This window comes from Populus nigra, chromosome 2, assembly GCF_951802175.1.
Source record: "Populus nigra chromosome 2, ddPopNigr1.1, whole genome shotgun sequence".
Classification (NCBI taxonomy): domain Eukaryota; kingdom Viridiplantae; phylum Streptophyta; class Magnoliopsida; order Malpighiales; family Salicaceae; genus Populus; species Populus nigra.
Window position 1 is genome coordinate 36,390,613 of NC_084853.1, and position 71,596 is coordinate 36,462,208.

The 71,596-nt window shown below is 31.7% G+C and overlaps 6 protein-coding genes across 9 annotated transcripts; 2 read left to right on the forward strand and 4 right to left on the reverse strand.

Moving 5' to 3' along the window:
• Positions 1-6,584: 6,584 nt before the first annotated feature.
• Positions 6,585-8,586, reverse strand: LOC133683179 (probable glycosyltransferase At5g03795). 2 transcript variants are annotated; one of them, XM_062106721.1, is made up of 4 exons: positions 8,067-8,586; positions 7,627-7,975; positions 7,128-7,413; positions 6,585-6,942 (listed from the first exon to the last, which is right to left on the reverse strand). In XM_062106721.1, exons 1-4 carry the CDS (start codon positions 8,570-8,572, stop codon positions 6,815-6,817), a joined length of 1,269 nt encoding a protein of 422 aa, XP_061962705.1. In that variant the 5' UTR covers positions 8,573-8,586; the 3' UTR covers positions 6,585-6,814. The 2 variants fall into 2 exon arrangements, with proteins under 2 accessions (XP_061962705.1, XP_061962704.1); XM_062106720.1 differs by having other exon boundaries at positions 6,585-7,413.
• Positions 8,587-19,019: 10,433 nt separating this feature from the next.
• LOC133681407 (probable glycosyltransferase At3g07620) lies at positions 19,020-21,316 on the reverse strand. The gene is made up of 4 exons (XM_062104450.1): positions 20,970-21,316; positions 20,647-20,885; positions 19,963-20,311; positions 19,020-19,865 (listed from the first exon to the last, which is right to left on the reverse strand). The coding sequence occupies exons 1-4, from the start codon at positions 21,159-21,161 to the stop codon at positions 19,203-19,205; spliced, it is 1,443 nt and encodes a 480-aa protein (XP_061960434.1). The 5' UTR covers positions 21,162-21,316; the 3' UTR covers positions 19,020-19,202.
• Positions 21,317-26,838: 5,522 nt separating this feature from the next.
• LOC133681668 (uncharacterized membrane protein At3g27390) lies at positions 26,839-31,394 on the forward strand. 3 transcript variants are annotated; one of them, XM_062104779.1, is made up of 10 exons: positions 26,839-27,235; positions 28,101-28,209; positions 28,291-28,483; positions 29,218-29,357; positions 29,469-29,757; positions 29,877-29,983; positions 30,086-30,230; positions 30,308-30,503; positions 30,591-30,831; positions 31,007-31,394. In XM_062104779.1, the coding sequence occupies exons 1-10, from the start codon at positions 27,199-27,201 to the stop codon at positions 31,242-31,244; spliced, it is 1,695 nt and encodes a 564-aa protein (XP_061960763.1). In that variant the 5' UTR covers positions 26,839-27,198; the 3' UTR covers positions 31,245-31,394. The 3 variants fall into 3 exon arrangements, with proteins under 3 accessions (XP_061960763.1, XP_061960761.1, XP_061960762.1); XM_062104777.1 differs by lacking the exon at positions 26,839-27,235 and adding an exon at positions 27,542-27,950; XM_062104778.1 differs by lacking the exon at positions 26,839-27,235 and adding an exon at positions 27,542-27,950 and having other exon boundaries at positions 29,221-29,357.
• Positions 31,395-31,556: 162 nt separating this feature from the next.
• Positions 31,557-35,433, reverse strand: LOC133681669 (protein transport protein SFT2-like). Its single transcript, XM_062104780.1, has 4 exons — positions 35,095-35,433; positions 34,235-34,502; positions 33,977-34,081; positions 31,557-31,879 (listed from the first exon to the last, which is right to left on the reverse strand). The coding sequence occupies exons 1-4, from the start codon at positions 35,292-35,294 to the stop codon at positions 31,769-31,771; spliced, it is 684 nt and encodes a 227-aa protein (XP_061960764.1). The 5' UTR covers positions 35,295-35,433; the 3' UTR covers positions 31,557-31,768.
• A 23,220-nt stretch (positions 35,434-58,653) lies between these two features.
• LOC133682548 (zinc finger protein CONSTANS-LIKE 9-like) lies at positions 58,654-64,243 on the forward strand. The gene is made up of 6 exons (XM_062105929.1): positions 58,654-58,832; positions 59,716-60,439; positions 60,985-61,212; positions 62,475-62,779; positions 63,390-63,521; positions 63,647-64,243. Exons 2-5 carry the CDS (start codon positions 59,852-59,854, stop codon positions 63,517-63,519), a joined length of 1,251 nt encoding a protein of 416 aa, XP_061961913.1. The 5' UTR covers positions 58,654-58,832; positions 59,716-59,851; the 3' UTR covers positions 63,520-63,521; positions 63,647-64,243.
• Positions 64,244-64,940: 697 nt separating this feature from the next.
• LOC133681765 (uncharacterized) lies at positions 64,941-67,674 on the reverse strand. Its single transcript, XM_062104894.1, has 9 exons — positions 67,486-67,674; positions 66,938-67,368; positions 66,753-66,854; positions 66,535-66,616; positions 66,401-66,420; positions 66,211-66,271; positions 65,807-65,880; positions 65,376-65,471; positions 64,941-65,241 (listed from the first exon to the last, which is right to left on the reverse strand). Exons 2-9 carry the CDS (start codon positions 67,361-67,363, stop codon positions 65,179-65,181), a joined length of 924 nt encoding a protein of 307 aa, XP_061960878.1. The 5' UTR covers positions 67,364-67,368; positions 67,486-67,674; the 3' UTR covers positions 64,941-65,178.
• Positions 67,675-71,596: the final 3,922 nt, after the last annotated feature.

Below are 71,596 nucleotides of genomic sequence, written 5' to 3' on the forward strand. Positions count from 1 at the left end.
GGCAACTTGACGTTGTCAGATATGCATTTAATGCACCGTTCTTTGGAATTCGCACAGGCCATCGATGATTTTGTCAGTAATATTGACTCGTCGACAACATACTGACAGATGGTAATCCGTCTGCAAAGTCGTCGGTAACTGTGGCATTTGCAGTAATTATTTTTCAACTCTCTGCGAAATGCCAACGGACCTTAGTCCGTCGGTATGGACGTCGGTTATAGTGCATTGTACAAGAAAGATTATATGTGTATTGCCTATTTACCTTTGTGCAAACATTTAAATGATAAACTGTCCATCGCACAAAACAATAACAACAATGCTTAAACAATACATAAATTTATAAAATAATGTATATTACATGAAAAAAAGTATTTTACATAGGGCTTCATTCTGATAGTTAGTCAGAATTTTCTTCTTCTTCGTCGTCAATTGAATAGTCATCACCTTCATCGCAATCTTCAATATAGATATCATCATCTTCATCAACATTTGCTTGTCCGCTAGAGCTCAATACAACATTCAACTCCTATGCGTCAACATCAACAAGACTATTATTGAAAACATGAAAAATTGAATTTTCTTCCAAGTCAATCGAAAGAGCAAATTGATATGGTTCAACCAACTCACTAACTTTAAATACTTCATCTCGTACACTTGTGTCTTCATTCTCATCCTGAACAAGCTCGACACAACCCCTGAGTTTCGTTTTTAAAACGAACAACCAATCCACTCTTGATCGATTCTTTCTAAAGGAAGGGGTGTATGTGTAATAAACTTGTTGACATTGCTTTGCAAAAACAAAGACATCGTTTACGTTGCGAAGTCTAGCTTTTGAGTTGATTTCGACCAAACCATAATGTGGATCAACTCTGATTCCTCTGTCAGTCGTGTCATACCAATAACATTTAAATAAAAACACTCTATTCTGCTCGCTATGATATTACAGTTCAACGACCTCTTCTAATCTACCATAGTAGTCAACTTCTAACTCACTACTAGTCGTTCCCTTAACACAAACACCAATGTTGTATGTCTTTCTTCCATGCCCGCATTCTTCAGTATGAAACATATATCCATTAACAAAATACCTGTTATAGCACTTAACTTTTCTTTCAGGGCCTAGGCTTAGTGAAGACAATGACTTAGCAGCACTCCTTCCCATTTGATAAACCTTGTATGTAATATACATCAATGAACATTAAACAAGAATCTCGTAATGACATGCATATAGTAATTTTACAAGTCAGAATGAGTTTGTGATAGTAGGTACATGTGTTCTGAACCACGTGGCAAATTGTTCATCTTGTAATTGAAAGATTTGGGATTCGGTCAGCTGTGAGTTATTGGACAACAAATATTGTCGATGTTGCCTGCAAGTGATAATGAGTATATGATATTACAATATATAATAAATAGTATATTATTGACAAAGTTTAATTAGTATTACACATATATATACTTACTGAATAAAACGTCTCAGTTCATCACAGTTAAATAGAACATAATTGTGTGCTTGTTTGAACTCTATTTCTGACAAATATCTTTCTCTTATGGCATTGTTAGGTGTGGGTCATCCAAGATTAGAGAATATTGACAAGTTCCCACTAGAAGGCACTTCACCGCTATTATCATGTCGTGGAAAGCGATTGATTCTCGTTCTCAGATGAGGTTCGAAATAGTACGAGATAAATTTTGAGATCTCCTCAACAATATATGGGGAGATGCTCCATTGAGTCAAAAAAATGATAGAGGGAATATCATCTCAAGTTTGCATAGTCTCTCGATGATATTCGTTTCAAGCCTCTCAATGTGATCAACATGCAACTTGTTGGAACATATGTCTTTAAAAAAATGACTGATCTTTGTGAGTGCATCCCATATCCATTTTGGCAACAAATCACGAAAAGCTAATGGGATGAGTGTTTGCATAAACACGTGGCAGTCATGACTCTTCATTCCATACAATCTGTATTCCTCCATATTAACCAGCTTTGATATGTTCAAGGCATGTCTATCCAAAAAACACAGACTCTTAAGCCATTTATAGACTAGTAGTTGAGCGTTTTTCTCTAACACGAAGCTTGCTCTTGGTTTGTGACCCGTGACTCATCACAAACCAACTCCATATTTTTATAGTTATAGAACAAAGCTACATCCAATCTAGCCTTGATGTTGTCATTTGTCTTCCCCTTCACATCCATAACGGTGTTGAAAATGTTCTTAAACATGTTCTTTTCAATGTGCATGACGTCAAGGTTATGGTGGAGAAGATTGGTTTTCCAATAAGAAAGCTCTCAAAAGATACTTTGCTTTACCCAATTATCGGTCAACCAGGAAACTTCTGCTTACCTGAATGGAGACCAAACACAATGTCACCGTACTCTGATACAACATTATGCAATTCTTCACCAGAAAGACGCAGGGGTGCAACATCCTTTTCAACTCTGCCAATAAAGAAATCTTTTATCTTCTTTCTATACCTGTGATTATGTGGCAAGAAATGACGGTGACAATAAAAAAAAGAAGCTTTACCTTCGTTTGTTAGCATGAATGCCTTGTAGTTTTCCATTCAGTATGGACATGCTAGTTTCTCATGTGTGCTCCAACCAGAAAGCATTCCATAAGCTAGAAAATCATTAATAGTCCACATCAAAGTCGCCCTCATAAGGAAATTTTGTTTCCTCGATATATTAAAAGTCAAAGCTCCGAATGACCACAACTGCGCCAACTCATCAATCAACGGTTGAAGACAAACATCTATATTCCGGTTTGGGCTGCTCGGACCTGGAATGACCATAGATAAAAACATGAACTTCGGCCTTATACACATCCCCAATGGCAAGTTATAAATCGTCAGTATGACTGACCAACAAGAATAAAAAACAGCAAATGACTCGAATGGGTTGAATCCGTCTGTACATAACCCAAGACGCACATTCCTTGATTCAGCTAAAAAGTGAGGATGCATACTATTAAAGTGTTTCCATGCTTCACCGTTAGAAGGATGCACCATCACCCCATCAACTGCATGATGTGATTGGTGTCATGTCATGTGCTCAGCAGTCCTTGGTGACATGAATAACCTTTGCAGTCTAAGTGTGATTGGGAAGTATCTAAGTTTTTTATATGCCACAAGAGTCTTTCCTCTACCAGTTCTAAGTTTGTAATGGGAATGCTGTCATGCACTCGGTCAGCTCAGCATTTTCAAGGTAGTATAACATGTAGAAGTTAGGGCACATGTTAATTTTCTGATATCTTAAACCGAGGGGTTTCATCATAGACTTGGCAGCATAGAAGTTCTCTTCCAGCTTGTTCCCTTCAGGTAAAATGTTTTTTGCCCATTCGATAATATTGTTATAATCGGTCTCACTCAACCCGTGATTTGACTTGATGGTGAACACATGTGCTACGACCGATAATTTATTGTGGTTCGTGCAGCCATCCCTTAATGGTTCATCAAAATCTTTCAACAAATCAAAAAACTGAGTTGCATCTGCATTAGGTTCTTCTTCTACAATTGAACATTGACTGACATTACCTTGATTCATTCTCATTGCATCCATAACAATATTTCTGTAAGGATTAATGTTGTCATTTGCCGCTTCATGCACGTTGCTAGCACTAGAAGTTGACCTAACCACCCTTTCTCCCATTCTCCTCTTACTAACAAATACTTCTCCGTGTGCATACCAACATTGGTAATTCTGCATAAACCCTTTGTGTAAAAGATGCATCATTACAACATCTGGATGCAGATACTTTTTATTTTGACACTTCCTATATATATGGACACCAAATACCGCCTCCAATAAAATTTCTGTGAATAGATGTTGTAAAATTAATAAAACCTTGAACCCCGTTACAATAATCCATCTTTCGCAATTCATGGGGTGAATCTCGATACATCCATGAACGATCATTCATGACTTCTATCGAACCTCTATAAAATTATAATGACAACATGTATTAATTAACTATGTTAGGTAAATAAATTTGCAAAAATATTGGTGTACCTCGAGATTATCCAACAAACCAATTACAACTTCTCATAAATATGAAATATTCATTATCAATTATCAACGTCCATACAAATTAATTCATATAAATTTACAGAAATTACAACTCCGCAATACCATTAATAAAAATTAAAAGGGACCCGTTAAACAAGCTATTAATTATTTCAAAACAACACATGTAATTCGGTAATTCAATAAAATTTCAATAATTTACAAACAATTATAATTTTACAAAATCTAAAACAAACCATAACATGTAAAAAATTATACATTCATATACTACAAGTTTGTTTAAGAAATAACAATAAAACATGTACATATACTAAAAAAAACAATAAAATTGACATTTAAATGTTAAAATTTAAAAAGATAGAATTACTTACAAAAACTAATAAAATTCATCGGTAAATCAAAACACGGATGTTGTGACCACAAAACTTCAAGAAATATGACTTGTTGTGCTGAGAAGAGAGAGATTTTTTTTGGGGGGGCTGGTTGTTTGCAGTAGGCAATAGTTGGGACGGGGAAGAAGAAGGAGAAATAGGGGAGGAGAGGGTCGACAGAGTGGGTATGTATTAACTTTTGCCGACGGATTCACCGACGATATTATTTTGTCTGTGATTTCGTCGGCTATTCTGACTATAAACAAGGCACATCACTGTACGGAGATTTTGGTTTGAATCCTTCGATGATTTCATCGGCATTTTAAATGGTGAATCGATCACGTCAACATACAGAGCTGTCGTTTTGAATCCCTCGGTGATTCTGTTGGTAAAATCACCTATAAAAATCTCCACGTCAGTGAACCGCCTTTTTTAATTCTGAATATTTCATCCATCATTCCGTCAGCAAATACCGACCGAATGTGTCTGTTGCTATATACCGGTGAAATTGCAGACGAAAAAAACTCAGTAATTGTGACCTCAAATTACTGACAAAAGTATTCCCTCAGTAATGCCATTGGTATTAAGCGAATTTCTGGTAGTGTACCAACTTACATAGAGTAGAGGACGAAAGTAGAAATAGATAGTGTGGCCTATTTAAAGGCAATTATGTAAGATAATAACCCCTGATGGTGGGTGATTATACTATTGATTATAGTGTATTTGATATTAAAGTGTTTGTGTTTACACGAGAGTGCATATGTGTTCAAAAAATATTAATTTGATTTTTTAAGCTTAAATATGTGTTAAAGATCTCTTTCAAATGTAAATTGGAGTACAAAATAAAATTGTAATTAAAAATGAAATTGAGACCATAAAATAGTAAATGGATCCAAGTAACTCAAAGCTAGAAGTAAAGGGACCAAAAGTAAAGGGACCAAGTACGATACTCACCCATATGGTTAACTTATGACTGGTTGACTTCTAAAACACTGGGGCCATTTATTATGCAAGCGTTTAATATTCATAATAAACTTAACTAAACTTAGGTATACCCAAATTAATAGGCTTATTAAAATTGATTCGTCTATAGTCTCGTGTGGTGAATTAAACTTACTTGATAATTTCTCAAAATGAATTGGCTATAATTTTGCATTCTTCTAATAGGAACCAAAGAATCGATGTTTAAAAATTAGAGAACTAGGTTCATCATTTTTAAGTTAATTTTTTTTTAACTTTAAGCAAAACTTTCTAGTTATAGTTAATTTGTAATTATTCATCCTTTTTAGACTCAAATGAGGGAGAATGTGCTAATAAAAATTAGTGAGGGATAGGTTTGATGGGTCTAGGCTTAACAACCTTGTCCAACTCATCATAAATAGGTTCCACCACCCCCTATGCATAAACCACGAGGCATGGCCTATGAACCCATTTTCCTATAGTTTTATAAAATAGATATCTTATTCAAGTCTATCACACTCAGACAAGATTTCTCATATTGGTTTTAGGCACAATATTTACCTAGTGTCTAGTAGGACCGGAGGCTAGTAAAATATTTTGTAAGAAAGGCTTGTTGACCCAACTAGCTTTATCTCCTAAGTGACCTTATTGGCCAATCACCTCAATAGTTGGGCTAAAGATGCCTGTACCCAAACTTAAGACCATCACCACCTTTAATAGATCGAAGAGTCATGCCTTGAATCAACTGCTTGAATCCACTTTTACCTCCCAACTCTTTGTATGATTTGTATTTAGCTTTTAATACTAACTTCACCTTCTCACCATAACTAGGCTTATATTCATGCCTAAAACCTGACCCACATAACTATATTATTTCATTTAATTTTTTATCTTAATATTATCCCCAACTACTTATTAAAGTTATTATGTATAAATATGATCCTTTCATCAAATATAGTTGGTGATATTCTTTGACTATTGTTGATGAATAGACCAAATGATAAAAAAAAAAAAAGGAGTTGGGCTGATATTAGGATAAAAAATAGTAAAAAATACCAAACTGAGATCAAATTAAAAATACAAGAATCAAATACACTATTTACCCTCTATCCTAATTCTATTTGCATTTGTCATTCTCTATTTGATGGGGATTTTAGTTTGACATGTCGAAGTTAATCCCTAAAATTCAATTCATCCAGAATTCAAGTTAATTGCTCATTCATCATAAATTATAAAAATTACTTTTCTTATTCAAAAATTTCGGAAGCTTATCAATTAGCTGCAAGTATACATTGCAAAAAAAAAATAATAATAACTTTTCCTAGAAAGAAAAGGATTAATTAATTGATTCTAAGTCTACTTAAAGAGATCCTCTTTCTTTTTTTAAATATTTAATCATGAATTCGAATGTTCAACCTCCGAAGCCAAATAGAGTGGATAGTCATGTGAAACACATCAAATCTCTTGGGAAGTCCATTCACAACAAAATGCCTTTGCACCTGCTTCACTCTCCTTTGCATTCTCAAATATTGTCTTTGAGATATCCCCATTAATATGTCTTTGATTTTTGGAATGTCTTTCACCTGCACTTGTATAGAAAATGCCTTCCAATTAAGCACATCACTGAATGGCGGTACATAACCATCGGAAATCAACACAGGAACACATTCTGCATAAATAGCTTCCACAATCCTTGGGCTAGCCACTTCATACCCGCTAGGGCATAAGCAAAACCTGCTGTTTTTTAACATGGAGTCATACGACATACCATTTCGAAGGTGGTCGTGGACTTGCACATCTTGGTCTTTATCTTTCCATTGCTCAAGAAGAAGACGCCTAATGTGCCCATGAAGACGGCCAGCGAAGAATGCAAGAATTGATCGCCGAGATGGGGAGGGACCACCGACAAGCCCTGTGATTTCTCCTGTTCTTAGATGGATTTCTGGAAATGAGGCATCCTTTTTAGGGTTGAATCCTTCAGAAGTATTTGCATTACATAAAACTCTGATGGAATTGCTAAACAGATGGGGGACGTAAGAAGAAGTACGTGGTCCCTGTAAACAAAAAGACAATTAATCGATGAAAAAGGCATGATATGCTTTACAGCTCAAAGAAAGTAGGAATATTCCAGTTTTGGCCTAAAAGAAAATGAAAAGAGTATTCAATGATCAATCATTCCCATAATATCTTATAAATCAAGCCATTAACTTGGATTTTTACTGTAGCTTGTGGGGTGAGAAGGGTACTTGAAAGAAGAGATCGCTTACCCAGTCATGGCAAGAGAGAATGAAATGATCTGCACCAAGGCTTCGATTCCAAAAGGGATATTTATCAGCAATGACGTTGATGTAGTCTACAACAGTATTCCCAATGGCATCAATCTCATGGGATCCTGGCACGTATAGGTACTGAACCAACATGACCACACTAAATGGCAGAAAATAAACAAGAGCCTCGTCAGGGTCTGTAGTTGTAAATGATTTTCCCTTCTCCAATTCATGAATGAACCTCCCTTCTGAGGAATATATACTCTTGCATGGACCGTCGTGAAACAAGGGAGGATCACCTTCTTTGTAAATGTATATTTTGAACAGCTTCTCCATCTCCAAGTAACTCCTAAAACCAATTCAAAATATTGTCAGGCTTAGATTAATTACCAAGAAATTAAGAGAAGGAAGTCGGAAATGAATTCATTCTATATTTATACCGATGAAAAGCATTCGCATTCCTATATATTGGACCTTTGGGCACATAGTCTGGATCCTCGTAGATTGATGTTAAGTTCCGAACTCGAGCAGCTTCTCTTATGGAAGACCTGATTTTAGCCAAATTTGCTTCCATTTTCTCTAACTTGCTGTGTTTCTTAACAACTCCTCTGGCAACAGCACCTTCATCATTAGATTCTCTAAGACTCGACGTGGCTTGATCATCTGGATAAAGGGAATTTAAAGTGGAAGTATTATAACTTACAACAGAGGCTTCAGGTTGTGCAAAAGAAGCAAAGGTATAGGAGTTATCAAAGAAACCAACTCTCCATGTCAATGGAGAAGGCATGGAATATGTAGACCAAGAAGAGGTCTTAAGACAGCTTGTAAAAATGAATACTGATATCACAATCAAAGGTAAAACAACCAACAGGACCAAAAAAGGAGAAGACCCCAGCGATAGTGATGATGATGAGAAAAGTGACTTGCTATTAGGATATCTCCTCATGATCTGATCTCTCATCAAAAACTTTTCAGTATGGCTTTCTTCTCAATTTCAACGCTACTTGTAGTAGTACATGGCTCGAATATTCATTACTTGACTTGTAGATGTAGTTATTCCTTGCTGCACATCAACACTATTCTATAACCATATATAACTACTGAATCAGTATTGCTATCAACAAAAAGGGGCAGTTTCGGTGCGGCTATAGTAGCTTTTCAAAAGCACTTTGGCCATGGATTCGACCTTCAAGTTCACGTCTTCTTCTTAATTCGACCTGGCTTGCTCTACCTCCAAGTTTGGCCCTTGAACAATATACACAAGAAAGGATATCTCTTAATTAATTACGAAATGTGATCAAACATCACAAGATTTTACGGATAGAGATTTATAGTTAGCAACCCGGAAATATATATTTTATAGATTATCATTTTATCTTTTCTGCTGCCTGATATATAATTGCATGCAGACCACATGGAAAGAACTTAACATGGTTTGAAACCAATTATAAAGTAAAACAATTTTGAGTTAAATATAATAGAGTTTCATTGATATATTGAATTTACTTTATTTTCAGGTGATAATGTCCTAAAAAATCTCAAGGAGCTTAGGAATAAAGCTTATGGAAATGGATAAATTAGTTAATTACTTGGTTCTTGTAGTTGCTTCATTCTTCTTAGCTAAATAACCTGAATGGGTAACTTGATGTGATTGATCATGTATTTGTAAAAGGTTTTCTATGGTGGGTTAGTGAAATCTCATATGTTTAATTAAATATCCTTGTAAAGAGATAATGTAATGATATTTTAGAGAGAGATACTCTAAAAATATATATACAGTAGAGAATGAATATTGTCCACCTTTTACGTGGGTGGTTCAAGGAGTAATTATAATCCTTGAACCTTGTCATTTTGCTAGAGTGGAGGGGTTAGAGAGTCTTTTCCCCTTGATAACATTAATAAGAAATAAATATCTCTTACACAATAATAAATAAATAAATAATATTTCTAACACAATATTAATAAGGGATAAATATTTCTTACATAATATCAATGGCGATGAAAATATGGTAAGCATTTGGAAGACTTTTATACACCTAGGGTTGTAGAGAGATGAATATCATTGACATTAATATTTTATGTTAAAAGTCACAAGAATAAATAAATGAAGCCTTATGGCCTAATATAAGACCTATAATAATCGCCAGACCCATACCTATTTGGGCTTGGCATGATGCCAAGTTCACGAGCAATGGGTCTAGCAGCTCACTAGACTCATATTTACTTGAGCTTAATGTGTAGCTAAATTCAAAGATATTGGAACTGACTGTTTGCCAGACCCATAACTATTTAGGCTCAGCATATAATTGAACTCAAGGATGTCAACTTGTCAAAAGGAATTTATGAGGATTTTAGTGTTGTTTTTCATCTTGTCCTCATGTCTGACTTCGTTGATGTCTTCCCTATTAAAGTTATAGCTGCCCAACATATAGAATACATTGTTGAGGAGCCTGACCTTAATTTTTAAGCCTTAGCTCCCCAATTTCTCTTGGATTTATTGCATTCTATAATGAATATTGAAATTTTATTCATTTCCATGGTATTTTCTTTGAGAAACAATTTTTGATAGACTTGTTTAGTTTGGATGGGTCCATCGCCCATAGTAAAATTCTCATACTCAGTCCAATACCCATACTTATAAATATTTTTAAGAGGGAATCCTAGATAGGTCCAATGCCTATACTTGGTAAAAATAAAGGAGTATGTATAGGTCCAATGCCCATAGAAACATTTTTATGAGTAACTCCTTTAAGTAGTCTATATGGGTCCAACACCTATGCTTAGCATAATTTATGTTTAAACTTATTAAAGTCTAAAGGTCTTTCATACAATCTGAATGGGTCCAATTTCCACATACTAATGATGATTATGATAGGGGATAATAAAAGCATTTTCTATAGGACATTTATTGATAGTCTAGATGGGTCCAACAACTATAGATTGATTATACTTCATAGTGATTTATAGGAACTCAAAATATTGGTTCCTAGTAGTGGCTCCCTAAGTCGAACCTAGAATGAGATCTAGGTTTTAGTTAGCCTTGATAGTATATACTTGTCCATAGGACGGGGGTCTTATTGCTTTGTTAAGGTTGGTCATCCCAGGCTATCATGGAGGGTAGTTTTATTGCACTAGGTAAACCTTATATCCATCCGTTAGAGACTGATGCTATTACAGTGGAAAAACCAAGTCAATCCCTTAAAGAATTGTCCTATTACAATAACAAGGCCTTAGATCCATTCATTAAAGATTGGTGTTATTTTATTAGAGAGACCAAGTCAATCCCTTATAGAATGGTGTTATTGTACTAGGAAAGCCTCAAATCCATCCCTTGGAGATTAGTGTTTTTGCACTAAGAAGACCAATTTAATCCCTTGGAGAATGGTGTTATAGCACTAGGGAGGCCTCAAATCCATCCATTAGAGAATGGTGTTATTGCACTATAAAGGCCTTAAATCCATCCCTTGAATATCGGTGTTATTGCACTAAGAAGACCAAGTCAATCTTTTGAAGAATGACGTTATTGCACTAGGAAAGCCTTAGATCCATCCCTTGAAAATTGGTGTTATTACACTAGAAAGATCAAGTCAATCCCTTTGAGAATGATGTTAATACAATACAGAGGCCTTATATCCATCCTTTAGATATTAATGTTATTGTTCTAGAGAGATCTCAAATCCATCTCTTGGAGATTGATGTCATTGCACTAGAAAGACTAAGTGTTATTACACTAGGAATGATGTTATTGCACTAGGAATGCCTCATATACATCTTGGTGAAATGCCATTAGATATCACCTAGAGAAAATGAAAATATATGGTCATTTTGAATAAGTCATTCATATATTAGAAACTTACATTCTTATTCTCATTGACTATGATATATTTTAAAATGATTAGAGTGTCAATCGTGAAAGAGACTCTTTTCTTCAATATCTTGTAGATGACAGGTGTTTGTCTTTACCACTCTTATGACTTTGAACAAACCATCATATTTTGGGGTCAACTTACCTATGAAGACTCACAGCCAACTCTTAACACCATTTCCTTTAGAATTGGAAGATTTATCGACATATAATTCTAATATAGGATCAATTGTACGGATTCTGGTGGGATCTCAGCTTTGCTTAAAGAGATTAACTGCTCAACCATTGGTACAAGCTTGTCTTGGACTTTATTCTTAAAAGAACATTTGTTTATGAAGTCTCTTAATGCTTCTCCATTAATAGCTGGTTTTGGCTGGTACAAAAGTCAATATTCTCCTTACTCCATTTCCTACCTCACTAGCCTTACTAACAGGTTTGGCTTGTGGAGAATATGTCACAAAGGTTAGTCTGTTATCATTGTCATTTTTTTCAAGTATCTTAATTATATATCTTAAAGGGTTCATCTAGAATAATAGATTGGGCATTGTACACTGGTTTCTTCTATGGCCAAAATTGCACTGATTATTTAATCAGAAACCCCTAGGTAGAGAAACAAGATCTCATTTTCCCTTGGATTGTTGCCAAAGATCATTCACATATTTTACGGTTCAAATCAACATTTCACTTGTACTTGTTGAAAGCTTTCTAAAATCTCGATGCTTCAACTGCATTCATGAAGTTGACAAATGAATGACCCAGATTTGCTCGTCTCACAAAGTCCGTGGGCAAGTAGTAAAAATCATACTCTGACTTAGAGCGATCAAATTGTTGTAAACCTTTTTTATTTCTCTCAAATTGTGCACATCTAGTATTCACAATAAATTATGCCTTACAAGATGATTTGGTACATTTTTTTATCATTAAAATAATTTTTCTAGATAAAGAAGCTTTATCAGTAGCATCAACAAGAGCACAAGAAAGTACACAATCCTCCTCTTGATTGAGTAATGTTAAAAAGTTATGTAAAGCCCCTACTAACTGATATACTGGTGTTAAAATGTGAAACAAGTTTAGCACAGAGGTCATTAAAACCCATAATAGAGCTTGACTTCAAGTTATTGTTAGGAGTTGTTGAAGCTTTATTGTTGGGCTTGAGTTGTTATCACTGCCTTAATGAGGAATTAGACCTGATTGAAGAGTTGTTGAAGCTATGATTGATCAAATGTGCCAACAACTGTAAGGAGGTCTGTGACATATTGCATCATAAAGGTATTGTGATTGTCTATCATGGACTAACTCGGAAAGGTCAAGAATTAAACGCAGAAAAGAATTGATGGCTTTTTAATGATGTTCCCCATAGACAACACCAATTGATAACATCTCAAAAAACCCCAAGAAGCTTAGGAACAAGGCTCTTGTAAATGAATAAATTGGTTAATCACTTGGTTCTTACAATTGTTCTACTCACATTGGCTAAAATAACCTAAATAGGTGTAGCTTGATATAGATGGTCAATTACCGGCAAAAGATCTCCTATAGTAGGTTAGAGGAATCTTAGATGCTTAAGTAAGTATCTTTGTAAAAAGATAAATCAATGATGTTATAGAGAGAGATGCTCTAAACATATGTATACAGTAGAGAATAGAGATTCTCCACCTTTTACCTAGGTGGTTCGAGGGATTTTTATATCCCATGTACCTTGTTGTTTTGGTAAAGTGGAAGGGTAGCAGAGTCATTTCATCTTAATAATATTAATGAGGGATAAATATCTCTTATACAACATTACATGAATGACAAATATCTCTTACACAATATTAATGAGAGATAAATATCTCTTACACAATATTAATAGCGATGAAAATATGGTAGGCTCTTATAAGAATTTTATACATCGAGGGGTGTAGGGAAATAAATATCATCAGAGCCATGTCCGCCTAAGCTTAGCGTATAGCTGAATTTAAGGATATTGAGTCTAGTAGCTTGTCATACTCATGTCATCGGAACCTGATATTCTATCAAACTCTAGAGATGTTGGGTATAGACACAAACCACACACGCATATTAATTTGTTATCATCCTGATTTCGACCTTTTAATCAATTACATGAGATAAAAATTAATTTTTAAGAATATGTTAATCCATCAACAGGAAATTAGCCTCATTCAGAAACAGAATTAAACGAGTGTAATTTGTTAAATTTCAATGTGTAAAAAATCCATTCCTATTAAATAATTTTTTAAAAAAAAAAGATACGGTATTTTTTTGTTATTTCATGTAATTCAACTGCCAAATTCAAGTAAAACAGAGCTGTATATTTTTTAGCTTCGAATTCGAACTTATATGATTTTTAATTCATTTCTAGACTAACGTGTTCTACTATCTTCGATCAATTTATATGTACTCAAATTTTCTGAAAAATAATATTAAAAAAATAAAAACAATCAAATTATAAAAGATGTTGAATTCAATTGAAGTTCCAAGACGTGGAGAACCGGTAGTCCTAACTTAGAATGTTGCACCGTATTTTTAAAAAATTTAAAATTTTATTGTTTTAGCTAAATTTAATATGATTTATATGTTTTTGGATCGTTTTGATATGCTATTAAAATCCGATGGCACTAATTAAGATGCAATCTTCATTAGTAACTGTGAACACTTTTTTCAAACTAGTTTCAGTAACGGCACAACTCTCCCTTTTTCTAGTTTATATTTGAAAACTATGGTTGATCCCACCTCCCAAGAGCCTAGAACTTTGGACAAACCATAAATAATATAATATTTGATACTAAGTTTAAGCTTTGGAATGGTCAAATGATCAATGTATCATCGTTGAATGCCAAAAAAAAATCATGAATCCTAGTTCTCTAACACAAATATATTCGCCCGTTGTTGCAAGTTATCAATTTTTCTTTAAAACAAATCTGGGTATATATGCTATTTTAAAAAAAAATATTCAAAATATAAATCAAAAACTTCATATAAACATCTAATTAAATAAATTGATAATCATTTATGTAAATAAATAAATCGTTAACAATAACCTAAAAAGAAACTAAAAAAATTTAAAGTTAGATGTAGATCAAGATACTTAATACGGGTTATTTAATCAATTATGTTTAATGAATTTCTTTATAAAATCAATATGTAACAAAAATCGACAAACATATAAAGTTTATTAAATAAACTAAAAGGAAAACAATTATATGCGAGGCTGCTCATATTAAAAATATTGTAAAAAAATAAATGATTTTATTTTTAAAAATAAGTTTATTCTATATAAAATATAAAAAAATTATAGATGAATCACACTAACCTAAAAAAAAAAACTAAAAACACTCAATATAATAAAAAAAAATAATTTTTATTTCAAAAAGGCTAAATAAGCCAAAACAAATCATAAAGAAGAGGTATTTTAATCAAAACATAAATGCCAAAATTAGTTTTAAAAATACATATAAAAAATAGTAATTTAAAAAATATTTTTTAAAAAAAAAGAAAAAAAGAATGAGGCCAATCGTTGTGGGCCAGGTAAGCCAAGCCTAGCGCCTGGCCCATAAAGAAAAGGTTCGCACATGGGCTTGCAAGTCCAAGTCCACGTGTGGGCTATTTTTTTTTTAAAGTTTGCGTCATTCGTCTCATTCTTTGCCAAAAAAGAGACAACACGTTGTCTATAATTACCTAAAATTTGGCCATTGTGGTGGCTGGAAAAACAAGGCATTAGTGTTTTCAACTCATTTTTAACTCAAAATACATAGGAAACACCCTTAGAACCTTGTCTAACCAATTTATGGCCTTCAAAAATACGAAAACACCATCATAAAACTCATAATCAATCTGAAACAAAAAAAATTCCAGAGCTTATATCTATTTTTTTTAGGTGTTCCCAAAGTTAGAAAACACTTAATCTTAACTCTTATCATCATATGAAACCATTTGACACAAAAATCGACTGTTTTAGTGGTCGAAATCGTCACCAATAACTATCTCTCTCTAAGCCAGAATCTGGTGACCACTTCACTCTCATCCACTGTAAAAGGACTATAAAGAGGAAAACAAAGTATGATACCAAAATATAATATTTATAAATTATAGGGGCTGGATACTTAATAGCTTAAAAGATTGGGGACTAAAATGAATTTTTCAAACAAATTGCAAAGTTGCCACATGTTGCTTATGTTTTTCACTTAAGCCCTTTATCTGTCATCTTTCAATTCAATCCTTACCCCCAAAAAACAAATATGCAATTGGGCTCTAATTTGAGCTCAAAAGAGCTCAATTGTGCAAAAGAAAAATTCGATGATTAAATTGAAATTTTTCAAAAATCTCATTATTGTAATTATAAAGAGAAGTCTTATATATATATATATATATATATATATATATATATTACCAAACAATGTTCGAGGGTTCAGTAGAATAATTAGGACAAGATTTTATAAATTTTTAATATTGTTTGAAACTATTGTTAAAGAATAATTTTAATGTGGAAACTAAAAGAATGAGTATGAACATAAAGAAAATGAACATATTTATATGCATACGTGGAATCTGTTTGAATGAGAATAGAATTTGAATATGGTTGGTAATTATATTTCTAATAGTAATTGTAATCATAATGATATAGGGAAGTTGTCAGGTCAGAGAGCTAATCAAAAGTGATAGCACAAGCACAAGTGTCATGTAATAGTTAATCTCACACTCATATTTTTTTTCATATTGCTGTTTTAAATGTTAGTCAATGTTAAATACTAAAAAGGTTGTATATGTATATGTTGAGAATGATGTTTTGAAATTGACTAGCACTTGGAGTGGTACTAGAGACGTCAGTGAATCTGACGACCAGGATTGAAATTGACTAGCACCTTGAGTAATACTAGAGGCGACAGTAAATATGATAACCGGGACTAAAATTGAATAGTATCTTGGATAGTTCTAGAAACGTTAAAGAATTTGACGACCGAGATTAAATAAAATCAACTAGTACCTGGATAGTGTTAGAGACATCAGGATGTCTAATTACTGGGATGATATGTTATTTAATGTTTAAATGAAAACAACAGTAAATAGAAATATTGTGTAAACACCTAAAGGTATCTAATTAAATAAAGAATTTATCTTCATGAAATGTTATTACACAAAAGGAAATGAAAAATAATAAGAATAATAATTAAAGAGATATAATTTCTTCTTATTATAATAGTCATTAAATAATTAAATTTTGATTTCAGGATCTTTTCACATTTGTGCCGAATAATAAATTATTTTTGTATTTAGTAGCTACTAAGGCTGTAATAAAGACTTTTATAAACTTCCTATGTATTATAATTTTGAAAATGCTCTTAAATGTGCATTTGAATTTTGATAAAGTTAAATATCATGTTAAGATATATATATATATATATATATATATATATATATATATATATATATATATATATATATATATATATATAATTGATTTTACATTCTAATCATAATAGATAAAATAAATCGATAAAGTGAAATTAAAGAAGCTGGAGATGTTACATACTATTTTGCCCTTCCAATAAAAAGAAAATAATAAGCTTAATATTGGGGGTAATTTGATCTTTTTCATAAGATTCATTAGTCATTATGGGATTGACAGGGAGTAATTTGGTCTTCTTATCTTTTAAATGCATAGTGTAAAGACTATATTACCTTAAAAACAAAATTTTTAAAAAAGTTGATCAAAGGCAATTATGTATTTTTCTCTTTACAATGTAAAGACTACATTACTCTTACAGGTAAAATTATTAAACGGTTGACAAGAGGTTGTTCAATCCCATTACATTTTTGAAGCATGTTATAAAGACTATATTACATTTAAAAGCAAAATATAGCACGCTTGTATCCAATGATTTTTTTTGTATTTTTAAATTGGTTTTTTTTTAGTGATTAACAAATTGATTTGTGGAAATTTAATCTTTTAACAATCATGAATATTATTTTCTTGAAGAACATTGTTAATGTGTGCATCGCACGTGCCACCGAGTGGACGCCACTTATGCCCATCAAGTAGTGAATATAACGCCATCTAGGGCAATGTTTAAAGCGTCTTGTCATGCGCTTTCTGTTGGGGCTACTTGTGCACATGGAGGAGCAATGACTGAGTTCTGGTGGACTTTTTTCTTCTGTTCCCTTTTTTTTCTCTATTTTACTGGCTAAAATATAAAGGTATCTTTTCATTTGTTTTTTGTATTCAATTTGGTCCTTATTCTTTTTATTTCTATTTGTTCTGTTTTTTTTTTTATTGATGTTGTTCTTCAATTTCTTTCTCATCATTTGATTTCATTTAATCTATATATCAAATTATCTCATTATTTTTATTGCTATTTAGTTATTTTTTTTCGTTCTCCTAATTGAGTTTGTTTTCAATGTTATCTATCAGCATTTAATTTCAAACTTTTTTTTTATCAAATTTAATCCCTATTATTTTATTATTATTTCTTTTGTATATATTGGATCTTTTAAATTGTATTTTATTTCAATTTTATTTCTTATTATTTCATTGATTTAGAATTTTTTTGCATTATTTTTAAGGATTTGCCCTTTATGGGGTTGGTTCTAGGCTCACTGCTAGAGTAATTAGTTTTGAATGTTAACATGGGTTAATTTTGGTCCTTTTTTGTTTTTTTTTATTGTTTTTTTTTTTTTACATTTGATTTATTGAGAATTGATCTTCGTGTTTTTTTCACTTTCCTTTCTAAGTGGTTACCTAATCTTATGCCTAAGATCGCAGGGTTAGCGAGTTAACTCAGATTGACTCGAGTTTTTTTTTTATCATCTTTTTAATTAAATTTTTTTTTCAAATTTACTGTGCAACATTAGGTAGTTTGATAATTAAGTTTCATAATATTATTCAATTTGCTTTAAACAAGTTTTATTTTTTTTATACGAATAATGGCACGAGTCTAGAATATTTTTTTTAAACACGTATATCATTTTAACATTTATTTTTAAGTTGAAAAAAATTAGGTAGGCCAGCAGCTTATTGCGGGCCCCTATCTCTGGTTGATAGCTAAAGATTTTGAACACCTTCTCCAATCTCCATTATATGCAAGCAGACTAGCAGAGTCTGCACTCTGCAAAGAAAGACCAAAGTTGCCACCGTAGAAGGAAGTGATTGAAGAAGAAAAAAAGATCATATATTAGCTGAAGGCTTGGAGCTCAGATCGGTAATCGTAGCCCATCTCCGTTGAATAAAAATTGAGCAAAACAATGCAGTGTTTAGCTTTGATGAATTGGTTATTATATTGCTCTTTTAATGCTCTTCTACGGTAAACTAAAAGGAAAGCATAGAGAAGATACTTCGAATATAAAATGCTTCATTTATGAGAAGAACTCTGAAAGAAACGAAGCAGCAATTTATGGCTAATTTTCTAATTTGGTAAACACGAGAGCGTAAGGTTTGGGATACTAATGGACGCCTGTTGAAGCATCCATTTTATTACTTCGAGGATTTATTTATTATCGTTGAGAGAGAGAGAATTATCATCAATCTATCATGAACTCCAGAAAATTTGTGTTTTTTTTTTTATCATGAATAACCTTTGGAATTCAGACGCGCTAGTTTGAATGTCAGCATTATGCTTCTGGGGATCCAAAAAAATTAAAATGTAAAAACAATTTTCGGATCTCAAGGAACTTTTTGGCATTATTCAAGACACTGGCATTTAGCTACGACTGTTAATCACCCAGGAAATCGCACATTCAACCTTCGTAGCCAGATTGAATGAATGATCATATGGAAGACATCATATCTTCTGGGAGGATTATTCACCACAAAATGTCTTTGCACTTGCCTCACTCTCTCCTGCATTCTCAAATATTGATCTTCAGGTATTCCCTCTAAAATGTTCTTCAGGTTTGGTATTTCAGTGACTGGAACTTGAACGGTGAATGAGTCCCAATTAAGAACATCGCTGAAAGGAAAGATATAATGCTGTGATATTAAGACTGGAACACATTCTGCATAAATTGCCTCAGCAATTCTTGGACTAGCAACTTCATGCCCACTTGGGCAAATGCAATATTTGCTCTTCTTCATCATCTCATGATACGAAATTCCCTGTGGCAGTGTCTCGTAAACTTGAACGTCTTTGTCCTTTCCCATCCAATGCTGAAGAAGTGCTGGTCTGAGTTTCCCGTGCATTTTACCTGCAAAGAATGCTAGGACTGTACGGTTAGATGGGGGTAAGCCACCGGTAAGGCCCGTGATTTCCCCTGTTTTCAGATTGATCTCTGGAAATGATGCATCTTTCTTTGGATTAAAATACTCTGAGGTATTTGCGTTGCACAGGACCCGGATAGAATTGTAGTAGAGTTGACGAACATACCAAGTAGCACGAGGCCCCTGTGACCAACAAAATTGGGGATGAACAATGTCACAAGAAATGAATTCTGAGTAGTAAACACATGATTAGTGAAAAGGATGCAGTTGGTTTTTTTACCCAATCATGACATGAAAGCATGAAGTGATCAGCTCCAAGGCTTCGATTCCAGTACAGATACTTATGAGAGATGATGCGGACATAATCAGAAACAGTACGTTCCAGAACAGCTTTATCGCGAATAATTGGATGAAAGAGGTGCTCAATGATCATCACAACACTAAAAGGAAGAAAATAGACATGAGCTTCATCAGGATTCGAGGTCCGGAACTTGGTATTTGTTTCCATTAAGCTGAGGAACACTCCTTCCATGGAGTATATGTCCTTGCAGGTGCCATAATGAAATAAAGGAGGCTCTCCCTCTTCGTAGACAAAGATTTTGAACAACTTCTCCATTAAAAGGTAGCTCCTGCATGCATGGTTGTGGAAGTGTGATTGTACCAAGTCAATCTAAACTTTTTGAAGCAATTACTGCCATGATGTACAGTTTTACTCAATGAATTTTATATATCTTACCGGTGTAAATAAAAATAATAATAATGACTTCATTAGTTTCTCACAAATATACAGATAAAATCAAAGCCAAAGGCAAGGAAAAATATCTCCCGAGTAGATTCTGAAAGTTAGTACTGAGCAGGTTGAGGCTTTTTTACAAATTGATTGAAGTTATTTTCTAACCTTGACTAAGAGGAAAAATAAGTTTGTTCGTGATGATGAGTAATTAACAGATCAAAAGTTGATTACCTGTGGAAGGCACAAGCATTCCTATATATGTAACCTCGAGGAATATAATCAAGATCATCATGAAGACTTGATGTGCAGTTGTTGTCCTCTGCAGCTTCTCTTATCAAAGCTCTAGCCATGGCAAGACCTGCTTCAACTCTCTCTAATTTTGCATCACTTCGATTTCCACCTCTCATCAAAACATATTTTTCTTTAGAAACCTTTCCTACATTCATCAATGTCTTTCGCTTTCCTTGATCCTGCATAAGAAAAGACAGAAACATGGGTTGGTCCTGTAGCAAGTTAATCCCATAATGTGAGAAAAGAAGAACAGAGTTTCATACAATCATGAATACAGAGGAAGAAGACGTCATCCCAAGATTGGTAATACTAGTCCATCCCCATTGAGATGAAAAGAAATGAAACCATGAAAATCCATTAATGGAATTCTTTGTTAGAACCGCCACAGAAACTACAGCCAAGGAAGCTATGGCAATGACAATAACTCGTGAATGTTTCCTGCAGAAGAATGCCATTGATTTCTGCTCTCTCAATCTGTGGCCCGGTGGGATGTCCGCGTCATCGATCTATCCAATATTTTTGCCGCATTTTCCTTTAAAGTGAGATATGGTCAACAAATTATCTGGTACCTGAATGAAACAGCTAGAGGTACAGGCATTAAGTTCAGACTTTTTTCTGCTAAAATGAATAAAAAAATGAGCAGAATAATGCAGTGTTTAGCTTGATCAATTGGTAATTAGTCTACTAGTGCTCTTCAACAGTAAACTTAAAGGAAAGTATAGAAAAGATATGATGCATAGCTTTTTTAGGAAATTAGATATTTTATTTTATTTTATTTTTCCATTTAATATTATTATGCTTTTTAAATAAAAATCTATTTAAAATGAATAGTTTTCCTAGCTTATTTTTCCAATTCAATATTAGTAAGGTTTTTTTCAGTTTTTCTTTATATAAAGGGTTGTAACAGTTTTTTGACATGTGAGACTTATAATAAAAATTAAATATTTTAAATGTCCCTTATAGTTATGGTATTCGTGGTCCTTGAAAGTTTTAGTTTGTAATAGACTCTATTATCATTTGTTTTTGTCTATGTCAGTTGATATCAGAATTCAATGATTCATAATGGTTAGTTGTTGTGTATTATTGAATATATAAATCTCTACTTAAACATAAAAGTGAAAGTAGTATAATCTCGACAAGTAATGAAACTCGAGATGAAAAGGAATGGACAAGTGATGATAATAATAATAAATGTGATGCATAATGGTGGGGATGACCGGATGACCTCCATGAATAAATATAGAAGCATTGTTAAGGTTAAAAAATAAAAGTTTGTGATTTTTGCTTAAAATTCATAATATCGACAAAACTGGTAATGAGTTTTGACGGATAGAAAAATCCAGAGAATTTAAAATAAATATGTTATAAGAATGAGAAATAATTATGAGGAATTATAATAAACATGAAGAATGAAATTCAAGAAATAATTTCATGTAAAAGTGTTGATGTAAACCCGAATAAAAACCGATAACAAGTCTAAATGAAATAATTAGTAAAAAGGAAAAAAAATATACTTGGGATAAAAAAATAATCTCAATGATTTAGTAAAATAATTGGTACAAATATGCAATGATTGAATAAAAAAATTCAAATTTCTTATGAAAATCATCAAAAATAAAAATACAAGGGACGAAGAGCAAAATCATAAAAATTAGCCTATACAAGGTTGTTTCCAGCAACCATGGCAAGGTGAGAGTTTTTCAATATTTCCTTTAAAATCCTTGCAAAAATCTCATCTAAACACATAGATGGAAGGATTAAAAGGGGTTGGAAGAAGATCAAAGCTAAGACAATGAAGAAATTCCAATAGCTTTGCTTGGGAGAGATGGCAATTTGGAAGGAAAACTAGGAGGGAACGAGAAAACTTGTTTTTCTTATCTTTTTCTTTCAAATTTCTTGTGTTTAGAAGGAAAGAAGCTTTTATTCAAGCATGAGAAGACATGATAATGACTAAATTTATAAACAAAAAAAAAAAAATACCACCTTCCATGGATCGATATAAGATTTCATCCAGAGAAGAATTTTTGGTGGAAGCTTTAAATTTATAGAATTCCTTTTTGAACTAAGCTGGATGAAATGAATAGGGTGATTAAAAAAATAAATAAATAAAACTTTATTTTTTTATTTTTATATTAGGTTATTTTATATATATATATAGACTTAATCGTACCTTTAATTTCTATTACTTATCTAGTACTGGTTTATAATTATAATATTACTAAGTATATTTGTTTTATAAACCCATAACAGCATACGGGCATACCATCTTATATATATATATATGTTTCAATCTTCCTTGTAGTTATTTTGTTATTAATCTTCACAACATGTATTATGATTTGCTTTCATTTATTTCATGAATAATTGAATATAAAATGCTTCTTTTACGAGAACAGCTTTGAAAGAAGCGAAGCTTCGGCTCTTTTGGAGAATTGATATATTTACGAATTCAAGGAGCCATTTACATATTGATGGATAGGGTGATTATTAAGACAATTTTGGCGACACTTTATGGCTAATTTTCTAATTTGGCAAACACGAGAGCGTCAAGTGTGGGATACTAATAGACTCATGTTAGTTGCATTGAAGCATGCACTTTATTACTTCGAGGATTTATTTATTTTTTATTTTTCAGGAAAAAAAATATGTAATTTTTAATTAGAATCATTATTTTTGTTTAAAATAGAAAATATTTTATGATTTTTAAATCAAGTTAATGAAAAATCTCAAAATAGTATCTTCCTATTTTATGTGATTGAAAACTAAAAAAATCATAAATATGATAAAATCATATTTAAATCAATTTTTAAAAAAATAATTGTAGAAAAGTGATTTTAACTTAATTTTCATGAACATTTATTATTAAAATTATTATTTTCATGAATAATTTTCATATAAGATAACATAATAATTTAAAAAATTTATTAAAACTCAAATAAAAAAATTTAGAATAGTATTTAAAAACTTTATTTAAACTAATAATAGTGTTTAAGAATGATAATTGAGTGTGAAACAAAACAAAAAAAAGTAAAAGAGAAAAAAAGAACAACAAAGGATTAGGCCCATCATCTAATCCACGAGCACATACTAGATTAAGCTCGCATACCTTTTTTTTATTATTGTTATTCATACAAATAGTAAAATACCATAAAAATATCTAATTTTTTTAGAATATTAAGATAATTAATTATAATAAAATTCTCGCAAATTGTTGTATAGTGTTATCACTTGCCAACTGTGTCCATATTTTTTTATTTATTACTGAAGATTAACATCAAAATGTTATATTATTTTTCTCATGGAAGAATATGGCATTTCCATGATAACACTAAAGAAATACTAAACAAACTATGTACAGAATTATATTTAACAATATCAATAATCGAATTATATATCACTGGGTTGCTACCGAACCAAAATCTTTTTTAATGTAAAAAAGTCTTAAGATGATCTTATTTGTTTAAAAAATTAAAACATTAATATATTAGATTGATCTGAGTTAATCTAGATTAACCTACTAAATTTATAATTCGGGTCATGGATTCCACTAAATTAAATAACTTCTTTTCTTAATTTAGTTATACACATACAAATTTAAAATCAAACGAATATTAAATGATTAAATTAAATAAAAAAATTAACAAAAATTTAATTTTAAAGATTGAAATTTAAAAAAAAATTAAGTCAAACCATGCATACCCGTGGGAAAAAAAACTTAAATTAATTATTCATTAAATAATAATGAAGTAAGAGTTACCGATCATTCATATTTTATTAGTCATTGTAGTGTAAAAATTATTTAAATGATGTCTTAATCAGTTTTTCATTGTTATTCACCCTTACATTTCATGTGGTGAATATATCGATTACTAAATTTTAACATTATTTTTGAAGAAATAATTATATTTTAACAATTTGAATATATATATATATATACACACACACAGACACACATACCAAAATCCGGATAATTTTGGCAGAGTTGTGTTGGTAGGGAAACGGATTTATGTAAGGGTTGGCCCCAATCTGAAGGATAAATGACTCACTCACTGGCATTACAAATCTTGGGATTTAGCCAAACCTCAATCCTACTATGTTGTCATTCTTGAGATTATAAATTCTATCAAATTTAAACACTTCAAAATTCATACAAAGCTTGGGATTTAGCCAAACCTCAATCCTACTATACTATCATTCTTGAGATTACAAATTCAAACACTTCAAAATTCATACAACCCACTCTGAATATGCATATTCCACATGCATCATCCAAAAAATTATTTACTCTTCAGATTGGGGCCAACCCTTACATAAACTCATCTCTTTACCAACACAACTCTGCCAAATTATATATATATATATATATATATATATATATATATATATATATATATATATATATTTGATAGCACAAGAGCATGCGTGATGAAATACAAATTTAAAACAAAATTATTTTAAACTTCCTCATTTTTATATATTTATGTTTTCTCTTATATATCATTTTATTTTATTTTTTATGAAAATGTTCCTCGAAATCACCGGAAAAAAAAATTATCTTTTCAAAAAATAAAACATAAAATAATAATAATAAAGTCTTGAAAAACTTGAGAACCCTCTTAAAAAAAAACTAAAACATAAAATAAGACAATGTATAAAAGAGTAAAAAAATCAAAGGAAAAAAAAAAGGTCAAGCACGCAACCCTAGCTAGGGTGGTTCAACGTGTTTGGATCTTTAAAAAAAAAACCTAAGTGCATAGGCCTTCCAACCTAAGCCCGCTCACCCAAGCTTTTTTTTTTTGTAAATTTTTTTGTCTCTTATTTTTCTTTAAAAAAGTGACAAACGATGTGTCGCTTGCTAGGTTATAGCATAGATTTCGACTACTTTTGTGATGGTTGAAAAATCAAGGGTATGTTTTTTGGGCTAAAAACTCATTTTGGAATTCATTTTCATCTAAAAACAACTCAAAAACACCATAATAACCTTTCAAAACCACCTACCAACGTCAATACATCCTAAGAAAAACCAAGATCAATCGGGAAAAAAATTCAAAATAGAACTCAATCTTCTTTTTTATAGATGTTTAGAGAAAAAAAAACAATCATTATCAAACTTCTCTCACTGAATAGAACTCGTTGATACCAACAACAACGAGTTTTGTCCTTGGAAAATGACTAAACCGATGATTTTCTTTCTCCTTGCTATTTTCATATGAACAATGAAGCATGTCCCCTCTTCTTTTTCTTCTTCTTCTTCTTCTTCTTCTCCCTTTTTTTTTTGGAATTTTTTTTTTATTTCATCCTTCAACATTAGGTTTGTATTGAGTTTTTTTTTTTTATTGTCTTCTTGCTTTCAATTTTATCATTCAATATTTAGTTGATTTTGAATTGGTTTTTATAATTTAATTCAATTTGCTTTTATAAGGTTATCGTAGTTTCAAACAAACATCCTAACATTTGATATATGTTCAATTTTGCAAGCATATATTTTTTTTATCGTATAATGAAGTAAAAAATAAAATTATCAAACTCAGTGGAGTTCATGATCTCGGTCATAAGTTTGGCGGGTTAAGTCAGGAAACCCAAGTCGATCCAATACATCGACGTCTCAATACTAGAAAAATATTATCTTGAAATTTTTCAAATCCAAATCAAGCTTTTTACATGTACAGGATGTCTTTGAGCTTATCAAGTTGACTAGGTCATATCAGAACAACTCTTTCATGATTTAATTTTAAATTCAAATTTAGTAAGGAGTTAGGTTGAGATGTTTCAAGATTGATCAATTAAATTAGATTTAATAATAATGCTAAATCATTCTATGCAACTTGAGTATTTTTTTTTATATTTTATTTTTATATATGACCTATAAAATATCAGTAAACTAGTTTATTCAATTGAAAGGAAAAAAAAAATGAAAACAAAAAAAAAATTTAGGAACTTAAAAAATCTCATATCTTTTATAGGTTGTTTGGAACCTTGTAAATAAAATGGCATTGATTTGAACTCAAAATAGAATTTAATTAATAAAAAGCAAAAGGTGAAACCATTTGATTTGCTCAAGAAATTCAATTATAATTGATATTAAAAATTATTTTTAAAAAAATACCCCATCTTTATTTCCGTCTAAAAACCCTAACTTATGTCTGTTCTTCCCTAACTCTCTTTCCATGTCTTCTTCTTCAACCGAAAAACCTCATCTCTAATCACCCAAGTTTGTGATTTTATAGTCTCTAAAGAAACCGTAAGTCTCCTCACCCAAAAGAATTAACAAAGAAATATAGTTAATCCAGAGAAACATCCTACAGAAACAAAATGCATTTTTTGATTTACAGCCGATATCTTGAAAATCAACAGTTTGAACATCATCTTGCTGAGTGAAACAGCTTGCAAAATTGCAAATTCCATCAAGTACAAAGATATTTCATCCTTTGTAGTGCTCTTCCATGCTTAGTCCTGCTTCTTTTCCATGCATAAAGGAGCATCAAGGAAGACATGCATGTTATACAATATACAGAACTGGGCATGCGAGGTTGGTGCTTTCACTAGCAGCTATGTCCAGTAAGAGAAAAAATACAGCATATTGAATTATTTTATTTTCAATTAAAATATCAGTTTAATGAAAATTAATCTTAGTAAACAAAATAATAATAATTAACCATCTTCAAATTTAATCGGCTGTCAAGATCTTTTAAAACAAAACAGTGTAGTTCTTCAAATTAATGATAACGGTTGTTAGCTTTACATTCTTCCACTTGAAAAAATAAAATGAAATGAAAGTCATAGCAATCAAGTAAAACAAGTGGTGTTGGATTTCGATAAAATTTTTTTTTTTTTTTTTTTTTGGCTATAGAAGGCGGTTGGTTCCCGCCTAAAAAGGTGTGATGAAAGTAGCCGGGAGAGTGGTGTCTGTCACGCCCAGAGCCACCGTTTTAATCTCACGGGTCCCTTTTAGGTTCCTCCCTCGCCACGTGTTCTTTGGACCACCGTCTCTCGCCACGTAACCCTCCCATCTTCTTCCACCGGGCTTCTCCAAAGCAGCAGCTCCCTTTCTCTAAATTAATCCATATATATTACTATGAATTTTCTCTTTATTATTAGGCTTAGCTAGTCTTATTGAATTCATCAAAGAGGACCTTCAGCTAGCCAGCTCATGAAGGTTCCCGTTGGGTTTCTGGCTACCCTTTGGAGCTTTTTCTCCTTCTTGCCCTTCTTCTTCTTCCTCCTCATCCTTGGCCTTGCCAAAGGTATATCATGTTTTTTAGAAACTCTCCATGTTTTACCAGCCAAATAATCAATGGGGTGCATGGTTTTTTCAGTGGAGAATTTCTTTGAGGGTAGTTGGTAGTAGCTATGTCTTGTGAGTCTGTGTTGCTAAAATTCTTTTTTGTACACAGCTGCGATAATTGGTCCAATCGCCCTGGGAATTATTGTGATCGGTAATTCAGCTGTGATCATCGGTCTTTGGATTGCTCATTTCCTGTACACTTACTATTGTGTGGCAAGGTACATACACATATGCTTCTATTGAAGTTCATATTTGCTTTTGTTCTTGTAATTTGATTCGGTTTTCGTTTGCTATTGTAGAACCAAGAGGCTCGGTTTTGTCCTGAAGATTGCGGTGCTTTTGCTGTTGCCTGTGCCCTTGGTCCTCTGGCCAGTCATTGGAATTGGCGGAAGCCTTTTGGGTGGCATTGGATACGGGTTTTTTGCTCCTCTTCTTGCAACTTTTGAGGCTGTCGGGGAGAATGTCAAGGACAAATTCTACCACTGTTTTGCTGTGAGTCTCTCTCTGTCTTGAAGAGCTGAATATTCATATGGCATGGTTCAATATGCCTTGGTCTTTGGGTTATTTCTGATTTTATTTAAAGAGATTGTCGGAATTCTTGCTTCTGCAAGTCCTCGTTAATTGTTTCCTAGCCTCCTTAGAACATGATTCTAATATCTGAAGAAGAGTGTTTAACTGGTGTCTGTACACTGTCATTTTTTTCTCCGAATTGCTTTATAATGTTTGCTTTCAGATGCAATCCTAGTACACTTTCTGACACCTGGATTCTGCTTTTGTCGTGAGCTTCTCACCCAAGTAGTCATAAAGCATTGCCCAGTGATTGTCGAAACAACATTCCAGTGTTCTAAGATGTATGTTGGACCAATGTCCTCAAGGAGAAGTGAACATTCAGGCCTCTTAACCTTCTAATTTCACTCTGTTTTCTCGCTACCATTTTATGGCTTTGAATTGTTAAAACCAGGTTAAACTTCTGCGTTCTCATTAATTTCCAGCATTTTTTCTGGAAATATTTGCATTTTATATTATCTTGAGGTAAGATATTTCAGTCTCTCATATCTACATTGCTCCATGGATTCAATCTCGCATACTAGCACTGTGCATTTGAGCATCAAAATCATAAGGGTAGCAAAGCAGGATTAGCATGCCCATTTTTATCACTTTATCGGGATAAGGCTTCAGTAGAGTGATTTTATTGTAATTTGGCTTCCGCTTGAATTTGCTGTCAGCAGGATGGTTGCTTGCCCACTATCAAAGGTACCTGCACAGTAGTGTGCGATTTTACAGATTTTTGCTTCCATTCTTACTTCTCTTACATGGATGAACTATGTGAGAAGGTCCCTCCAGAAGAGAAGCCGATGGATGTGAAGTATGAAATTTCCTCCTGTTTCTCTGTTACATATCGACAAACACATTAAAAAAACAAAAAAAAAAAAAAAACTCATCAGTTCTTGACACTATATGATTTTATCCTTTCAAGGCTAGCAAAACTGCCAAGTTGCTTGTTGGTGATCCTGATCGCCGTGCCAGTTGATGTGCTTCTGATAACAGCTGTTGCTCTGTGGAAAAGCCCATACATGCTGTTTCGAGGATGGAAAAGGCTATTGGAAGATTTGATTGGTAGAGAAGGGCCATTCTTGGAGACGGTATGTGTTCCATTTGCTGGTCTGGCCATCATCTTGTGGCCTTTAGCTGTTTTAGGAGCTGTAATAGGAGCTATCATATCCAGCTTCTTCCTGGCACTTTACAGTGGAGTGATTGTCCATCAGGTCTGCCACAAGTAGTCATTTCACTCAGTTTGATTTAGAATACAGAGAGGTCTTGATATGTTGTAGGTTCTTTCATGCATGTTTGGAGTTTTATTTGAATCGAGGTCAATAATTTTCAGGAAGACTCACTCCTGAAGGGGCTTGGCTACATCTTGGCTTTGGTTTCATTATTTGACGAGTATGTGAATGATTTTCTCTACTTGAGGGAAGGATCATGCTTGCCAAGGTGCTGTATTTGACTCAGATGATTTTTTATTCTGTATAATTAATATCAAAAAAGGGGGGCAGGGGACTTGAATCGACTCTGAAACATCTCCGTGACAGCCAGGCCTAGGTACCGTAAGAATGCAAATCCTAAGCCGGGAGAGGACAACAGCTTGAAGACTAGAAGAGAAAACTCGCTCAATGCGCAACTCATCTCGCAAAAGTCAAGAACACTGAAGTGGGAAATCCAGCCATACAAAGCAGTGCAGGTATCGAGTTCTCAGTGTACAAGCTGTAATCAATTTTGTTTCTCATGAACTTCAGAGTTAAAGCTTCGATGGCACAGGTATGGGATTGGTTATTCAAAGCTTGTGAGGTAAATGGTAGGATACTGCTTCGTGATGGCCTGATAAATATCCAGGAAATTGAAGAATGCCTTGTTAAGGGTAATTGTAAGAAGCTGAGCATCAAATTACCTACTTGGTCCGTACTACATTGTCTGCTTGTATCTGCGAAGTCTGACTCATCTGGGCTGGTGATCTGTATGTCTTTCTAAACCTTTTGTCCTAGCTTGATTTATGCTATTTTACAGTGCTAGTCATGATCATAATAGCAATTGAATCTTGCAGCTGATGATGTAGAGTTGGCAAGAAACAATGGACCAAGGGAAAAGGTGTTTGAGTGGTTAATCGAACCGTTATTGATTATGAAAGAGCAAATAAAGAATCTGAAAGTAGAAGAAAATGAAGAAACCTGTCTGAAACGGCTGGTTATTGAGTGCGAAAACAAGAGGCCCGAGGAGTGGGATGGAACTGGATTTCCATCCAATGACAATGTCAGAAGGGCACAGCTGCAAGCCATTATCAGAAGGTATGTTTTTAAATTGTGTATCCAACTGAGAGGTAGAACACAACCTTTTCTGGGTTAAACTGCACTAGATTCTTGTTATTATTGAGGGCAGCCTAGACCAGAATCCTCTAGACTAAACTGAGCTCGAGCAGTGCATATTATCCTCCTGACCCACTATGGATTTAATCCTCAACAGATTGCAAGGGATTGTAGCTTCCATGTCCCGGTTTCCGACCTTCCGGCGTCGCTTTAGGAACATGTTGAAGGTTTTGTATGTAGAGGCAATTCAGGCTGGTGCTTCAGCCAGTCATATTGGAGTAGCATTAAAATCCAAATACACTGGCAAGAGCTTGATTGAATCTGGGAGTGGAGAAGGTAGAAATGAAACTGATGAGGTAGCTAATGAGGCATTTGATAACGGGGATGTAGTATGAGTAGGCTTTTGTAAGACGTGTGTTTTCTTTTTCTCTCGGGATGTTGGACTTGTGCCGATAGTATCTTTAATCCTTCGTTAAATGTCTGTTGAAAGAGAGGTCACTTGGTTTAGAACAGCGAGAAAATCAAAATCTGCACTCGCTTAAAAATCCCAAGCACTCTTTCGGACTGGATTCTGCACCAACCCTGAAACATCTTTTGTGGCATGGAATCTCTCATTATAACATCATGGTGCGGAAAGCTTTTCCAACGCCGAAGTGACAAGCATTTTCACACAAGTATGAGAATGTTATCACATCCAAAGCTGGAGGGAGTCGAAAGAGTTTCAAATTCAAACATAACTCTGAATGTTATTTAACAACAAGGAACATTTCTATCTTAGAAAAACTATGTGGGCTCTGCCCTTTCTAGTTCTTTTGATCAATAAGAGTTTCATACACCAAAAAATTAAAAAAAAATAAATAAAAGAAACCATAAATATATGACGGGAACAATAATCTATGAGAAAAACCAGGCACTGATATCACCTTCCGAAACATCTCAGTATTGATGCGGTAAGAGTTGAAGAAAGAAACTTCAGCCCAGTAGATCCTCCAGGGAAATAAGAAATGGCATAATACGATAGAGCGAGGACCTAGCAAAGTTTTAAAAAGGCGTTAGTTTCTCAAGAATTATTACTCCAGTCACTACAATGGAAAAGAAATTAAGAAATTGATATCTATGGTTTGAGAGGGCGATGTTGCCCTGGTGCATAATCTGAGGTATTTCAAACACGTAAATACACACCATAATTCCATGGATCCGAAAAATCACAGATTCACCCAACAGGAATACGCAAAGCCTATTGAGGATGACATTCTATAAATCATAAACTGCCACTAGTGGAAAAAGAATAATTCAATTGGCATGCCAGACACCTGACAAGACACTACAATTCAACAAAGAAATGGGACAAAAAAAAAATAGTACCTTTCTTTTTAATTTAGAAAAATAATGGTAAAAAGTAAACAATACTAGCAAAACTCAGGTTTTACACCACATAAAGAATCTTTACTTAGATAACTACGGGATCAAAACTGAAACAAAGAAAACATAGGAGTCCTTTTATTAAAAAAAAAAGAAAGAAAGAAAGAAAGAAAATGGTGTCAACACCTTTTGCTTAATTTTGCCTTAGTATATTTTCAAATTTCCTTTTTAATCCCTTTATTTTTGCAATTAAACAATTTAGTTCAATCCCTGAGTTGTTTGAGAAAGGAAAGAGAAAATCATGAGAAAATAGTGGATGATCAAGAAAAAAATTGATTGGTTGGAATTTGATGACAAAAGGATCAAATTTGGTATCAGAGTGTCCGAGACGAGTCATTGAGATGGTTTTGGACTTTCAAATTGCCAAAAAAGGTAAATTGGTGTTGTGAGATTTTTTCGCTATTTGATTTGTTTTTAACCAATTTTGAGTTTTTTGAATTGAGAAATTAATTTTTTAAGGTCATAAGAGTGTTTTTATGTGAAAATCGGTTAAAATCAGGTTTTTGAGTAAAACAATACCTATCAAGATGTTTTGGTCGCCTCTATGATGACTAGAAACTAGGTTTGTAAAGGACATGTCTATTTCTTTTAAAAAATAAAATAAAATTGACAAATAACGTGTCATTCACCTATTTAAATAATAATAAAATATCGAACTAATGCACGTTGGCCTGTTCTGCTAGGCGAACACGCTAGGCTTGAATTTTGGTGGGTTGGGCATGATGGGCCTTCTAGCCTCACACTCTCAGCTGTTTTTTGCATTTATTTTTATATTTTTTTCATAAAATAGATCAAAATTAGGTTTTTGAGTAAAAATAAATCCATCCTAATTTGTTTATCACCAGTATGATGGCTAGAAACTAGGTTTGCAGAAAAAGTGTGCCTTTTTTTTTTCAATAATTAGACACGTCATTGGCCTATTTAAATAACAAATAGTATCAAGTTCATGCACGCAGGCCTGTTCTGCCAGGCCCACACGCTAGGTTTGAATTTTAGTGGGTCGGGCATGTTAGGCCTCCTAGGCCCGCACTCTTGGTCCTTTGCCTTTATTTTTATTTTATTTTTTCACTTTAAGATTATTTTAATTTGAAATTAAATAACAAAATATATATTACATTATTACTTTATCGAGTTTGGGAATTAATTAAGAATACATTTGAGTTATTATTTTTTAAAATACCATTAAAACTTTGTTTGTTTTTGAAAAAGATTATAGTTGTCTTTTTTTTTAATTATAGCAAACATTCTTTTTGTCCAATCCATCATATTTGTATTATTTTTTAAAATTAAAAGTACTTGGTATTTTTTATGCGAGCATCTATCTTTATTATCATATAATAAAATAAAAAATAATTGCAAACTAGGCCTTGTATTTGAAAGGTGAACACAAGTTGACCTACGTTGAACCAATATGTCATTGTCTTAATATTTAAAAAACAAAAGCAAGTGCATTTGAAAAAAAATTTTAATTTTATTATATTAAAAAACACATTAACAACACCTGCACATTTTTTTTTATCCTTGTTCAGCGATTACTTCGATGAAACTTCTCTTGCGCATTAAAAGGTAGCACGAGTAACCTATCTAGTATGAACTAAATCACACACTTCAAGTTTTACTCGGATACCTAGGTGAGCTATTTGCCAAGCACATGAGTAGACTATAAAGAAATTCAAAGTACCACAAAGGAATTTGAAGTTGGTACCTGTAACACGGAGAAGAGCACAGAAAGGATGTAACTGTGAAGCACCATAGAAACATATACAGTTCCTACCATGGTACTGATAAATCCCAAAGTGAAAGGGAGCCTCTGTAAATAAGAAGGAAAAGCAAGGAGCCTAAATATCTCATTGACAAGAAACATTCAACAACTTTAAGCCATGCAATCAAACATAACTCAAATGTTTCTGTAAGTGATTCATTAACTAGTACGAGCATTGGTCAGGGAAATAAAATAAAATACCTCTTTAGAAATCATGTGGGCAAGCTGATTCTTAGGGCCTTTGAGTGCAAAGAATGAAGCAACGATTAAGGCACAACCAATAGTAAAGCAGATTGCGAATTTCTGAGGCACCAACACCATGACAGGAAGGAACATGGTGAATGCAATAAAGACAAAGAACACTCCAGCAGCAAGTAGTATACCAAAGTACACGAAAGATTGTCCAGAAGGAACATTGATAGTGGAAGACTGAAAACTCCCCGGTATATCCCTGACTCCTTTCGAAACTCTGAAATTGAACAAAAAATACATAGACGTAAACATTCTTGTATTTATGATAGTAATCAATCATGAGGAAATAAATACCAATAAAGTCATAGACCAACTCAAAAATCAGTTCCCAATTCATGCTTGCAGGAAAATAATAATCCGACGAAAATAGTTTCATCAAGCACGAAAATAGTTTTCGTTTTTTTTTCCCCCTCTTGCTGATTACCTTTTATTAGAACTTAAACTCATTTCACCAACACCATTGCACTCTCAGCTCATAACATTTGAGAAAAATGATATGCTTGCCGTTTGCCAGTCAATTATACATTTATACCAGTGATTACAGTGACCGCAGAGATGGATTGCCCCGCAATTAAATGCACAGCATAATGGAATTAAATAGCAAAAAAATGTCAAAATAATTGAAAATTCACTAGCAAAACAACGCCATTTATGAAATCAATTTTCTAATCACATTTTTGTTGGTAAGAAATCTAATTGTTCACGATTGACAAACACTAGCACCAGAATGAAGCATAATTTAATCCAATCTTGAAGAGAGGATATGAAATGAAAGGATAATTATGACGTAGTAGGGTAGTAGAAATTACACGTTGAAGGTGCCGGATACTTTGTCGCTGGTGGTACGGACTGCGGCTTCGAGATCGAAAACTGGAGCGGAGGAATCGGATTCCTGAGAAGCGGCGTAAGCGTTCCAATCTGATAGCAAAGACGGGGAAGAGGAGGAGGAGGATTTTTGGTCGTTGAAGGTTGGGCCTCCCGTGAACCACGATTGTGCCGTTTTCTGCATTTTCTCTTTTTCCTTACTGGAGAAGAAGACAGGTGTTTTGATAGGAGATCTGAATCTCTCTCTTTAAGATTGATGATTTGAGATCTGATAGTGCTTTTCGCGCCACCTCCTCCTCCGTTAGTGTCCATTGTTTATCAAGGGAGTGATTGGGAATGATTTCTTAAACATTTTTAAAATTATTTTTTTATTTAAAATAAAAATAATTATATTTTTAAATGGTTTAGTGTGTTAATATTAAAAAAAATTAAAAAAATTATTTTGAAACATTTCTAAACGAACATCACTTTAAACTATCATCTTTATCATAATTCCAAACAGGTCCTAAAAGTCGTTTCACTATTGTTTCTTTCCAATAAAAAAAATGGATAACAAACAAATATTAAGTGTTAATTTTAAAAAATCTGAAAATAATAATTTGATCGAAGGTCTTTTTAAAGGTGATTGTTGTATGGATGATTGTTATTATCAGCAAAAAACTTCCTAATACCAAAATTAGTTTAGGATTTTTAGATAATGAAAAGAAAGTGAATACGGAAAGATTATGAAATTTTTTTCTGTCTTGTTTGAAGAGATAATCTCATTCTTTGTGTTAAAACCTGACATTTTATATCCGAAAAAACATGAAAAAATCTAGAAAAATATCTAGAAACAATCTTTCACCATATGGTAGCAGCCCTATTCCTTTGTTATATTTCCAAGTAGAGTTTCCATAGACTTATAGCTTATGATTAAAATGAGATAAAGAAATTGAGAAAAAAAAAGAAGAAGAAGAAGAAGAATTTGGCTGGGTTGTGGCCCAACTAAGTGTGAGACTTGATTAGGCCTTGGCCCAACTAAGTGTTTAACCTTGGTTGGGCCTTGTGTGGGGTTCGATTGGGACTTAGCCGAAATTAGTCCACCTTTTATTATGAGGATCATATGATTCTTCGTGTGTATACTAACACAAGTATTTCGCCATGAATCTTTTTTGTAGAAGATGCATCGTTATAACATCTGGATCAAGAAACTTTTTATTTTTACTACTTTTACATGGACATCTAATACCCTCTCCACTAATATTTTTCAAATTGGATAGCGCGTAATTAATAAAACTCTAAACTCCATTACAATAATTCATCATCCGCAACCCTTGGGGTGAATCTCTATACATCCTTAAACGATCATCTATTACTTATATCAAATATATATAAAATAATGATGAGAATATGCATTAACTAAATAAATTTATAAAAATATTGATTTAGCTCAAACTTATTTAATTTATTTTAATAGTGCTCTTAATTCATTATCTACATAAATTCAAATGTCTACACATTTACTGAAAAATTCAACTCGGCAATAAAATTAACAAAATATAAAACGGACCCATTAAATAAGCTATTATTTATTTCATCACAAAACACCTAAGTTAAAATTTTGACATAAGTTTTGTCAATTTATAAACAAATACAATTTTACAGAATCTAAAACAAACCCTAACATGTACAAAAAATAAATCCATACAGCAAATTTGTATGAGAAAAAACTATAAAACAACTAAACATCCAAAGAAAATACATATACTACAAAAATATGCAAAACAATTAACATTTTAAAATTGAGTTCAAATAAAACAAAGGGTAGATTTGCTTATTTAAAGCGGAGAGTCCTTAATAAAATATGAATCAGAACATGTATGTTAACAAACTGAGTATTATGGTGATCAAATTTGTTGTTGGAAATTGAATTGTGTTGAGATTGTAGGGGAGGGGGTGAATATTTGTTACAGGAAAAAATACATAATGAAGAAGGAGAAATAAGGGAGGGGGAAGGAGGGTCGATTGTCAGGTCATAAATAAAATTTTACTGATGGCATGACCAACAAAATTATTCTATTAGTAACTCTGTCGATAAAAATATCACATCATCGTACAATTTGCCTTTTTTATATCTCACTATATTACCCTCCTTAATTCCTTCGGTATATACCAAGGAAAGTTTTTTGTCAGCATATTTACTGATGTACTTTACTGTCGGGTTAATTTCATCGGTAATATCGTTTGTAAAAGTTGCACGTTATCATATTGTTTGGTTTTTTTTCACTCCTTATTTTTCCACTGCAATTCTCTCGGTATATACCGAGGGAATTTTTTTTGTTGAAGTTTACCGATGGATACAGGGATAGAAAATTCTATCGGTAAAGGTCATCGCAATATACTAACGGAAAAGTTCCGTTAATGTTTTTGTTTGTATTTGTTAGAGTATAATATAAATCATATCATGAGACCTCACCTAACAGCTTAAGCTGTTGGGTTGAGATTGTTCTTTAACATGGTATCAGAGCCTTAATGATCAAGCGATCACAAGTTCGAATCTCACCATCCTTATTATTTGATAAAAATTAAGCATAAGGTAATGTAGGCCTGTGTAAGTTTCAAGCTCAAAGGGCTGTCACTTGAGGGGGTGTGTTAGAGAATAATATAAATCATATCCTGAGACCTCACCTAACCACTTAAGTTATTGGGTTGAAATCTTAGGATATGATTTATATTATTCTCTAACCGTATTTATTAATTTTCTAATATTGATACTCTTGAAAGGCATTTGATAGGGATAAACAATAGGAAAAACAAAACAAAAATCAAAAGAGCATAGATGCAAAAAAAAAAAAAAAAAAAAAAACCAAGTGAGATGAAAGACAATCAGAAGAAGCAGCTTGTTTAAATTAAAAGAATTAAAAGATAGGTCGTTCAAAGAGCATGAAACTACAGAATCTTTTGTTTAAAAATAGGTTAGACATAAAGTTAATCAATCGATTGTTTTTTTTTTTTTTTTGACAGGCATACGAAGAGGCACAGTGTTCTAGCACAAAAGTAGAAGATGCATGTTCGTAAACCACACAGTACCTCTTCATCCCTATAAATTCTGGTTGATAAACAATGACAAAATTAGCAACAGCCCAGAACAACATCAAAGCAACCGCAACGAATTCATGGGAAATATTTTTAAAAAGAAAAATCAAGAAACAAGAACAGCACAACAAAAGGTGAAACATTCACGTAAAAGAAGTTGTCAAACGCGCAGTCATGTAGAGAAAGAAAACAATTACACAGTGGAAGGAGATGAAAAGGCCAGAATGTACTACAGGAAAGTAAAAATAAAGATAGAAAAAATTGAAACGAGATAGTTGAGTGCAATTCCAGTCTGCTCAAGCTGCAAAATAAAAGCAAACTTGAGCGAATCGAGGTGGCGGAAACTTCCAAAATAAAAGAGCATGGAGACAAAGAAAGAGAGACAAGCTAAAGACGATAACATAGTCCTCAAATGCAATGATTATAAGCTTTGCACAATAGACTTCCATACAAAACCAACTTGGACAGATCATACACGCACAGAAACAGAGACTGAGAGGGAGAAAGCCGAGGACAAATCACAAAGAGTAATAAAAAACGAGGACGGAAGACAATTAAGAGGGTAAAAAAACTATTTAACAAGCCATAAATCCTATAACCATGAACCAAGAGGAAAAGAATGAAACTCCGTTAGCAAATGGTGATGGAACGAGGAATAAAAAACTTGACAAACAACACAAAATGAATGGAAAGCAGAAACAGCAAGCACAAAGCATAGGGTCACAAAAACTAAGAGAAGTGATCATCTGTGTGAAATGTTTGAGGTTAAAGAGAGTGTGGGAAGAAGAAAACTAAGAACAATCTATAACAGAGCAGTATAATAAAAAGCAACTAACACTAAGCACCTCGTAATTCATCCCCTTTCACGGAATCATGTCACTTCCTTTTATAAAGAGTTATGAGGTGATGGATTTAAGAGACCTAAACCTGTACAATCCATGATTTGGTTGGGAAAAAAACCGAAAAGGTATAAAGTTTCAGTAAACGAGAGGAAAAGATGATAAATAAATAAATAAATCCAACGTTAAAATCGTTGTATATTGGTAGCCTTGACACTTTAAAACCATGCCAAATCTAGAACCATGATTAATAGTAGCACCCACTTCAAGTAATTCAACATCACCTAAACTTTATTGAGCATGATTAACAAGATTGCTCTTTAACTTATTTACCTAGATGCCCAACTTCAACATTTTTATCATTGGGGCAGGCATCTAAATGATCATATATGCATTCTAAGCACAAATATATCAATTAATAAAAAGAACAAACCTCGGCCTGAGTTGACATCCACCATCGGATCCTTTACAATTAATCATCGATGTAAATATATATATCAATTCATACTTTTAATATTTATCATTTTAATTATTTTTCTATCTCTCTATAGTTGCAGTTAATTAGAAAACAAGCAATCTAATTAATTCTAACTACTGAACAACTCAAGACAAACGCTAAAAATTTAATCTAGTAGTATCCTTAAGAATTAGAGAGATTGATGAAGCTAAACAACACAAGCACAAGCGGTTGAATTTAATTTAGTTGAACATTCTTTCTAAGATTTACTAATTTCTCACGCAACAAATCATTAATCTTAGTTGCTTTCTAGATTAGAGGGATCAAACAATTATGGATTTGATATCTAACCTAATAATAGATTGAAACAAATAATAAACTAGAAGGTCTCCTAGTAATTATATGAGACAATCATAAAAATAGACACCTAAGAATATTCAATAATCAAAGCATAAATTGAATAATAAAAACAAATTAGATCTCACAGTTTTATTGATTTTGAGACTTCCGTTTTCTTTAACCAAATAAAAATTTAGTCACACAGTACTATCATGAAAACTCGAAGATGAAAAAGAAAATAAAGAAGAGGGAAGAGAGAATCTGATATGATCTCTTTTTTTTTCTCTTTTACACACTTTTTTCCTTTTTAGAAGCCTATAGAGTTTCCTAAAAATACTCTTAATATTATCCTCTAATAATAAGCACTAAATATGAATATTTAATGAAATTGTTAGATGATAAAATAGTCTTAATATAACAAAGAAAGTGATCTCTTCACTTGGAATTCATATACCAAATATGAAAGCTTCTGAAAATAAATCACAACATAATGTATTTGAATGCCAAAAGACATTCCAACACGTTTGTAGTATAGGTGTAGTGATTTTATGCCTAATTTCAAACTCGATGCAGTTAGTATCTCTCAAAACTAAAAACATGAAAGTTGTAGAGCTTTTTCTTAGGGTCTCATAGAATGTTTAATAATCTCAATCAGAGCTTGTATAAGAGAGTTATGCCTAGATTACAAAACTGTGTCAAAACTGTCCAAAATTACCAAATTAACTTCATTTCGCCTTTAACGCCTCTATTTGCATCCTAAATCAAAATATAAAAATAATGAGATCATTTAGGCATCAAATAAGTATAAAAAACTAAACATTATAGGATAAAAATATGACATTTTGTATTCTCATCAAATTCCCCCACACTTAACTTTTGCTCATTTTCAGGCAAAGTTCAAATTCACTTTCAAAAATAAAAACACCATGGTTGCAATGCTATCAATAAAGAGTAATTAAGCTCTTCAAAAATCATAAAATATCATGAATAAACATTCTTAAACAACTTACAATTATTAATAAGCATTTTTACTTGAAGATGGAGTAAACTAGATACATAAACCCTTACATAAATAAACACTCGACTCTCATATATTTGTAAGGTATATATTTCACTTAAATTCATTACAATGGAAATGATCCACCATAGGCTTGCATATCTTCTTGTTATCCACCACTAGGATCATATGCATAACATAAATCATAAGGACTTTTTTAAGGTTGTATCGGGGCTTAGGATCAAGACGAGAAACATTTGGGAATGTAGCTCAAAAGCCATCTAAACTAGTGGAGCAATAATAAATCAACTCAAGCTCAAATATATAAGACATGTAGAACCAATCACTTCATTTAACAACTTCTTCAACTTGACTTTAAAGCATTTAAAACATATAAAGCTCCTATATTGAAAAAAGATCGTTAAAAATTGACATTTTTTGTTTCCTTTCACCTTTGTGCGTATCATATATGAACAAATCCTTTTCTTGGACTTTTAAGAGAAATTATAAATATGGATAGTTTATAACATTAAAAGCAATTTTCTTTATCACTTTTTTTTTTTCTTTCTTTGTTTTTTTACTCAATACATCACAACATAACTCACAAATTGAGAATGAAAAAATGTTTCATAGACATAGTCATACCACCAATCCAGACACCCCCCACATTTATTTCTTGCACACCCATACATATCATAATAATAATAATAATAAACAATGCTTTACAAGCTTTTACGTCTTGGGTAAAGGTATTGTTTTTCGGGTTTAAAGCTTATAACATGAGTTTACAATAAATGAAATAAAGCTCGAAGGGGTTCAACAAAGGGGAAAATTATTTGCAAGGTAGGTTATTTGACATATATAGCTTATAACAAAGAGGGCCTTAATCAAGTTAATGCTTGCATGTGTTAATGTGATCACGAAGAGAATTAAAGCAAGTTGTAGAGAAACATATCCACAGAAGAATATCTCATATTAAAGAAAAAAATGAGACTAGAATAGATGTGTCACTCTAAATGCTCAAAATCTTATTGGCTTTTGGTTTACCAAATTTAGTCATTACCATCCTCAAGAAAAATAACTAAACTAATTAATTCTAAGTTAAAACATTATTTATTCAATCATGTTATGAATTTTTCAAGCTTAATTGAATCTTGCTCATGTCATACACATCCAAAAATTGTTGAAAACCACAAGAACAAAAATCAAAACTCGTTTTCTTTAAAAAAAACAATAAAAAAAATAATTAAAACATAACCTAAATCCTCCCCCCACACTTAAAATCTACATCATCCCCAATGTAAAGAGAAATGCAAATAAAAGGCAAAAATAACCAAAATATAAATGCAAAATTAAGAAGGAAAACAAACTCCTTTTTGGGTTACCTTTCAAGCACCATCTTTGTTTATTGTCGTTGGCTTGACTCAATACGTCCTTCTTAAATCAGTATAAATCATATCCTCAAGGTCTAATTTTCTCATATTCTCTACATGGAATCCTTCATAGAAATTTTTAAGTTTATGGTCACATTCTCTACATGGAATCTTTCTAGCCCTATCTCTTCCTGAGCACGCCTTTGAGCTCTCACTTCTAATGTTTTTGAAAGGATTAATCGATCTGGTAAATCCATAATATCTCATTTTTTTTCTTTACAAGGTTGTTATTTAAAGCCTCTTATGAGACATTTTTATCGTAAGCATTGTAAAAAAAGGGCAACTATCATAATCTATTTTTAGGTTTTTCCTCCAAAATTTACCTTTTTCCTTCTAATAAAAAAACAAAAAACAAAATAATAATAATAATAATAATAATAATAATAATAATAATAATAATAAATGGAAACTTGATAAAAACAGGCTAAAAAACATTTCAAATGTATAAAAGAATCAAGCTAGAGTTTTGGACAAAATTAGGAGCCTAATCATACCTTATTATATACCTAAGAATGAAGAAATAATGCAGATTCAAGGTCAGATTAAATAATTATTGAACGGATCTGTATGAAAATTAAGTTCAGGGACTTAATTGAATTTTTAATAGACCAATTCGATTCAATCATGAGCCAAATTAAAATTTTCATTATGTTTAAGGATTAATTTGGGTCAAATTAAAAGATTTAATTAGGTGTAAGGACTTGATTGTACTTTTAAAGGGTCAAATTAATTTTATTAGAGAATTAATTGGTGAAAAATTAAGTTTGGAAGCCCAATTTGAGCTTAATAGAGAATTTTAAAATTTTAAAAGATCAAACTTAATTTTTACAAAGTCAATTGATTGAATTCGAAGATAAAATAACAAAAAAAATTGAAGTTTAATGTTGCTTAAGGGTTAAATTGAAAAAATTCACAACCAAGAATCCTTTTTAAAAAGGCGTTAAACTTTGAAGACTCAATTTGGTTGAAAACATGGTGAAATTGAAGCAAATTGAAAGTTAAATTGTCAATTGATGATCAATTTGCATAAATCCAAAACTAATGATCAAAATAAAAAGGTGTTGAACTTTAGGGTTGATATTTGAGTTTAGCAATGATAAAATCGCTTTAAATTAAAAGTTTGAAGTCAATTAGGGATATAATTAAAAAATCAAAAGACAAGGGACTAGATTGAATTTTAGTCAAATCTCTAATCAAAACCCTAAAGATATCAAAACGACGTTGTTTTATTTAAATAAAACAGTACGTTTTATTCAAATAAAATAGTGCATTTTAAGCAAACAGTTTGTATTGGTACAAAACGACGTCGTTTTGACCAACAAAAAAAAGGGGCACCAAACGACTTTGTTGTCTAACTATTGTTCATCATCTTTAACCTTTTGTACCTAAAAGACTGCTCGGATGGCTACTTTTCAAGGGCATTTAATGCCTAATCTCTCCACCAAACAGGACAAATAAGTTACCACTCTAATGGCCTAACACTATACTACACCCCAATGTAATTCTTGTTGATTGGTCACCTTGTAGCCATCGTGGTGCCACTCCAAAGAGGCTAACCCGATCAATCTTTTACAGCCAAATTTCACAGCTTATGATGATGAATTTTAGCCAACCATTATGATGCTTCCTCTTTGAATCAAGGGCCAAAATTTACTCATAATAAAGACCAAATGTTCATATTTCATCCCCTATAAATAAGGGTGAACTTCGTGCTTTAGAAACGGAGAAATCCGAAAAGAAAAAGGCCAAAAAATAACTTTTTTAGCTGTCTAACCAACCACTTTTCTTCTTTTCCAAACCAACTACAGGAGCACCCATTCCAACCATCACCACAACATTTTCCTTCTCTCCAGTGTGAGAACCAACCTCTTTTCATCAACTTCAACTTCTCCTTCTTCCAGTAATGCTAACCTCTTCAAACAAGCCCCTCCAACTGCTAGCTTTTCCATCAGCGTTTCCATCATCCTCACGTCGGACCTTTCAGCAACAGCAGCCAAACACCTGCACTCCAGGTAACCTTCTTCTCTTTTCCCTCCTTCCCCGTAAACCTTTTCCCTTCTCTGGAACCTACATATAGAATGTGAATTCATGTTATGCAGCAAGAATATAATTAATATGGTCACTGGGTTAGGCCAATGACTATGTAATTTGAGGTCTGGACCCATTTCAACCCAGCCGTATAGGCTAAGATGAGTCTAGCCCATTTTTTTTTTAAAAAAAGAAAAGAAATTGTAGGACCTTCAGTCGACCCAACTAAATTGGGCTAGGCTTGGGTCTCGGGCCCAACCAGCCCATTCCCTAGACTCAGGGTGTGTTTGCCTGACACACCTTAATATTTTCCCTTAGTTTTTAATTTGTTTATATTATAATGTTTAGCCACACAAACCTAATAAAAAGCCAAAAAAATCTAATAAATTTCACGAACCATTTTGAATCATTTATGAGTTCTTCACGTGTTTCTTCAACAATTTTGTCTAATATCGGGTCATGGACTTATACTATAAGATACGAACCTGATATTAAAAATATTTTATTTTTCTCCAAAATTTCAAAATATATAAAAAAAATCAATCATTTCAAAAAACAATATTTTGTTTTTGTGTATACGGCCGAATCCTAAAGGTTTTTCATGCATATTTTCTAAAAAAATAATAAAATTGCATTTTTATCATGTTTTAAAATACAAAATAAATATTGTAAACAATTTATGATTATCTATTAGAGTTTGGTCAAAATACCAAAAATTCCGCAACAAGTATTAGTTTATTATCCGAAGTGTTAGGATTTAGATGTAGACCTTAATATTTGGGAGATACAAAATTACATTGTGAAGTATACCCTCATGTATTAAAGAAACAAAATAAAAAATAAATACGATGATAAATCTAGGCTTTGAAACTGTAAGGATTTAGTCCAATAAGGTATAGATTTCGTCACAAAGAGAGATCTGCCTTGAATCTTAGATGAGACTGACGGATAGAAACTTGACCTATAAAAACAATCAATCAATAGCAATACAGTTTATTTTAGATATGGTGTATTATGGATAATGTATTTTTTCCCTGCACAACTGGTTCTCTTACCCAAACTCTCGTAAACCATTAGGTTTCGTAGTAATTATAGTACTAGGTGACAACTCTTAAACTTTATAGCCATATTGGGAAATTCTAGATAACAAAAAAAAAAAGTTTTATTTGTTATTTTTAAGATATTTTTTTATATAAAATGTTATTTATGAGGTTAAAAGAATTATTTTGATAGTAAAAACGGCAGAGTTTCAATGGTAAATAACGATACAGTGATAAAAGAGATATTAATGTTTTACTGTCTTCTATCCAAAGCATCTGTCCGTTGTTGATACCAGGTGCTCAGCGTATTAGGATTTTGACCAGGAACATCATATTCAAGTGTCAGCACTGTGGTGTTGCGTTTCTTAAACCTCTCCTGTCATTAGCCAGAGGTGTGGGCCTTGCTGAGAGTTAAAAGATAATGCAAGATTTGTATCGCTAGTGGTACAAGTGGCATACTCGTATGATTTATTGTTATAGCTGTTATGTTTTAAAATATATTTTATTTAAAAATATAATAAAATAATATTTTTTATTTTTAAAAATTTATTTTTGACAACAACACATCATCAAGATAATTTAAAAAATATAAAAACATTTAATTTTAAATCGTTATTTAGACTACATTCTCCAACACCATCACAGAGTTGTTTAGAATCTCATTTCTCTTTATTTTAAATTTTTTTAAATTAAATTTTTATATTTTTAAATCGATAATAATTTTTAAAAAATAAAAAAATTATTTTAATATATTTAAAAAAAAAACATTTAAAAAAGAAATGTAATCCCAAATATGCCCCTGAGCTTTCTTTGTTCAGTAGTCATCAAGTACCTTCAAAAAATATCTACAACGTCTCCCAGCACGTAAAGACAAAATGATTCCGATAGCGAAAGGACGCAAGGGCATCGACAGTCAATGAATCGAGAGAGAGGGAGGGAGGGGCAGTTTAGGGTATATCACATCAAATCAAATAATGATGATAAATACAGGAAAAGTGCAGGCCTTTTTGGTGGGGTTGAATCTTACATGTCTTTTCTAGTTGCCCAAATGGCTGGCGTACAAATGCCTTATCTGAATAAATAGTTCCTTGGCCTTTACTTGGAGCATCTCCAGGATATTTTGAAGTCCCAAAATGTTTTTTTATTTTTTTATTTTTTTTGCTTCAGTAGAAAATAATTATTTCAAGAGCCACTTGTACGAGAAGGAAGCATTTTATTTTTATTCATATTATATATATATATATATATAGTTGTATTTAATTTGTTTATTTTTTTTATTAACATACTTTATTGGTTTTGATCTTTTTAAAGGATATGTAGGAATAGCTTTGATGGGGATAAGAGACATCTTGACTATCCTTATTCTTGTTGGAGCTACTAATTAAAAAGAAAAAAAAAAGCTAAAATGATTTTTTTTTTTGTTTTGACTTTAGCTTCTCTTTTATCTCTTGCGTTGAGATGCCCTTACAATGATTATGGACCAATAACTACTAGGTTGTTTCTTGTTTTATCATTGTGTGGTTTGGAATAAAAATTTCTTAGATATAAAAAATAATCTCAATGGTAGAAATTTTTTTGATATTATTATTAAACTTGATATAATAGGTTAAATTTGAAAATTTTCAATCCAATTTTTTATTTAGCCTCAGTTTTAAGTTAAATTATATAGGAGTTGTTTCAACATAATTTTATCAACTCAGCAAGTCCAAAAACAAATCAAGGGAAAAAAAGTAGGTTAGTCTAATAATAGTTAACCCACTAAACTCGTGATCCGAGTTATAAACTCTATTAGGTTGAATTAATTTTTTATTTTATTTTATAAAAAAAATATAAAAACTCATTTGCGATCAATTTAACATTGAATAATAAAATTTAATAACACACTAACATTAAATAACGAATTTAAAAAAAACATAAAAAAATAAAGGATCAATAAAAAAAAAAGCTCACATGGATGAATCTGAGTGTCCAATACAGTTGGCCTATTACAAAACAATCCATGTATATGGGCCAATAATTTTTTTTCTTTTCATAAGTTCTTTTTTTTTTGTTTAATTCAAACACCATAAAGATGGGCAAGAAGATTGACGAAGATGATTTTTTTATCCACATTCTATTTTTTCAACCAATTCTTACCCGAAAGTGCCACAAAAACATTCTAAAAATCTAAATAAATCTAGCAATAGGTTGAAAAATCAAAAGTCAACCTCAAGTTATACAACTTTTCGAGTTCAAATCTATCATTTTAGACAAGGTAAAGGTTAAAGAACACCACAATAAAAATTCTCTCTTGAATGAAGTCATTTGACAACAAGATTAAGTTTTTTTATGGCTGAAATCAATGTTAACCAACTTTTTTTTTCCTTGTTATTTTTAAAAGGGTTTCTCTCTCATCTCTCTAACTCAATGATTGAAAAAATTTAGAAAATAAACATTTGGACTAAAATAAAAAATTATTGCTAATATGTGGTTAATCATATATTTTCTCTATATTTTACATGTTAGTTCTTTGTCTTTAAATTTTTTTATTTTTATTGTAATTGTAAGCCTAATTTCTTTTGGTTAGGTTATAGAAAGATATGATTGAAATGAACAAAAATTGAAAAAGAAAAAAAAATAAAATAGTTCATTGTTATATGATTAATGAAACTAATCCTATATTTTTAGTTGCTTTGTTAATAACCGCCTCAAAGTAGGTTTTTAAGTTAATTTTCAATGTAAGACTAAAAAGTATTTGTATTAAATTTACTATCATTTTCATTTTATACATTTTCTTTTATTTATTTTGGAATCTTACACTAATTGCTACTAAGTATATATGATTTTCAATCTTATAAATGTATAATACAAATACAACTAATTTATCTTAAATTTATCATAAAAAATAATTCACAATAATCTCTTGGAAATATTATGAAATTATGAAACCATCCAGAAGATTTATTTCTAGTTAAAAACCAGTTAAAGTAAACAATTTTAAAAAATAAGACAATATTAATTAAAAATCCAATAAAAAAAACTAATGAAAAAAAACTAAGCGCTACTAGTTCTAAAAAGTCAACTCATATACTTATTCCAAAAGAAAAAAGTTCAAGTTACGCACTTTTTCCAAAAAAAGAAAAGGCCTGTGAGTATTTTTTTTAAATAGAAAAAATAAATCAAACGACACATTGTCCATCTACGCAACATAATTTTTAAAGATCAAATTAAAAAATAAAGATTAATGACGAAAACAAAAGGCTACTTATTAGTGATGTTTCCATGCCTTTTAATTGCTTTCTAGAAGGCTATTCCTATTATGAGCATGTTTGGTAGTGTGGTTGCAGGTGCTTTTCAAATAACTTTCCGTGCCAAAATACATGTTAATGATGTTTTTTTATTTTTTAAAAATCATTTTTGACATCAGCAAATCAAAACGATCCAAAACATATAAACCATATTAAATTTTACCAAAAAAAAATCAAATCGCGTTCTCAAACTAGCCCTATATAGTTGGGTTTGCCAATCACATTTTCGTTTAGCATTGAAATCTTATGAAAGATTCCATATAAATATTTTTATGTAGATATATTAATAAAAATATAAATGACTTGTTTAAAACTTCATCGAAAAAGATATTTAGTGTTGACGTGAAAGGCAGTCCAAAAAGAGATTTAGTATTGCTAAGTTTTAAAAAAATAATACTTTTTGTAAATCGTCAATGAAAATGAAAATATGTGCATGTGTTAAGTGATCTTTTGACCTATATGATTTGTTAAATATATATATATATATATATATATATATATATATATATATATATATATATATTTGTACGAGAAAATAAAAGCTAAGGAAGGACCACTGAGGTCAAATTTCATATATGATTTTACTTTAATCTCTTTTTTTAGTTTATAAATAAAAACAAAAAGATAGTGTTTTTTTTTAGCTTGTTTGAGAGTGTAGTTGCAATCATTTTTTAAAATATTTTTTACTCAAAAATATATCATAATAATGCTTTTTTATTTTTTAAAAATTATTTTTTATTTCAGTGTATCAAAATAATTTAAAAACACCAAAAAATATTAATTTAAAGTAAAGAAAAAAATAAAAAAAAATAAATTTTTTTCAAAAACGTTTTTGAAACGCAAAAATAAACAGGGTCTACTTGTGAGTAATAACCAGATCTCATGCAGTTGCTTTCCTGAAATCCTATATGTTTTTATATTTTAAAAGTATTTTCAAGAAAAAAATTAAATTTTTATTATTTTTTTCTTTAAATTAATATTTTTTGGCATTTTCAAATTATTTTGAATTGTTAATGCTAAAAATAATTTTTTATAAAGAAAAAAATATTATTTTAATATATTTTTAAATAAAAAATACTTTAAAAAATAAACGTTTATATTTTAAAATAACATTTAAATAAAACAAAATATACAAAAGCAAATCAGATCAACGAAAGAACACGTGTAGAGTAGGTAGCAGCCCCCGCCTCCACATTCTCGATTTTTTGGCACAAAATTTTATATGAATTTTATTTCTGGAAACCTTATGGTATTCTACAAAGGTGTCCGTGGTAGCTAATTTTTTTAAAATATAAAATTGTTCTCAAGTTTTAGAAATTTTTTTATAACGATAATTTATTTTATTAATATATCTCTTATTTATTTTAATTAACATAATATTTTTAATTAAAAGTATTATTTTTATAAAAAAAATTATAATTGAAAGCAAGTTAAAATAATAAAATAATAAGTTCATATTTGTATGATTGAAAGCTAATAAAAAAAAATGATAAAAAACTGGTCATCTACCGTAATTTAAAAAAACAGTTGCACCCCCTAGTATTCAAACCTGCAACATCTAGCCTGTCACGGGTAATAATCAACAAAGCTAAGATTTGTATTTATTATAAAATAATTAAAAAAATATATTAAGTTTCTTTGAAATGGTTAATGTGCGTGAGCCATGAAATAAGAACAGATGGAAAAAGTGAAAAGTAAAAAACTAATGCACCAAAAAGAGTCTAAAAAAAATTATCAAGAAACTCGGATGAGCTAGCTAAAACTTATGAACAGCATCATATGAACAAGATAAAAAAATAAAATTTTAAAAAGTAAAATAAAAAAATAATCTTAAAAAACTTGTATGATCCAGCTAAACCTTATACATTGATCATGGGATGACAACAATCTGATTGAAAACAAACCAAAAAAAATAACAAAGTTTTTTATTTAAAATGAGAATGATGTAATCAAGAAAACAAAACGATGTAAACTTGTGTTAACTTTTCAAGTTTATAATCCTAGTTAGTGACTAAAGAAGAAACACCCTATCTGAAAAGCTATTATTTTAAAACTTGGCTCGACCAGAAAGGTTGACTTGTGACCTGGAGCTTAGGCTGGTCTAGGTTTTAAAAGAGATTGGGGATAATTGATCTAGCGTAGAACGATTCAAAAAACCCAGGTTGATCCATGTCTTAGTTAACATGCGACAAGTCCAGTTAAAATCAGGTAAAAATTGTTGACTATTTTTCTTTATTTTATTTTTTTAAAATGATTTTAATTTTGCTTATTTATAAAATAAAAATATTTGGTTGACTTGGGTTAACTCGGGTCAACTCACTTGACTCAATGCTCAAAACTTGTCCAGGATCGACTCTTGGGTTGGGTATAAAAATTATAGGAAAAACAACAGAGGCTAGATCCCAATAAATCAAATATCAAATGATAAATAAAAAATAGCAACTAAAAAAAATAAGGACCTCATATAAAAATTTTTTTGAAAGGGCAACCTAAAATTTTGAGTAAAAGAGAAAATTTTGAAAAAACAGGATTCAAATTAATAAAAGAATCTAAAATAAAAAATAAAAATTAAGAGAATGAGGACCAAATTAAAAAAAAATTAAAAATTAAGATTATAGATCTAATGATGAATTTGAAAACAAATTAAAATTTGATAAAAGGCTAAGAATCAAAATTAAAATTTTAAGGGTCAAACCTGAAATATCATCAAATTTTGAATTGAAAGGAAAAATTTTAAAGAAAAAAAATCAAAATCAAAAGAATGAGAACCAAATTTGAAAAAAAAATAAAAAAATCAAAATCAAAATCCACTATTTTAAAGTTATGCTCGACCCAACAGGTTGACTGATGACCCAAAGGACCCGGGGCTTAGGTCAAGCCAGATTTCAAAACAAATTAGAGGAGAATTGATCTAGTGTAAAAGATCAAAAAATGTAGTTGACCCATGTCCCAGTAAATACCACACAAATGCAATCAAAACCCGGTCAAAATTCAATGATTAATTTCTTTTTTTTTTTCAAAATGATGTAATTTTACTTCTTATAAAATAAAAAAATTTGGTTGACAGTTTGTTGTTGTTAGCTTTTTAATTAAGCAATTTTTTAACGATTAAAAGAGATGCAAAAAAGATATTAATGCGGCATAAAGCAAGAAAAATATATGATTTAGGTAATTGAAAGAGATCCCTCGTGTTGTGTTGTTAGAATGGCAACCCAAAAAGCAAACCCAAAAATACCATAAAACCAACATTTGATGCTTACATTTAATTAATAAATTTAATTTAATTTAAAAGAAAAAATCCTTAGAAAAATAACTAAAGTATACAAAGTAAAAAAAAAACCTCTAGATAACCCGTGTTGTTTTCAAAGTAAATGGAAAATCCTATAGGAAGTGGAAAAAAAGATTAAAAAAAGGTATAAGGATGAAACAGAAAAAAATAAACTAAAAAAAGAAAAAAATAAGCAAATCCAGGTGAACCTTTTAACACCCGACAAAATTAATGTTAAATGATGAAATCATAAAATAAAATCAAACTAAAAACTTTTATAGGTAAAAAAAATAGCAATAAAAAATTTGAAGATCAAATTCGATAGGAAAAAAACCTAATGAAGATGAAATAAAAAATAATAATTATTATATAAACCATTTTAAATAATATAAATAGAAATTAAAATATTGGGGACCAAGTTTAACATATGAAAAAAAATCCAAGGAAGATGAAATTGAAAAGATATTTGAATTTTATAAATTATTTTAAATAAAACAAATACTAATAAAAAAACAGAGACCAAATCTGGAGAGAGAAAAACTAATTGAAGGGTTGCATTTTTAAGGACCAAAGTTAACAAATAAAAAAAAAATCATTGGGGGGATGAAATTGAAAACAATTTTTTTATATATATAAATTATTTCAAATAAAATAAATATCATTTAATTAGTTTTTTCTTCAGATTTGATCTCTGGTCTTTTTGAGGGAAAGTGTGCTTCCCTAGGATGTGAGAGAAAAAGAAAGGAGGGGAAAAAGAAATGGTTGTTGACGACAAACTAGAGGCAAAGAAGAAACATGTGTTGTCTAGTCAGGTAGGGATAATCAAGAGGATTTCATTGTCGCCTTGGAAGACACCATATGGCCACATAAAGTAGCTGCATACTCAACCACAAACTTGCTAGAGCCCCCACATGCCTCCAGATTAATCATTTAAATAATATTATATAATTGGTAAAAGATGCAACAACCACTCTCTTAATTCGATAATTAAAAAAAAAAACAAAAGGAGAATATACAAATGCCTTTGCACATCTAGGTTTTTTTTTTGGCTTCCAGAGATAAGCTCGATAAGTGCAATTAAATCTGAAATGCCAAAAATACTATGAAGTGATATATATATATTTGTGCAAAAATATGTGTGAAGACTAATCTGCCCCAATTAAACCAACAACGCTAATTGAACTCCTTTGAAAGGATAAAAATACTCTTAAAAACAACCATGATCAATTTTGTTCATAAGGTCATAGACGTCAAAACATTGCTCTCATCCACAGTATTTTGAGTCTATGCCTACAGTAAAAGCTTGATGGCTTTTAGGTTTTTTCTTTATTTTTTTTCCATAAAAATATTCAAAAATATTTTTCTCAGCAACCTCCACAAAATTTATTATTCTCACTCTCTACTTCAAAGTTAACTTCTTTTCAATAACCATTGAAAACCCCCCAAATTCTTCACTTCTTTCAATAGCCATTTTGGTACTACTATTAACCATTATTATCATAGTTGGCTCAGGACATGACCTTGTTCTAGACCTGGGTCACTAGTTAGTTGGATTAGTTTACGAGTTAGTGGATCAACTCGAGTCTATAATAAAACAACATTATTTTATTTAAAAAAAACAAAAACAATGTTGTTTTTGAAAAGAAAAAAAAACTAAAACAACATCGTTTTGGATAAAGTTAAAAAAAATCCTTAGAGTTGATCTGATTGAATCCTACTCAAGTTTAAGTAGGTCAACTAAGTCATGGGTTAACCAACTAAGTTGCCTGTATTTTGACTAGGTCAACTTTCTAAATGGATCAAAAGCAAACCTAACTCAAGTTAAACTCTAGATTAATTGATCACCGAATCGATTCATCAAATTTGTTATGTTAATAAAAAATCATAAAAACAACTCGTAAAAGAAAGGAAACATTAATACATACAACAAGAGTCCTTGTTGCTTGTTGTTGTAGTATGTTCCAAATAAATTAGCAAATTGCTAATAAATCTAATAATATTGGAAATGAATAGATTAACATGTTGTTGCTATGTCCATAAATTTATCTATTAATGTTATTGCTGAAATGGTCTTTAATGATAGATTTATCAATCTTTATACTACAAATTTATGAATAAAAACTTACCATTAAATTTCATAAAAGTACTATAACATTAGTAATATCTTCAAAAATTTGGCTTTAATAGTAAGAAAAAAAGGCATTTAATCTATAGATTTTAGATTCAGTCTCACCATTAGTCTCTTATAAAGAATACTATACTATAGTTGCAACATATTCTTTCATTGTGTAACAACATCAATATAAAATGAAAGTAAGTGTAAAACACAACTTCATTGTATAACATTTGACAAACAAAAATCAACGCTGTGATTGATTTATCGTGTGAAAAAGCAATAACAAAGCTTCCTTAACACTTAAGAAGTTGAGACACATAAGATTTATTACGGAATATAGCATGTCTGTAAAAATATAGAAAGTCTCATGACATGTGAAAAAGAGGAGGGGGGGATATAAGGTGAGAGACCATTCTTCAAAAGTAAATGCTAAAACTGTAATAGAGGAAGTTAGGATTGAATCAAAGGTTTGCTTAGAAATGACATATCCTTGCATGGTGTATCCCAAACATTGGGAAGGCTGTATAATTTATAATCTTGCAAGAAAATCAATGTGTTAACACCCATTTAGTGACAACAACAATTAGGATACAAATGAGCTGACTTTAAAAGAATAAAAGGCAACAAATGAATTCTAAATCTAATGGTGTGCTATTGAACAAAGAATGATAAGTATGATACTTGAATGCGCGCCATTGGATACGAAAATAGAAGGAGCATTAGTTGAAAAATTCATGTGGCAAGAATTAGCAAGGCAGGAGGAGAATATGTTTAAGGTCACAAAAGAAAAGAAAAAAAAGTAGTCAACCAAAATTTAACGTAATATAAAATGATGGATAATAAATGGATACATGTTAATCCTGCCCACATAAAAAATTGTAAGAAGATAAATCCAACATAATGGTGCCAAGTAAATTAGAAAAAAAAAACAAAGCATAAGAATTAAATCGAAAAGCAGGACTAATGATGTCATAAAAAAATAAACTCCATCATAACAGAAGGGATAAGAACTTGTACCAAAGTAATCAAAGCGATATAAATTATAAAGCAAATATGTGAAATCGAAAGGAATGCTCTCAAAATTTGTCAAAATAGGCCACCAAGAAGATGAAACATGATAAAGATTAGTAGTAAATCAAGCCTTATCTTGATAAAAAAAAATGACAAAATGAAACAAATGAGCACAATAATAAAAGTTTATACACATCAACAAACACAAAAAATCACTATAAAAAATCAATATTTAAAAGGAAAAAAAATCTAAAGATAAATCAAACAGTTAAGCAAACAAAGAAAATGTAGTGGATGAGCCTAAAAAATCTAAGGGAAACAACGAAAACAAAGGTGACAACAAAACAAAGTAGAAAATGTAAGGAAAAATAAGAAAAGCATGCGTAAAGGCCTCATATAGTAGAAGAGTGCCACAACAGAAAGTAACATTCTGACTTCAAGATAATGGATAACTGATGCGAATTCAAAATATCGTATTTTTCTCCCTTAATATTTAGTATTTTATACCTATTTGATGCCTAAATGTATTTGTTATTTTTATATTTTTATTTAGAATGCAAATAGAGGTGTTAAGGGCAAAACAAAGTTAATTGAACGATTTTGAATAGTTTTGATACAACTTTATAATTTGGGGATAACTCTCTCATCCAAGCTTCGATTGAGATGATTCAAAATAATAAATAAACATTCAAAATGATATATAAACACTAAGAAAAAGCTCTACAAACCTTTATGTTTTGAGTTTTGAGAGATAATGACTGAATCGAGGTCGCAATTAGGCATAAAGCCTCTGCATCTGTACTGTCAATGTGTCGGAACGTCCTTTCGCATGCAAATCTATTATGACATGATTTATTTTTGGAAGCTTTCATATGTGGTGCATGAATTCTAGTGAAAGACATCACTTTCCGTGTTATAATAAGACTCTATTTTATTATTTAATAATTTCTTTAACTATTCATATTTGATAATTGTTATTGGAGGATAATATTGAGAGTATTTTTTGGAGATTTTGTAGACTTCTAAAGAGGAAAAAAAACCATGTAACAGATAAAGGGGGAGATCAGATCAAACTTCTCTCTTCCCTTTTCTCTATTTTCTTTTTCTCATTCGAGTTTTCATGATGGTATTATGTAACTCATTTTTTATTTGATCAAAAGAAACGAAAGCCTCAGAATCAATAAAACTGTGAGATCTAATTTGTTTTCATTGTTCAATTTATGCTTTAAGTATTGAATGTTCTTCGGTGCCTATTTTCATGTTTGTCTCCTTTAATTACTAAGAGCCCTACTAGTTTATTATTTGTTGCAATTTATTGACAGGTTAATATTAAACTCTTAAGTGTTTGATCTCTTTAATTTGTGAAACAACTAAGTTTAACGATTTGTTGCATAAAAAATTAATAAATTTTAGGGAAAATATTCGAATAAATTAAGTGCAATTGCTTGTGCTTGTATTGTTTAGCTTCACCAATCTCTCTAATTCTTAAGGCTGTTTCTATATTAAATTTATAGGGCTTGTCTTGAGTTGTTCTAATTAACTGGAACTAAGAAGAGATGGGGAAATAGTTCCAATGATAACTATTAAAAGTATAAATTGATATATTAAAACCCTTTTTTATATATATTTATTTATTTTAAGTTTGTATTTTATTTTTCTGTGATTGTTTTTTCTTGTTTAGACTTTTTGGAATAACAATTATTATTTTTAATTACATTGGATGTGTTTAATTTTTGAGTAGGTTAGTATGGTTCATTTCATTTTTTTAAAATATTTATATAGATTAAATCAGTTTTTAAAAATAAAAAATATTTATTTTTTATAATGTTTTTAATATGTGCAGCTTTCCATAATATTTTTTCTTTTCTTTTATTCAATAAATTTTATGTGTGTGTTAATTTTTATTACAAATTTATTTTAAGAAATAAATTCATTAAACACAACCAGATAAATGACCCGTGTTATGATATAAAATATCTTGATCTACATTTGTGTCTTAGTTTTTCTCGTTTTATTTTTACATATAGTTAATGACCTTTTTTTTCATTTCTTGACACAATGTTTCTTGATTTATTTAATTAGATGCGTGCATAGGTTTTTCAATTTAATTTTAAAAATATTTTTAAGTAAGAAAAAATGTTGAAATATTCTACATGTTTAACTTTTTTTTTTATCATGTATTGATGTTTTTAATTTTTTAATTTTTGATTTTTTTCCCATGACTTTTTTATAAGAGTTTTATTGTTTTTTTTTCACCATTTAACTCAAGTTTATAGTGTATTGTGTTTGTTTATTTTGATTCTTATTCTTTTGATTTTTTTTCTTTTTGTTGATATTTTTATTCTTCTCAATTTAACACTCAAATTGAATTTTTTTATTGCCATTTAATTTATTTTTTTTATTTCGGTTTTGACCCCTATTCTTTTAATTGCTATTTTTTATTTAGGATTTTTTTGTATAATTTTTTTCTTTTGATTTCTTAGGGATTGTGCTTCACAGTGTTTTTCATTTATAGTGCTTCCAGACTGATAACATGGGTCACATGTTTGAAAAGTTAAGAAGGGTTGACATCTTTTTTTTTAATTTTATTTTCTTTTCCAATATCATCATTCAATATTTTTTTTCATGTTCTTTTTTTCAAGTGAATTTTTTTACGGTATCATACTTCTATAAAGTTATCATGATCTCATATGTCAGGCATAGATTTCATGTTTTAATCCAGCCCTTTCTAGATAATATTTTTTTTATTCTTATTTTTTATTGTTGCCTCATTTTCCTATTGTGTTATTAAATTAATCAAGATTTAGTTTAACTATCAAATTTTTCTTACTTATTTAAAAACATAATTATTTTTTAATTTTTTTAATTAAAAAAATTCAGTCCAGCTTGCGAGATACTTGCCCGCGGTGTAGTTAACTTCCATGTTAGGGAACACGTTCCCTCAAAATTCAATTTTTTTTATATTTTTAGATCATTTTGATATACTAATTTTAAAATTAATTTTTTTAAAAAATAAAATAAAAATTATTTTAAAATATTTCTAAATAAAACCAGAACCGTCACCCCCAATATAAAAATGGCAATAAATTCGGCTTGCAGCGGAGCACCGAAATTGGCAGTAGTGTACGCCTATTTGTGGCATTAGCGACGTGTAGTGGTGACTGGATAGAAAAGGGGTGGGTAAAAAGGGTAAGCAAGTGGGAAAGCATATGTGGAATAGTATATTTGTTTTTGTTTTTTTGTCTGCGTTTAGAAGATATTTTTGAAAATTTTTGATTTTTTTTTAATTTTAATATACGAATATAAAAAATAAATATTAAAAAATAAAATATATTATTTTAATATATTTTAAAAAAATATTAAACAAAAAAGGGATGAACACGTTACAAACATTATCAAAATTTAGGAGGAGGAGGGAGAGTAGGGGACCAAGAATAACAATAGAGGAAGGGACCTAATTTTTTGCTTTCACTAATTGAAAAGGACAGGGTCCCACTTGTGCTACCCCCACCCACAACTTGACCCCTTTTTAATGCTTCCTCTACTCTTTTGCACTTTTTATCAGCTGACGTCACTCACTCACACACACACACACAGTTTCACACATGTGGATAACATAACAAAACATAACATGTCATAACACACCCACCCAATTCCTATCTCTCTCTTATCCCTCCCTCCCTCCCTCATCATCGCTCTCTCTCTTTCTTTCAGTGCTACTCCTCCAAGCCCTGCTCTCTTCCTTTTCAAATCTCGAACGGAATAATCATTCTGCGAGGAAGGAAACAAATTTCACAGGGATGGAGAGAGATTCAAGAGAGCTCTTTTCCTGGTAGGTTTTCTTCAGCTTTGTAAATATATACATTTTTTTTTGTTACTGGGGTGGCAATAATTTAATATTTTTTTTGCATGAATTACTGCTTTTCAACCGATTTTCTTTTTCCTTGCGGTAATTAATCTGTTTTCTTTACTTTTTTATGTATTTCCTTTTCTGGGTTCGTTCCATCATAATCCTGTTTGTTTGTTTGTTTTTTTGTAAAGAAGGTAAGAGATGGATCCTTTTTATGTTAGCTTCTTTATTTCTGAATTCCTTTGCATTTTTGGCATCAGGTTATTGGATTCTGTGTTTTTTGGTATTTGCTATTCGGGATGCTGGTTGATTCTTCAAATCTTTGGGGTTGAATTCCATTATTGGATTTAATTCCTGTTTTGACGCGTCAAGTGGATTTGGTTGATTTTTTTTTTCTTCCTGGTAGCTAGCAGTTCTGACACGAAAAGTCATACTTTGTTGCTTTATTGGGCTGGCTTCTATATTTTCACACTGTTTTTTCTCTTCTTTCTTTGAAAGAAAAAAGTCAAGAGCTTAGCACATCTTTGGAAAGTAATTATAAATTTCATCAAGTCTTAATTTTTTACTTCTTCATGTGGTTTCTTAATTAAAGCCTTGGATTTCGCTGGATAGATCATGTTCTTCTTTATGGAGTTAGAAAATTTGCAGTTGCCTTCTTTTGTTTTTGTTTTTAATGTTTCTTCTGTTTTTCACTTTTTATTGTATAGAAATAATTATCTAAAATAATCAAGGTTGTCCATGTAGTCATGATTGTAGAGTGACATTCCAATTGTCTCATTGGACTACTTACCTCTCTTTCGATTTCCTGTATTTCATCCTTGTTAGCAAAGATAATGACGTTTTCCTTCTCTGGTATTGCTTGAAGGTTATCTTAAAATCTGAAGATTGTAAAATCCATTTGTGGAACCACCAAAGAAGGTAGCTGTTGTTAGCTGAAAATTTGTTCGGTTAGAGGTTTCAATATTGGTGAAGTTTGATTTGAGTCAGCAGTGAGTTCAAGCATGGGTTACGTTTGTGATTTTTGTGGGGAACAAAGGTCCATGGTTTATTGCCGGTCAGATGCTGCAAGCTTATGTTTATCATGCGATCGAAATGTTCATTCTGCTAATGCTTTGTCCAAGCGTCATTCACGGACCCTCTTATGTGAAAGATGCAATTCACAACCAGCGTTAGTTAGATGTGCTGAAGAAAGAATCTCTCTATGTCAAAATTGTGATTGGATTGGCCATGGCACCTCGACATCAGCTTCCACACATAGAAGGCAAACAATCAATTCTTACTCTGGCTGTCCATCAGCTTCTGAGCTTTCTTCAATATGGTCATTTGTTTTAGACTTCCCTTCCAGTGGTGAATCTACTTGTGAGCAGGAGTTGGGTTTGATGAGCATTGCCGAAAATAGCACCACAGACTCCTGGGGTCCTACAGAGAATAATATTGGCCAAAATGCATCTGGAGTTGTTGAAGTTAATGACAGGCGTGAAATAGCTAAATCAGGTGTTTGGCTTGGGTCTTCTTCGATACCTGAATCGAGCTCTGTGCCAAACAATCTAGACCAGACAACCAGATCCGCAAATACATCTTTGCCTAAGGTATGGGGTACTTCAGTTTTTTAATTGTCTTGGAGGTGTAAGTAAATTATTCTGTGGAATGTAGGTGTTTGTCATTTTGGTTGCATGGACAATCTAATAAACAGCACAGTGATCTAAATTTTATACAAGAGAGACTGTTTTCTTATAAACTTTGCAAAATACGTCTAAAGGTTAGCTTATAGACTTTCAAAATCATCCACTGAAGCGTTACTAGTTTGGGAAACATAACTTCATCTGTGATACATTACATTGTAAGAGAAACTGTTTCTTTCTCAGCTTTTGTGAAAACAATTTTCTGAAATGCACTTCTGTTTGCTTTAACAGCTGTTAACAACTATGGGCTTTGAGCTTTCTTACCTCCTTCTAAGCTCACAGTCAGTCAAATCCTAACTTCATATAATTGTTTCTCGTTAGCAAACTGAAATACATATACATAGACCTTGTGCATATTTATGAATACAGAAATTAAAATTTTCACATACCCATAAAGAAGCAAAAGTAACGATTCACTCTCTCTCTCTCTCTCTCTCTCTGTTCATCTGCAGTTATACTGTCCCGGGACTAAATGTACTGCATCCTACGAAGATGCTGATCTTTATGAGGACTTCAATATGGATGAAATGGATTTGAGTCTTGAAAACTATGAAGAACTCTTTGGTGTTACCCTCAACAATTCAGAAAAGCTTCTTGAGAATGGTGGCATTGATAGCTTATTTGGGACAAAGGACATGTCTGGTGCTGACTCCAGTTGTCAGGGTGCAGTTGCAGCTGAGGTTCTCTTCTTTTATTTGTTATCTTTTGCTGTCCATTTATCTTACTCAGCTTTGTCTTTTGATTTATTTGTTCCTTGTTGTACCAATTGGACATAAATGCATACTTCTGGGATACCACGTCCTTTTTATGTCAAATTAGTAATGGGAAAAGGATATATATCAAACAGTTTTAAGTTGCGGCAGTTCTCTTTGGTGAACATTATTTCCCTTTCATTTGTAGTTTGTTCTTCCAGAGGAAAGATTTATATAGTTTAAATATGTTTCCTCTGACCTGATTGAAAAAGATAATTCCATGGTTGATATATATTTCACGCAAGGACTTTTTATTGAAAAGAAAATGATCTCACACCATATCTCACCTTGTGTTTTGTGGATTCTTGCCAAATGGAAAAAAGGAAGAAAATGTCCTGACAAGGACAATGTGTTTATGTGTGCTGCAGAGGAAATGTTTATCATTAAGCTGAAACAATCTTAATCCTTGATTTGACTGGTCTTGTAACAGGATTGGAGTAATTCTTAAACAAGAATGGCTAGTTGATTTTGAAGTGACAGTAAGAAAATGCACTGCCACAGGGTTAAAAAATGACATCAACTTGTATGGCATCGTGTTAGCTGTCCAACAAAGTGTTCATTGAGCATTAAGTCAGTTCATGCATGTCAGAATTAACTGATCCTCGAATCATGGCACCGTACCTATCAAGCGGTTGGTCCTGATTCCCAAATCTCATAGATGTTGTCATTGTCTCCAAGGCATTTTCTACTTGTACATTTTCACTGAATGTAATGTAGGTGCCACATCATAGAACCTGGATCTGTGAGTCTTAGCCATAAGCAGTATGTGATCATGCTGACCCTAGTACTAAATGATGTTTGTTTCTGTTTGCTTTATTTTCCAAGTAATCACATCTTTCACGGTGAAAGATGTATGCAGTTATGTTTGGACATTTAGCGATACCAGTTACCAGGATTAATTTTAGCTGGGCGTACATAGTAGACTCCCTTTTCGAACTTTCAGCATTATTATCTAGTATCTTGGCATTCACAATTGGACTTTGATTGAAGTTGATATGTTTTTCTTAAAACCCTCTCCCAGCCTCCAAGGTCTATTCTTTCTTTCTTTTCAATTTGCATGATAATTTGCATAGCTACTACAATTCTACATCTACCTGCCTATAATCACATGTCTTTTATAGAAACTTTCAGCAATAGGCATTTTCTGGGTTCATTCATAGTTAAATGTGTGTTTACTTGGATGTCTCCAGGGGTCATCAATTGGAGTGGTCAACGCCGTACAGCCAGCAAGCAGCAACGCGGCATCTGCTGATTCTATGATGAGCAATAAGACTGAACCAATCCTTTGTTTTACGGAAAAGCAAGGCCATTCCAGCCTCTCATTTTCTGGCCTTAATGTAGAGAGTAGTGCTGCAGATTATCAAGATTGTGGAGCATCTTCAATGCTTCTTATGGGAGAGCCTCCCTGGTGCCCCCCATGCCCCGAGAGTCCCTTCACATCAGCTAACCGGAGTGATGCTGTAATGCGTTACAAGGAAAAGAAGAAGACAAGGATGTGAGTATGCTGTCAATCTAAAATCTATTTGGTGTATTCACTTGGACTGCCACCTTTTTTTGTGATTCCCAAAAGGAAACTTGCACTTATTTTATGTGGCTTTTCTCATTTTATTTCACAGAAAATCTGATTATGCTATTGACTTGTTGGATTTTCTTACCAAGTTGTACATGTATATTATATACTGTAATTTTTCCTCTGCTTGTATTTTATTTTTGAGGAAATTTGTCCACATAGTGCAATACAGTCTAATGTACCATACAATCCACAAGAATTAGAGGAATGCATGCATTTGAGTGTAGACATAATCCTTTTCTTCTTGTTTTTGTAGTTTACACACGAAGAAAAACCACTGCATTTATGACTTGTTTATTTTTAGTTGACATGATTAGAAAAGAGCATTCGAAAGAACATATGGTTGATTATCATGTATAACTATTTACCTCTTTTCTTTAGTGATTTTCACAAATATTTTGCTCACCTGGACTCTAAACTGTCTTTTATGGTTGTGTTTTTATTTGAGGCTTTTGTTGATTTTCAGAATCTTGTGCGCATTGTTCTGCATTTTATGGCAGTAGTGTGTTTAATGGTTCTCCTAATTCTGTCGTAGGTTTGAAAAGAAAGTGAGGTATGCATCTCGCAAAGCAAGGGCAGATGTAAGAAGGCGTGTGAAGGGTCGTTTTGTCAAAGCTGGTGAAGCTTATGATTATGATCCACTTAGCCAAACGAGAAGTTTCTGAGTGTACAATGTTAAACCATGCTCTTAGAAGAATAAAGGGAAAGAAACCGATCTTTAGTTTTGAGAGACTCGGTATTTTTTCCTAAACAACAGCGGAAATTGATACCTTATTTTCCTTGCAATGACAGGCTATATGATTGTATTGATGGGGTCAAGGATTTTGCGGGCATAAAAGGTGGAGCATGGAAGTAAGAGAACTGGTTCCTGTTGCATCACCAAAAAGGTTCTGGGGCAGAAGTTCCCATCAACGTGAATGAAGATGGTTTCTGACATCATCCAACATGATTGCCCAATTGTCTTGCCTTGACACAATGGAAAATCTCATTTCCTGTTGAATTCCCTGAGCAGTTTCACGAGTTTCGTTTTTTTCTCTAGGGAATGTATACTTATTTGTCCAGCCATAAAAATGCTTAATGCTCATAATGTCGACTGTTAATCTTCCAACTCGGATCAATTCTATAAGTGGCTTCCCTATATGGTGGGTATCTGAACTCCCAGTTGCTAGGTTGGCCGAAGATCTTGCAGTTGTAGTTTTCCTTTCTTCCTTCCATTTGGCATGTATATATCAGAGGATTTATATATGTAGTTGAGAGGGTATGTATGATATCTGGCCTGAACCAGCTGTAGTTGTAATTTTCTTCTTTTCCGTGGGCTTGTAAATCGCACAGGATGATTATATATGCTTGTAGTTTTGAGAGGATTAATACTAGATATTTTTTTCTTAATTATTTGTTAATTTTCTTGGTCTATTTATGTACTTCTTACATTACTTGCTGTTGATTGCAGTAGAGTTTAGTTAGAGTATGTACCCTTGATGATAATGCAGACAGGCTGTTTCTGTGTCTTTTTTAATGTATACCATTGGATTAAGTGGAGATCTCTTGTTTTACTTTTGTTCCTCCGTATAAATAGACGAGGCAAAAAGGTGATTTTACCAATAAGTAATAAGAAGAATTAAGTCTTGAGCAAGAGCACAATGATCACTTGTGTATCAATTTTTATGGCTATTACTGTAACAGCATTCTGCATAACACTACCCTCTTACGTGCTTGCATCACGGTATACAGGATGGTTTCCATGGTTTTCCTAACATTCCTAAAACATCTACCATTTTTTAAATCTGGAAAGTCGAGGAGAATGTTTCTCCAAGCTTTGATGGCAGGAAATTCTCCCATAACTCAACGTAGCAGGTTTTAAAATCGACATTTCTCAACTGCTGCCATTTGCAGATCCACAGATACAAAGTTTCGAATTCAAGCATTTATATCATGGCAATTCGTTTTGTTCTTAAGAGTAACCCATGGAGCATTTTAGGAATTTTTTAAAATTCTCTAATCCCTTGGGGGGAGACGACGAGAAAGTTCATCAAAAATGTAAATAAATATAAAAATAACAAAGAAAGAAGGGTGAGGGAAATCCGGGGACGAGAAAACAATTACTGGTTTAGCTTTAAGCATTCATATACAATACTAATAATCGATAACCATTACAAAGCAGCAGAAGAAGCAAGACCAAAAATTCATGTGCATTGACAACATCATACAATTTTCCAAACCTGACACAAGGTTTTCCCAGAAAAAAAAATTAAAGATCCTAGTTCTCCACAAATCATCATCAGAGCTGCTATCCTCAGACATCCTTCCTATGATCCTCCACAATATCAATCATCATCAGAACTGCTATCCTCGGACATCCTTCCAATGTCATCGTGTGCAACTTTATCCTGCAAGTATGTTGCAGACAATAAAAAATATTCACCACTGGCATGTGAAAATGTATGCACAGCTAAATCTGTGCATGTGAGAAGGTGAGTGGTTTACATGATTGCATCACAGAACAAAAGTAAAAAAGTCTTACCGGCATCTTATCCCAGTCTTTCAACTTGGAATTTGTTAGCATGTAGTTATCACGTAATGGAGCCCAAGATGGCCCTTCACCAGAAGATGCATGAACCTGCAAATGGTAAAAACTATGAAGTTCTGCAATGGAACATTACAGCAGAATAGATGCCCTGAAAGATGATACATAGCAGACTTAAGAGTCCAATTTCACAAACTTAACAGTTAGTGGTAATAAAAGATGGTTCTAAAGAGAGTTCAATACTCTCAGCATACATGTTAATAACGTCCAGATGAACTTGAAGAGAGAAAGAAGATGGGATCTAAGGTGGAATAATTTCCAGACAAGTAAAATATTATGGGAGAATACAGGAAGTCAACAAATGCAAGAGTAGCTCCTATGACTGAAGCAGAGTTTTAACTGAACAGATAAAATGAGAGATAACTTACCTTAGTTGAAGTGTCAGCAACTGATGTCTTGCCCAGCTCCGAAAAGAAGCGTTCTTTCCTTCGCTTCTTTATCACTGACAGGATTGAGACAACCTTTCATTAGAATTGAGAAGCGATACAAAAATGAAAAAATGCATTTAAGATCAGCAACAACATAATAAGGGCTAACTATCAGTGCCAAAATCACTTTCTGAAGTTCATTTGGAAAGCACTCACATTATACAACGATGGAAAAATAAACCCATCAATGAGAAAACCAAATGTGTATTAATCACTTCCAACCCACGTACACTTCAACAATGACTAGAATCCTTTTGTATCGGTAAGATATCCAGGAAAATGGTAGCATCAAAATAAGAAGATCCAAAAAAGCCAGTTGCATTGCCCATGGGGCATGGACATACCTTTAGCATCTTTTGACCTTGAAGGATTCAATCCTTTCTGTGCATTTTGTGCCTTGTTAACCTGTTTAAGATACAAAACAAGAAAACTCAGTCTCAGTCCCACAGCAAGAGTGATTAATCTAAGAAACAGAATCAAATAATTACAGATTCTGAAAGGAAAAACACAAAAGAAATTCCCAACGCAACTTACAGCATTAAATAACTTGACAACTGAAATGTCAGCAACACATGCAGTAGAGATGAACTAAGTTAGCATGAGAACCAAAGCATCAAGTTCAAAACATATATCTCTACTAATACATCAAGAAAAAAAAAACATATTACCTCCTTTTGTAGCCACACTTATTAGAAACTTTTCATGAGCATCTAAATAGTTAGCAGGTTTTACATGCCCCTTCTCTCCCACCTAACACAACAAATTCCCAAGAAACAGCATAAATATAATGGCACTTTGAAATATGAATATAAGAATATATATGAAGCATGCAGATACATGCTAAAATAACAAAATAAATAAGTAAATAAAGTGAAAATCGAAATACCAAATGTTTTTCCTTCTTAGCCTCACCCTTCACTCTCCTTTCAGCTACCTCCTCAGCAAGCTTTTCTGCTACAAGTGTCTTGTGACCCGATAAAACAGGTCCCTGCAAACCCACCAAACTTTAAGAATCCTATCTATTTCACACAAGAAAACACATTTTTGAGGAAAAAAAGCAGCTTAGCTCACCAATGAATCATCAGATATGGCCTTCTTACTAATACTCTTGAAAGCGATCCTAAATGCCCTACAACCCTCACTAAACTTTGTAATTCCAGGCGGAATTTCATCATCATCTTCATTCTCAGACCCTTCAATCTCAATCCCCAGATTCTTTTTCTCCTTGCCATCATCACTACTTACATCATCATCCATGGAATCTGCGTTATCATCTTCGCTCGCGTGAGCAGTCTCATCCTCGTTGTCATCATCAGAATTGTAGTCGCGTGCCTTCTTTCTAAGCAATTTCTTCAATCTGGGGTCTATTTTTTTCACTTTTTCTTTATTGCCCAGAAACTGTTTTTGTTTCTTCTTGAAGTTGCCGCCTTTCTTGTGCCCTGATTTTCTCTTTTTAAAAGGTTTTACTGATTCTCGCATTTGGGTTTCCTCTGCCATCGTTACTGCAACCATAGTTTCCAACAACGTACAAGTCACTATTATTACTATTGTTTGTTTGCCTATGAAATAGAATTTTCTAAAATAAAAGAGACAACTGAATGGGTTAGGGTTAGGGTTACCTTGTGTAGACGCTCAGGCCAGAAATTGATGGTTGAATCTGCTGCGGCTGCTATTGCTGTAGCTCCTACTCGGAAACTCAGATGGTAAACTGGAACTAGGGTTTTACTGCAAAAACCCCTGAGGTGGGTTTTTCTTTTATGGTATTTATTGGAAATTGTTATGAGAAATTTACGTGAGCATCCTCTGGATATGCTCGAATCTACATTGTGATCCTCTACAAATGCGTTTTTATTGTTAAACATGAGACATCGTTTGTCCAGTTGTATGTTCTTTTAAAAAATAATAAAAAATAAAGAAAGCTAGGATTATGATATAATTATCCAATTATATCATAATTTTTAAATAAGATTTAGCTTTTTATGGTAATATTAATAATTATTTTAAGAATTATTACATTTAAACCTAATATGAAAAATTAAAAAGAAAATGCTAAAAAATAGTCAATGATAAAGAATAAAATATTTATTTTTTATTGTAAATTTTTTAAAATTATCAACTCATTATTGTTTTTTATTAAAACATGCTTTTTGGATCATTACAAGTTTTTATTAAAAAACAATGTTTTTATTAAAAAAACAAATATTTTTGTAAAAATAAATAAATATATGAATAAGAAAATGTAGTTTTGATTGAATAAATACTTTTTTCCTTCTTAATTCAAATCATTGAAATTTTTATGAATATTTATTTTAATTGTTTTTAGTTTTTATCATAAAATTATATAAAATTATTCAAATCACTGTATAACTAGAATTTTTTCCACCTAGCTAGGTGTTTGGCCATCGAGCTCAAGGGCATCTAGTCTCTTTTTTACCTTTATTTTTAATTTTTTTTCCCTTAAATCTTAATTGAAACTAATTAATTAAAAATATATATAATATTTTTTTTATTATATACAATTTCATTTTTAATTTGTTTTTGGATAAGATTATAACATTTTTTTATAATATTAGAAAACACTCTTTTTGTATAACCATTTATAATGTTTTTTTTTAAAATATTTTATTCTATTACTTTTCCATGTGTGTTTGTTTCTAGTATTGTATAATTAAATAAAAAATAAATTTCAAGAAACAAAGTTATTCGACTCAACCAAGTTTGTGATTTAAGTTACAGGTTTGAAAAGTTAATATGCATTCACTCAAGTTGATCCAAAAAACTGTTGTTTTAATATTTAAGAAAAAAACTTTAAATAACATCTTCTTGGGTTTTTTTATAAGTTAAATCAAGTTTTAATCAGGCTTTTATTTAGACTTGCTAGATCAACCAGATCACACATCAGGTCAACTCCAACCAAGTTTAATTTTGAGCTGAGTTAAGAAAAGATCTAGCATAAGTGTTCTTTAGTTTTAATTATAACTCATTCAAATAAATTATTTTTAAATATATTTGAGATATTATTTTATAAAAAATAACAACTAATAACTAAGATAATGATTTGAAACATGACTCAGCTACCGGACCTTATCATCACTTTTAGAATATAAGCATTGCATAAAAAATGATAAATTAAGCTTTAATTCATTTTTTTAGTTATGTCTAAAATGAGTCATAGATCACCGCTTATATTTAGTAGGTCTTAGTTAGGTCACATTAACATATAATAATAGAGTGAAACACATTACAAGACACAAATATTAAAAAAATAGGTGTATATATATATATATAAAATAAAGTTTCAACTTGTTAATGAATTTTGAAAATTTTTACCTTACTTAAGCCAATTCTTTGATAAAAACAAAATAGGATTTTTCTTCTTCTAAAAAATGCCAGAAATCCATATAATCACACCATTTTAAGAAAATTAAAGCACAAATTAATAATTCACAAACAAACACATCGACGCTTGTAAAATCAACCAAAAACAAATCAATATGGGCAAATATAATACAACATGAGAAATCAAATACATATTGCAAATTAATCAAACGAATGAATCAATGCATCCAAATTTGAATTTGAACTTTTGGAGTGGCTAGAATTGGGTGGAAACTCCTAGCCACGCACGGGAGTTAGAACAAGAGCTAGTAGTTACGCATGAGAGCTGCAGAAGGCTATGTGGGGGATTGTGTGTTTTACGCATGAAGTTGTGTTAAGGTCTTGCCTTAACAAGATATAACAAAATAGGATTTAGAAGAAGAAAAGCGATTAATTGAGAGAGAAAAGACTATATGAAAAATTGTTCTTGTTATTACCTGGTTATTACAAAATGAATACCATCCATTTATACAGACTTTTCCTCCACTAAATCACTACCAGAAATTCGCTAAATATCAACGGATTTACCGACAGAATATTTCTGTCAGTAATTTGAGGTTGAAATTATCGATGGACTATTTTCCGTCTATAATTCAGTCGGTAACTACCGACTAAATTACGGATGGAAAAGTTTCCGGATTAAAAAAAAAAGGCGGGTAGCTGACGTGGAGGTTTTGGAGGGGTTATTTTTTCCGACGGAATCATTGACGGATTCAAAACGACAGCCCGTACAGTGACGTGATCGGTTCGCCGTTTAAAATGCTGATGGAATCGCCGAGGGATTTGAAATGGTAGATCTGTACGGTGACGTGTCGATTTTTCCATCAGAATCACCGACGGTATCATCGATGAAAAATCTGTCGGTGAAACCGTCGGAAAAAGTTAATAGATGTCCTCTCTGCCGACCCTCTCCTCCCCTATTTCTCCTTCTTCTTCCTAATCCCAACTCTTCCCATCTGCAAACAACCAGCCCCTCTCCCCCCCAAACCAAAATCTCCCTTATCTCAGCACAACAAGTTATATTTTTTGAAGTTTTGTGGTCACAACATCCGTGTTCTGATTTACCGATGGATTTTATCAATTTTTGTAAGTAATTCTATCTTTTTAAATTTTAACATTTAATTAAATGTCAATTTTATTGTTTTTTTAGTATTTGTATTTTTTTAGTAGATGTACATGTTTTATTGTTATTTCTCAAACAAACTTGTAGTATATGAATGTATAATTCTATACCTGTTATGGTTTGCTTTAGATTTTGTAAGATTGTATTTGTTTGTAAATTGTTAAAACTTTATGAAACTACCGAATTACATGTTTTGTTTTGAAATAATTAATAGCTTGCTTAATGGGTCCGTTTAAAGTTTTATCAATGGTATTGCGGAGTGGTAATTTCCGTAAATTTATATATATTAATTTGTATGGACGTTGATAAATGATAATGAATATTTAATATTTATGAGAAGTTGTGATTGGTTTGTTGGATAATCACGAGGTAAAGTAATATTTTTGCAAGTTTATTTACCTAACTTAGTTAATTAGTACATGATGTCATCATAATTTTATAGAGGTTCGATATAAGTCATGGATGATCGTTCATGGATGTATCGAGATTCACCCCAAGGATTGCGGAGGATTGATTATTGTAACGGGGTTCAGGGTTTTATTAATTTCACAACATCTATTCCCATAAATTTTACTGGAGGCGGTATTAAATGTCCATGCAGGAAGTGTCAAAATAAAAAAATATCTGCATCTAGATGTTGTAATGATGCATCTTCTACACAAAAGGTTTATGGAGAATTACCAGTGTTGGTATGCACATGGAGAAGTATTTGTTAGTAAGAGGAGAATGAGAGAAACGGTGGTTAGGTCTCCTTCTAGTACTAGCAACGTGTATAAAGTGACAAATGACAACACTAATCCTTACAGAAATATGGTTATGGATACAATGAGAATGAATCAAGGTAATGTTAGTCAATGTCCAACCATAGAAGAAGAACCTAATACAGATGCAGCTAGGTTTTTTGATTTGTTGAAAGATTCTGACGAACCATTATGGGATGGCTGCACAAACCACAGTAAATTATCGGTTGTAGCACAGGTGTTCACCATCAAGTCAGATCACAGGTTGAGTGAGGCCGGGTATGACAAGATTATTAAATGGGCGAGAAGCATTTTACTTGAAGGGAACAGGCTGAAAGAGAACTTCTATGCTGCGAAGTCTGATGTAACCATATTATTCGATAGTTTCACCCACATCTACCTAATGTTTTGTCCATGTTTTATATATAAAATGCCTTGATATTCTTTGTTTTTATGTTTTGAAGGCATTTTTGGATGAAAGATGCAAAA

Bases quoted from the DNA above. Each gene is read 5' to 3' on its own strand.
- LOC133682548 (XM_062105929.1), top strand. From the start codon at position 59,852: ATGGGTTACGTTTGTGATTTTTGTGGGGAACAAAGGTCCATGGTTTAT. The intron at 60,440-60,984 runs GTATGGGGTACT...GTTCATCTGCAG, and splicing joins CAAATACATCTTTGCCTAAG to TTATACTGTCCCGGGACTAA. The intron at 62,780-63,389 runs GTGAGTATGCTG...ATTCTGTCGTAG, and splicing joins GAAAAGAAGAAGACAAGGAT to GTTTGAAAAGAAAGTGAGGT.
- LOC133681765 (XM_062104894.1), bottom strand. From the start codon at position 67,363: ATGGCAGAGGAAACCCAAATGCGAGAATCAGTAAAACCTTTTAAAAAG. The intron at 66,617-66,752 runs GTATTTCGATTT...TTGTTGTGTTAG, and splicing joins CTAAGAAGGAAAAACATTTG to GTGGGAGAGAAGGGGCATGT. The intron at 66,272-66,400 runs GTAAGTTGCGTT...TATCTTAAACAG, and splicing joins TTGTCAAGTTATTTAATGCT to GTTAACAAGGCACAAAATGC.
- LOC133681407 (XM_062104450.1), bottom strand. From the start codon at position 21,161: ATGGCATTCTTCTGCAGGAAACATTCACGAGTTATTGTCATTGCCATA. The intron at 20,886-20,969 runs GTATGAAACTCT...TTTCTTATGCAG, and splicing joins CTTCCTCTGTATTCATGATT to GATCAAGGAAAGCGAAAGAC. The intron at 20,312-20,646 runs GTAATCAACTTT...CCATGCATGCAG, and splicing joins AATGCTTGTGCCTTCCACAG to GAGCTACCTTTTAATGGAGA.
- LOC133683179 (XM_062106720.1), bottom strand. From the start codon at position 8,572: ATGAGGAGATATCCTAATAGCAAGTCACTTTTCTCATCATCATCACTA. The intron at 7,976-8,066 runs GTATAAATATAG...AATTGGTTTTAG, and splicing joins AATGCGAATGCTTTTCATCG to GAGTTACTTGGAGATGGAGA. The intron at 7,414-7,626 runs GTAAGCGATCTC...TTTTGTTTACAG, and splicing joins TTCTCTCTTGCCATGACTGG to GGACCACGTACTTCTTCTTA.
- LOC133681668 (XM_062104777.1), top strand. From the start codon at position 27,857: ATGAAGGTTCCCGTTGGGTTTCTGGCTACCCTTTGGAGCTTTTTCTCC. The intron at 29,358-29,468 runs GTATGAAATTTC...TATCCTTTCAAG, and splicing joins GAGAAGCCGATGGATGTGAA to GCTAGCAAAACTGCCAAGTT. The intron at 30,832-31,006 runs GTATGTTTTTAA...AATCCTCAACAG, and splicing joins CTGCAAGCCATTATCAGAAG to ATTGCAAGGGATTGTAGCTT.
- LOC133681669 (XM_062104780.1), bottom strand. From the start codon at position 35,294: ATGCAGAAAACGGCACAATCGTGGTTCACGGGAGGCCCAACCTTCAAC. The intron at 34,503-35,094 runs GTAATTTCTACT...GTTCAATTTCAG, and splicing joins GTATCCGGCACCTTCAACGT to AGTTTCGAAAGGAGTCAGGG. The intron at 31,880-33,976 runs GTACCAACTTCA...AAACTTTGCTAG, and splicing joins TGCTCTTCTCCGTGTTACAG to GTCCTCGCTCTATCGTATTA.